This window comes from Phyllobates terribilis, unplaced genomic scaffold (genome assembly GCF_046119375.1).
Source record: "Phyllobates terribilis strain yellow unplaced genomic scaffold, ASM4611937v1 Scaffold_10__3_contigs__length_209671492, whole genome shotgun sequence".
Classification (NCBI taxonomy): Eukaryota; Metazoa; Chordata; class Amphibia; order Anura; family Dendrobatidae; genus Phyllobates; species Phyllobates terribilis.
The window spans coordinates 165,041,294-165,113,382 of record NW_027362770.1 but is presented as its reverse complement, the minus strand read 5'-3'; the positions used below and the strand labels follow the sequence as shown (position 1 = coordinate 165,113,382).

General features: G+C 41.9%; 1 protein-coding gene across 2 annotated transcripts; it reads left to right on the top strand.

The window, feature by feature from the left end:
- The first annotated feature begins 27,892 nt into the window (after positions 1 to 27,892).
- LOC141164616 (uncharacterized protein KIAA0930 homolog) lies at positions 27,893 to 57,302 on the top strand. Of its 2 annotated transcripts, none has more exons than XM_073650059.1 (10): positions 27,893 to 28,207; positions 46,894 to 47,069; positions 49,655 to 49,762; positions 52,119 to 52,196; positions 52,537 to 52,638; positions 52,720 to 52,860; positions 53,210 to 53,404; positions 53,695 to 53,860; positions 56,203 to 56,358; positions 56,558 to 57,302. In XM_073650059.1, the coding sequence occupies exons 1-10, from the start codon at positions 28,066 to 28,068 to the stop codon at positions 56,596 to 56,598; spliced, it is 1,305 nt and encodes a 434-aa protein (XP_073506160.1). In that variant the 5' UTR covers positions 27,893 to 28,065; the 3' UTR covers positions 56,599 to 57,302. The 2 variants fall into 2 exon arrangements, with proteins under 2 accessions (XP_073506160.1, XP_073506161.1); XM_073650060.1 differs by having other exon boundaries at positions 27,894 to 28,207; positions 46,894 to 47,042.
- The last annotated feature ends 14,787 nt before the right edge of the window (positions 57,303 to 72,089 follow it).

Below are 72,089 nucleotides of genomic sequence, written 5' to 3'. Positions count from 1 at the left end.
TGAATATAACTACTATAATACTGCTCCTATGTACAAGAATATAACTACTATAATACTGCCCCTATGTACAAGAATATAATTACTATAATACTTCCTTTATGTACAAGAATATAACTACTATAATACTGCTTCTATGTACAAGACTATAACTACTATAATACTGCCCCTTATGTACAGAAATATAACTACTATAATACTGCCCCCTGTGCACAAGAATATGACTACTATAATTCTGCTCCATTTGTACAAGAATATAACTACTATAATACTGCCCTCTATGTGCAAGAATATAACTATTATAATACTGCTCCTATGTAAAGAATATTACTACTATAATACTGCCTCTATGTACAAAAATATATCTACTATAATACTGTCCCTATATACAAGATTATAACTACTATAATACTGCTACTATGTACAAGAATATAACTAATATAATACTTCCCCCTATGTACAAGAATATAACTACTATAATACTGCCCCCTATGTACACGAATAAAACTACTATAATACTGCCCCTATGTACAAGAATATAATTACTATTATACTGCCCTGATGTACAAGAATATAACTACTATAATACTGCCCTTATGGACAAGAATATAACTACTATAATACTGCTTCTATGTACAAGAATATAACTACTATAATACTGCCCTCATGTACAAGAATATAACTAATATAATACTGCCCTTATGTACAAGAATATGACTACTATAATACTGCTTCTATGAGCAAGAATATAACTACTATAATACTGCACCTATGTACAAGAATATAATTACTATAATACTGCCTTTATTTACAAGAATATAACTACTATAATACTGCTTCTATGTACAAGAATATAACTACTATAATACTGTCCCCTATGTACAAGAATAAAACTACTGTAATACTGCTCTGTATGTTCAAGGATATAACTACTATAATACTTCTCCTTTGTACAAGAATATAACTACTATAATAGTGCTCCTATGTACAAGAATATAACTACTATAATACTGCTCCTATGTACAAGAATATAACTACTATAATACTGTCCCCTATGTACAAGAATATAACTACTATAATACTGCCCCCTATGTACAAGAATATAACTACTATAATACTGCTCCTATGTAAAGAATATTACTACTATAATACTGACCCTATGTACAAGAATATATCTACTATAATGCTGCCCCTATATACATGAATATAACTACTATAATACTGCTCCTATGTACAAGAATATAACTACTATAATACTGCCCCTATGTACAAGAATATAACTACTATAATACTGCCACCTATGTACAAGAATATAACTACTATAATACTGCTCCTATGTACAAGAATATAATAACTATAATACTGCTCTTTATGTACAAGAATATAACTACTATAATACTGCTTCTATGTACAATAATATAACTACTATAATACTGCCCCTATGTACAAGAATATACTTACTGTAGCGCCGGCGTCCCTGCCCTCTGCTAGGCAGGGACGCTGTTCCCCTCACCCCTCTGCTCCGAGCCCGGCGTCCTCCTTCCGCTCTGCTGGCAGCGCGCGCTCCTTCCCGGCCACTGTGCTTAGGGTGCGCGCGCGCTCCCTCCCTCTTAAAGGGGCCGCGCGCGCCGTCCTAAGGAGTCCCCGGCCAATGGCCGGAGGACTTCACCATATATAAGGCACCTCCTCCAAAATGGAGGTGCCCGAGCAATGTTGTTGCACTGTTCACTACTCTGCTTCAGCCCTCAGGTCACGTTGCCAGTTACCTGCCAGATTCCTGCCAGTTTGCTGTCTGATTCCTGCCAGATATTCCGCTTACTTGCCTGCTAGCCTGAGGTCCGACGGTCTGCCTACCGACTCCTGTCAGTCTGTCTAAGGACCAGCTTGCCCGCTCACCTGGGAGCGCACTTCTGCTACCTGCCTGCTAGCCTGAGGTCCGACGGTCTGCCCTCCAACTCCTGTCAGTCTGTCTATGGACCAGCTTGCCCGCTCACCTGGGAGCGCACATCTGCTACCTGCCTGCTAGCCTACCTGGAGGCTCCGCCGTCACGTGCTGTGACCACCCGCCTGTCCAGAGACTCCTGCCCGCTCAACTGAGAGCGCTCATCTGCTGCCTGTCTGTTGGTCTACCTGGAGGCTCCGCCGTCACATGCTGTGACCACCCGCTTATCCAGTGACTCTCGCCTGCTCTCCTGGGAGCTCACGTCTACCATCTGCCTGCTAGCCTACCTGGAGGCTCAGCCGTCACAGGTCGTACCAACCCTTTACCCAGAGACTGCCCCGGTCACTTGCCGTGACCTCCTGCCCGTTCATCCAGAGACTGCCCCGGTCACTTGCCGTGACCTCCTGCCCGTTCATCCAGAGACTGCCCCGGTCACTTGCCGTGACCTCCTGCCCGTTCATCCAGAGACTGCCCCGGTCACTTGCCGTGACCTCCTGCCCGTTCATCCAGAGACTGCCGCGGTCACTTGCCGTGACCTCCTGTCCGTTCACCCAGAGACTGTCCCGGTCACCTGCTGTGACTGCCTGCCCGTCTTCCCTGGTCGCCACCCGCTCCCTTACAAGGACCGCCCCCTTGTATAGTAGCTCAGAGGTTCCGCCTCCCAGACCCGTTACAGTTTGCTCGGGCCATGGAACCCGGTGGCACCCAAGCTCCCTCACTCTCGGACCTGTGTCATGAACTGTCCCGTCAGAGGTCCCAACAGGAGTCCATCCTGGGTCACCTGCGGAATGTCAATTCTCGCCTGGACACTCTGCTCCACCAGCAACCACCGCCCGTGCCATGACTCGCAATCCGGCAGCTCCGCTGCCCACCAATACTATGGTATCCTACCCCGGACCCCGGCTTTCTGCACCTCCTCGCTTCGGAGGCGACTCCGCTCAGGCTCGGGGCTTTATAAATCAGTGCACCCTGCACTTTGAACTCCTGTCCCACCAGTTTAACTCCGACCGGGCCAAAATTGCCTTCATCATGTCCCATCTCACCGGGGAGGCCCTGGCCTGGCTAAATCCTCTATGGGAGAGAGGAGACCCCCTGGTGTCCGACTTGCCTGCCTTTCTCACGGCTTTCCGGAAAGTCTTCGACGAACCCGGACGGAAGACCTCATCCGCATCATCTCTGCTATGCCTCCGTCAGGGAAGTCTCACCGTGGGCCAATATGCCATACGGTTCCGTACCCTTGCCTCGGAGCTGGCCTGGGATAACGACGCTCTGGTATGTGTCTTCTGGGAGGGTCTGTCCGGCCGTATTAAAGATGAACTCGCCGGTCGAGACATTCCTACCACTCTCGATGACCTAATAACTCTTGCCACCCGGATTGACCTACGGTTCCAGGAGCGTGCCAAAGAAGTCACCCGTGAGAGGAGGTTTCCACGTCTAGCTCCTACTTTTCAGAAACCCATCACTCCCTCCTTTTCTCCCCAGGTACACTCTCCTGAGCCTATGCAGGTCGACCAGACCAAGATGGTCAAAACCCGGCAGGACTTACGCCGTGCCGAGGGGAGCTGCTTCTACTGTGGCAGTAAGGAGCACCGGATCCGTACCTGCCCGGAGAGGTCGGGAAACGCCTGTGTCTAGGTTCGCTCATAGAGGTCGACCTAGACAAGAATAAATCCTCTCCATCTCTGCTGCTGTCAGTCTCAATTATCTGCGGGGAGAATCGTTATTTCGAACTAGCCCAACTTGACTCTGGAGCGGCCGGGAATCTTATTTCACAGGCCCTGGTAGAAAAATACCGCATTCCCACCAAACCTCTGGCTATACCATTATCTGTCGCTGCTGTGGATGGGGGCCTCTTACCACGTCCCATCCAACTCATCACCGAATCCATAACTCTGCAGGTGGGAATGCTGCATTCTGAGAGCATCTCTTTTCATGTTCTGCCTGGACTCTCTCGCGCCCTTTTACTAGGTCTACCTTGGCTCCAGAGACATGCACCCGTGCTTGACTGGCAGACCGGAGAAGTCCTTCGCTGGGGACAGGACTGTCATAAGACTTGTTTGGTTCCTGTTCATCCCGCCCGTCCTTCTCCTACCCCAACTAATCTACCTGGACTTCCGATTCCCTATTGGTCATTTGCTGATGTCTTTAATAAAAAGGAGGCAGAGACATTACCCCCTCATAGACCATACAACTGTCCTATCGACCTGTTACCCGGTACTACGCCTCCCCGTGGGCGTATTTACCCATTGTCCGCTGCTGAGACCCGGTCGATGTCCGAATATATTGAGGAGAATTTGGCCAGGGGATTCATAGGGAAATCTACCTCCACGGCGGGAGCAGGCTTCTTTTTCGTAAAAAAGAAGGACGGCTCTCTCCGTCCCTGTATAGACTATAGTGGCCTTAACCAGATCACGGTGAAGAATAAGTACCCCCTTCCGCTCATTCCAGAATTATTTGATCGTCTGAGGGGGGCTAGAATCTTCACCAAACTGGACCTCCGTGGGGCGTACAACCTGGTCCGTATCCGTCAAGGGGATGAATGGAAGACTGCATTCAACACCCGGGACGGCCACTATGAATATCTGGTAATGCCCTTTGGTCTCTGTAACGCTCCTGCCGTCTTTCAAGAGTTGGTCAATGACATCTTCCGGGACCTTCTCTACTCCTGCGTAGTGGTGTACCTGGGCGACATCTTGGTCTTCTCTCCGGATCTCCAGACTCACCGGAGGGATGTTCGTCAGGTCCTGCTCAGGCTCAGGCAGAATCACCTCTTCGCTAAATATGAGAAGTGCCTCTTTGAGCAGACCTCGCTTCCGTTTTTGGGCTACATTATTTCTCAGACCGGCCTACGAATGGATCCAGAGAAACTGTCTGCCATTGAGAAATGGCCCCGACCGGAGGGGTTGAAGGCCATTCAGCGGTTCCTGGGCTTCGCCAACTACTACCGCCTCTTCATACCGCACTTCTCTTCCCGGACTGCCCCAATTTCCGCGCTCACCCGTAAGGGCACTAATCCCAGAGAGTGGCCGCCCGAAGCAGAGGAGGCCTTTCTTTCCTTAAAACAGGCTTTCTCTTCCGCCCCGGTGCTGCATCGCCCAGATGGCAACAAGCAGTTCTTCCTGGAGGTTGACGCCTCCTCCTCTGGAGCCGGAGCGGTACTTACCCAAAAATCATCTTCCGGGAGAATGGTAAATTGTGGCTTCTTCTCTAAACTCTTCTCCTCTTCTGAGCGCAACTATTCCATAGGAGATCGAGAGTTATTGGCCATCAAGCGGGCATTGGAGGAGTGGCGTTACCTGCTCGAAGGGGCTCTTCACCCGGTAATAATTTACACTGACCACAAGAACTTGGCTTACCTCCAGCATGCCCAGAGACTTAACCCGCGCCAAGCTCGGTGGTCCTTGTTTTTTGCTCGCTTTGATTTTATTCTTCATTTTCGCCCGGCTGATAAAAACATCAAGGCGGACGCCTTGTCCCGATCCTTTCTGGTGTCTGATCTCGAGGAGGAACCGAAACACATCATCGATCCCACCAGAGTAATGCAGGTGGCTCCCGTGAGTCTAAATCGTCTCCCTCCCGGTAAGACGTTCGTATCTGTACCTGATCGGGAGAAGATCCTACACTGGGGTCACTCGTCTAAACTAGCTGGCCACGCCGGTCAGAAAAAGATCCTCCAGCTTATTACCCGGCACTACTGGTGGCCTACCCTGCACAAGGACGTAATAGACTTTGTTTCTGCCTGTGTGTCCTGCGCCAGCAACAAGGTTCCGAGACATCTGCCAGCCGGTCGCCTCCTTCCGCTCCCAGTACCTGCTGCCCCCTGGCAGCATATAGCAATGGACTTTATAACTGATCTCCCCGTCTCTGCCGGTTGTACGGTCATTTGGGTGGTCGCTGACCGCTTTTCCAAGGTGGCTCATTTCGTTCCCCTGCCAGGCCTCCCGTCTGCACCCGAGCTGGCTAAAGACTTTATCCGCCACATCTTCCGTCTTCATGGACTGCCCCTCCACATAGTGTCGGATCGTGGGGTACAGTTCACCTCACGCTTCTGGAGAGCCACTTGTAAATTGCTAGACGTCACCCTGGACTTCTCCTCCGCTTACCACCCACAGTCTAATGGTCAAGTGGAGAAGATCAATCAGAACCTGACCAGTTACCTCCGGCACTTCGTTAATGCCCACCATTCAGACTGGGTGGATCTCCTGCCATGGGCCGAATTTTCTTACAACAATCACGAGAGCGAATCTTCCTCCAAATCCCCGTTTTTTGTTGTCTTCGGTCAGCATCCTCGGATCCCATTTCCCGTCTCCACCTCGGTGGACAATCCGGCTGCGGAATCTCTTGTTAACAAATTTTCCTCCATATGGGAGAGCACCCGGTCCGCACTCCTTCTGTCACCCGAGCGTATGAAAAGACATGCTGACAAAAAATGTCTGGATCCTCCTCAATTCCGTCCAGGGGATAAGGTCTGGCTCTCGTCCAAGTATGTCCGGCTCAAGATTCCTTCCTATAAGTTAGGGCCTCGGTTCATCGGTCCTCTGGAGGTCATCAGTCAGATCAACTCGGTGGCCTATAAATTGAAACTCCCAGCCAACTTGCGGATCCCTAACTCCTTCCATGTATCTCTCCTCAAACCTGTGGTACTTAACTCTTTTTCCAAGTCTACAGGTATGCCTCCTGCTCCGGTTTCCGCTGAAAACGAATTTGAGGTAGAGAACATTCTGGCCACCAAAAGGGTAAGAGGGAAGACCTTTTTTCTAGTAGATTGGAAGGGGTTTGGTCCTGAAGAGAGAACGTGGGAGCCCCGGGAGAACATCCATGCCCCTCTCATCCTAGCTAAATTTCTCTCTGGCCTAAAAAAGGGGGGGCCTAAAGGGGGGGGTACTGTAGCGCCGGCGTCCCTGCCCTCTGCTAGGCAGGGACGCTATTCCCCTCACCCCTCTGCTCCGAGCCCGGCGTCCTCCTTCCGCTCTGCTGGCAGCGCGCGCTCCTTCCCTGCCACTGTGCTTAGGGCGCGCGCGCTCCCTCCCTCTTAAAGGGGCCGCGCGCGCCGTCCTAATGAGTCCCCGGCCAATGGCCGGAGGACTTCACCATATATAAGGCACCTCCTCCAAAATGGAGGTGCCCGAGCAATGTTGTTGCACTGTTCACTACTCTGCTTCAGCCCTCAGGTCACGTTGCCAGTTACCTGCCAGATTCCTGCCAGTTTGCTGTCTGATTCCTGCCAGATATTCCGCTTACTTGCCTGCTAGCCTGAGGTCCGACGGTCTGCCCTCCAACTCCTGTCAGTCTGTCTATGGACCAGCTTGCCCGCTCACCTGGGAGCGCACATCTGCTACCTGCCTGCTAGCCTACCTGGAGGCTCCGCCGTCACGTGCTGTGACCACCCGCCTGTCCAGAGACTCCTGCCCGCTCACCTGAGAGCGCTCATCTGCTGCCTGTCTGTTGGTCTACCTGGAGGCTCCGCCGTCACATGCTGTGACCACCCGCTTATCCAGTGACTCTCGCCTGCTCTCCTGGGAGCTCACGTCTACCATCTGCCTGCTAGCCTACCTGGAGGCTCAGCCGTCACAGGTCGTACAAACCCTTTACCCAGAGACTGCCCCGGTCACTTGCCGTGACCTCCTGCCCGTTCATCCAGAGACTGCCCCGGTCACTTGCCGTGACCTCCTGCCCGTTCATCCAGAGACTGCCCCGGTCACTTGCCGTGACCTCCTGTCCGTTCACCCAGAGACTGTCCCGGTCACCTGCTGTGACTGCCTGCCCGTCTTCCCTGGTCGCCACCCGCTCCCTTACAAGGACCGCCCCCTTGTATAGTAGCTCAGAGGTTCCGCCTCCCAGACCCGTTACACTTACTATAATACTGCGTTTATGTACAAGAATATAACTAGTATAATACTGCTCCTATGTACAAGAATATAACTATTATAATACTGTCCCCTATGTACAAGAATATAACTACTATAATACTGCCCCTATGTACAAGAATATAACTACTATAATACTGCTCCTATGTAAAGAATATTACTACTATAATACTGACCCTATATACAAGAATATATCTACTATAATGCTGCCCCTATATACATGAATATAACTACTATAATACTGCTCCTATGTACAAGAATATAACTACTATAATACTGCCCCTATGTACAAGAATATAATTACTATAATACTGCCTTTATGTACAAGAATATAACTACTATAATACTGCTTCTATGTACAAGACTATAACTACTATAATACTGCCCCTTATGTACAGAAATATAACTACTTTAATACTGCCCCCTGTGCACAGGAATATGACTACTATAATTCTGCTCCATTTGTACAAGAATAAAACTACTATAATACTGCTCTGTATGTTCAAGGATATAACTACTATAATACTACTCCTTTGTACAAGAATATAACTACTATAATACTGCCCCCTATGTGCAAGAATATAACTACTATAATACTGCTCCTATGTAAAGAATATTACTACTATAATACTGCCTCTATGTACAAAAATATATCTACTATAATACTGTCCCTATATACAAGATTATAACTACTATAATAGTATTCCTATGTACAAGAATATAACTACTATAATACTGCTACTATGTACAAGAATATAACTAATATAATACTTCCCCCTATGTACAAGAATATAACTACTATAATAATGCTCCCTAAGTACACGAATAATACTACTATAATACTGTCCCTATGTACAAGAATATAATTACTATTATACTGCCCTTATGTACAAGAATATAACTACTATAATACTGCCCTTATGGACAAGAATATAACTACTATAATACTGCTTCTATGTACAAGAATATAACTACTATAATACTGCCCTCATGTACAAGAATATAACTAATATAATACTGCCCTTATGTACAAGAATATAACTACTATAATATTGCTTCTATGAGCAAGAATATAACTACTAAAATACTGCCCCTATGTACAAGAATATAATTACTATAATACTGCCTTTATGTACAAGAATATAACTACTATAATACTGCTTCTATGTACAAGAATATAACTACTATAATACTGTCCCCTATGTACAAGAATAAAACTACTATAATACTGCTCTGTATGTTCAAGGATATAACTACTATAATAATTCTCCTTTGTACAAGAATATAAATACTATAATAGTGCTCCTATGTACAAGAATATAACTACTATAATAGTGCTCCTATGTACAAGAATATAACTACTATAATACTGCTCCTATGTACAAGAATATAACTACTATAATACTGTCCCCTATGTACAAGAATATAACTACTATAATACTGCCCCCTATGTACAAGAATATAACTACTATAATACTGCTCCTATGTAAAGAATATTACTACTATAATACTGTCCCTATGTACAAGAATATATCTACTATAATGCTGCCCCTATATACATGAATATAACTACTATAATAATGCTCCTATGTACAAGAATATAACTACTATAATACTGCCCCTATGTACAAGAATATAACTACTATAATACTGCCACCTATGTACAAGAATATAGCTACTATAATACTGCCTCTATGTACAAGAATATAACTACTATAATACTGCTCCTATGTACAAGAATATAATAACTATAATACTGCTCTTTATGTACAAGAATATAACTACTATAATACTGCCCCCTATGTACAAGAATATAGTTACTATGATACTGCGTTTATGTACAAGAATATAACTACTATAATACTGCTCCTATGTACAAGAATATAACTACTATAATACTGTCCCCTATGTACAAGAATATAACTACTATAATACTGCCCCTATGTACAAGAATATAACTACTATAATACTGCTCCTATGTAAAGAATATTACTACTATAATACTGACCCTATGTACAAGAATATATCTACTATAATGTTGCCCCTATATACATGAATATAACTACTATAATACTGCTCCTATGTACAAGAATATAACTACTATAATACTGCCCCTATGTACAAGAATATAACTACTATAAAACTGCTTCTATGTACAAGACTATAACTACTATAATACTGCCCCTTATGTACAGAAATATAACTACTATAATACTGCCCCCTGTGCACAAGAATATGACTACTATAATTCTGCTCCATTTGTACAAGAATAAAACTACTATAATACTGCTCTGTATGTTCAAGGATATAACTACTATAATACTACTCCTTTGTACAAGAATATAACTACTATAATACTGCCCCCTATGTGCAAGAATATAACTACTATAATACTGCTCCTATGTAAAGAATATTACTACTATAATACTGCCTCTATGTACAAAAATATATCTACTATAATACTGTCCCTATATACAAGATTATAACTACTATAATAGTGTTCCTATGTACAAGAATATGACTACTATAATACTGCTACTATGTACAAGAATATAACTAATATAATACTTCCCCCTATGTACAAGAATATAACTACTATAATACTGCACCCTTTGTACAAGAATATAACTACTATAATACTGCTCCTATGTGAAGAATATTACTGCTATAATACTGACCCTATGTACAAGAATATATCTACTATAATACTGCCTCTATATACATGAATGTAACTACTATAATACTGCCTCCTATGTACAAGAATATAACTACTATAATACTGCTCCTATGTACAAGAATATAATAACTATCATACTGATCATTATGTTCAAGAATATAACTACTATAATACTGCCCCCTATGTACAAGAATATAACTACTGTAATACTGCCCCCTATGTACAAGAATATAACTACTGTAATTCTGCTCCATATGTACAAGAATAAAACTACGATAATACTGCTCTGCATGTACAAGGATATAACTACTATAATACTGCTACTATGTACGAGAATATAACTACTATAATACTGCTCCTATGTACAAGAATATAACTACTATAATACTGCCCCTATTTATAAGAATATAACTACTGTAATACTGCTCCTATGTAGAAGAATATATCTACTATAATACTGCCCCCTATGTACAAGAATATAACTACTATAATACTGCCCCCTATGTAGAATCACATAACTAGTATATTACTGCCCCTATGTACAAGAATATCACTATTATAATACTGCTCCTATGTAAAGAATATTACTATTATAATACTGAACCTATGTACAAGAATATATCTACTATAATGCTGCCCCTATATACATGAATATAACTACTATAATACTGCTCCTATGTACAAGAATATAACTACTATAATACTGCCCCTATGTACATGAATATAACTACTATAATACTGCCACCTATGTACAAGAATATAACTACTATAATACTGCTCCTATGTACAAGAATATAATAACTATAATACTGCTCTTTATGTACAAGAATATAACTGCTATAATACTGCTTCTATGTACAATAATATAACTACTATAATACTGCCCCTATGTACAAGAATATAATTACTATAATACTGCCTTTATGTACAAGAATATAACTACTATAATACTGCTCCTATGTACAAGAATATAACTACTATAATACTGCCCCTAATGTACAGAAATATAACTACTATAATACTGCTCCTATGTACAAGAATATAATAACTATAATACTGCTCTTTATGTACAAGAATATAACTGCTATAATACTGCTTCTATGTACAATAATATAACTACTATAATACTGCCCCTATGTACAAGAATATAATTACTATAATACTGCCTTTATGTACAAGAATATAACTACTATAATACTGCTTCTATGTACAAGAATATAACTACTATAATACTGCCCCTAATGTACAGAAATATAACTACTGTAATTCTGCTCCATTTGTACAAGAATAAAACTACTATAATACTGCTCTGTATGTTCAAGGATATAACTACTATAATACTACTCCTTTGTACAAGAATAACACTACTATAATACTGCCGCCTATGTGCTAGAATATAACTACTATAATACTGCTCCTATGTAAAGAATATTACTACTATAATACTGCCCCTATGTACAAAAATATATCTACTATAATACTGCCCTTATATACAAGAATATAACTACTATAATAGTGTTCCTATGTACAAGAATATAACTACTATAATACTGCTCCTATGTACAAGAATATAACTACTATAATACTGCCCCCTATGTACAACAATATAACTACTATAATACTGCCCCCTATGTACAAGAATATAACTACTATAATACTGCTCCTATGTAAAGAATATTACTACTATAATACTGACCCTATGTATAAGAATATACCTACTATAATACTGCCTCTATATGCATGAATATAACCACTATAATACTGCTCCTATGTACAAGAATATAACGACTATAATACTGCCCCTATGTACAAGAATATAACTACTATAATACTGCCCCTATGTACAAGCATATAACGGCTATAATACTGCCCCCTATGTACAAGAATACAACTACTATAATACTGCCCCTATGTATAAGAATATAACTACTGTAATACTGCTCCTATGTAGAAGAATATATCTACTATAATACTGCCCCCTATGTACAAAAATATAACTACTATAATACTGCCCCCTATGTAGAATCACATAACTAGTGATACTGCTTCTATGCTTCTATGCTTCTATACTGCTTCTATGTAAAGAATATTACTGCTATAATACTGACCCTATGTACAAGAATATATCTACTATAATACTGCCTCTATATACATGAATATAACCACTATAATACTGCTCCTATGTACAAGAATATAACAACTATAATACTGCCCCTATGTACAAGAATATAACTACTATAATACTGCCACCTATGTACAAGAATATAACTACTATAATACTGCTCCTATGTACAAGAATATAATAACTATCATACTGATCTTTATGTTCAAGAATATAACTACTATAATACTGCCCCCTATGTACAAGAATATAACTACTGTAATACTGCCCCCTATGTACAAGAATATAACTACTATAATACCGCTCCTATTTATTGAATATTACTACTATATTACTGACCCCATGTACAAGAATATAACAACTATAAAACTGCTCCTATGTACAAGAATGTAATAACTATAATACTGCTCTTTATGTTCAAGAATATAACTACTATAATACTGCCCCCGTATGTACAAGAATATAACTACTGTAATACTGCCACCTATGTACAAGAATATAACTACTGTAATACTGCCCCTATGTACAAGAATATAACTACTATAATACTGCTCCTATGTACAAGAATATAACAACTATAATACTGCTCTATATGTTCAAGAATATAACTACTATAATACAGCCCCCTATGTACAAGAATATAACTACTATAATACTGCCCCTATGTACAAGAATATAACTACTATAATACTGCCCCCTATGTACAAGAATATAACTACTATAATACAGCCCCCTATGTACAAGAATATAACTACTATAATACTGCCCCCTATGTACAAGAATATAACTACTATAATACTGCCCCCTATGTACAAGAATATAACTACTATAATACTGCCCCCGGTGTACAAGAATATAACTACTATAATACTGCCCCCTATGAACAAGAATATAACTACTGTAATACTGCCCCTATGTACAAGAATATAACTACTATAATACTGCCACCTATGTACAAGAATATAACTACTATAATACTGCTCCTATGTACAAGAATTTAATAACTATCATACTGATGTTTATGTTCAAGAATATAACTACTATAATACTGCCCCCTATGTACAAGAATATAATTACTGTAATACTGCCCCCTATGTACAAGAATATAACTACTATAATACTGCTCCTATGTAAAGAATATTACTACTATAATACTGCCCCTATGTACATGAATATAACAACTATAAAACTGCTCCTATGTACAAGAATGTAATAACTATAACACTGCTCTTTATGTTCAAGAATATAACTACTATAATACTGCCCCCTATGTACAAGAATATAACTACTGTAATACTGCCACCTATGTACAAGAATATAACTACTGTAATACTGCCCCTATGTACAAGAATATAACTACTATAATACTGCCCCCTATGTACAAGAATATAACTACTATAATACTGCTCCTATGTACAAGAATATAACAACTATAATACTGCTCTATATGTTCAAGAATATAACTACTATAATACAGCCCCCTATGTACAAGAATATAACTACTATAATACTGCCCCTATGTACAAGAATATAACTACTATAATACTGCCCCCTATGTACAAGAATATAACTACTATAATACAGCCCCCTATGTACAAGAATATAACTACTATAATACTGCCCCCTATGTACAAGAATATAACTACTATAATACTGCCCCCGGTTTACAAGAATATAACAACTATAATACTGCCCCCTATGTACAAGAATATAACTACTGTAATACTGCCACCTATGTACAAGAATATACCTACTGTAATACTGCCCCTATGTACAAGAATATAACTACTATAATACTGCTCCTATGTACAAGAATATAGCAACTATAATACTACTCTATATGTTCAAGAATATAACTACTATAATACAGCCCCCTATGTACAAGAATATAACTACTATAATACTGCCCCTATGTACAAGAATATAACTACCATAATACTGCCCCCTATGTACAAGAATATAACTACTATAATACAGCCCCCTATGTACAAGAATATAACTACTATAATACTGCCCCCTATGTACAAGAATATAACTACTATAATACAGCCCCCTATGTACAAGAATATAACTACTATAATACTGCCCCCGGTGTACAAAAATATAACTACTATAATACTGCCCCCTATGAACAAGAATATAACTACTGTAATACTGCCCCTATGTACAAGAATATAACTACTATAATACTGGTCCTATGTATAAGAATATAACTACTATAATAGTACTCTATATGTACAAGAATATAACTACTATAATACTGCTCCTATTAACAAGAATATAACTACTATAATACTGCCCCCTATGTTCAAGATTATAACCACTATAATACTGCTCCTATGTACAAGAATATAACTATTATAATACTGCCCCCTATGTATTAGAATATAACAATTATAATACTGCTTCTATGTACAAGAATATAACTACTATAATACTGCTCCTATGTACAAGAATATAACTACTGTTAAACTGCTCTATATGTACAAGAATAAAACTACTATAATACTGCCCCCTATGTACAAGAATATAGCTACTATAATACTGCCCCTTATGTACAAGCATATAACTACTATAATACTGCCCCCTATGTGCAAGAATCTAACTACTATAATACTGCCCCTATGTACAAGAATATAACTACAATAATACTGCTCCCTATGTACAAGAATATAACTACTATAATACTACCCCCTATGTACAAGAATATAACTACTGTAATACTGCTCCTATGTACAAGAATATAACTACTATAATACTGCTCCTATGTACAAGAATATAACTACTATAATACTGCTCCTATGTGCAAGAATATATCTACTATAATACTGCTCCTATGTACAAGAATATAGCTACTATAATACTGCCCCTTATGTACAAGCATATAACTACTATAATACTGCCCCCTATGTGCAAGAATCTAACTACTATAATACTGCCCCTATGTACAAAAATATAACTACAATAATACTGCTCCCTATGTACAAGAATATAACTACTATAATACTGCCCCCTATGTAGAAGAATATAACTACTGTAATACTGCTCCTATGTACAAGAATATAACTACTATAATACTGCTCCTATGTACAAGAATATAACTACTATAATGCTGCTCCTTTGTACAAGAATATAACTACTATCATACTGCCCCCTATGTACAAGAATATAACTACTGTAATACTGCTCCTATGTACAAGAGTATAACTGCTATAATACTGCTTCTATGTAGAAGAATATATCTGCTATAATACTGCCCCTATGTACAGGAATATAACTACTATAATACTGCCCCTATGTACAAGAATATATCTACTATAATACTGCTCCTATGTACAAGAATATAGCTACTATAAAACTGCCCCTGTGTACAAGAATATAACTGCTATAATACTGCCCTCTAAGTATAAGAATATAACTACTATAATACTGCCCACTATGTACAAGAATATAACTACTATAATACTGCCCCCTATGTACAAGAATCTAACTACTATAATACTGCTCCTATGTACAAGAATATAACTACTATAATACTGCTCCCATGTACAAGAATATAACTGCTAAAATACTGCCCCTATGTACAAGAATCTAACTGCTATAATACTGCCCCCTATGTACAAGACTATAACTACTATAATACTCCTCCTGTATACAAGCATATAACTACTATAATACTGCTCCTATGTACAAGAATATAACTACTATAAAACTGCCCCTATGTACAAGAATATAACTACTATTATACAGCCCCCTATGTACAAGAATATAACTACTATAATACTGCCCCTATGTACAAGAATATAACTACTATAATACTGCTCCTATGTTCAAGAATATAACTACTATAATACTGCTCTTATGTACAAGAATATAACTACTATAATACAGCCCCCTTTGTACAAGAATTTAGCTACTATAATACTGCCCCTATGTACAAGAATATAACTACTATAATACTGCCCGCTATGTACAAGAATATAACTACTATAATACTGCTCCTATGTACAAGAATATAACTAGTATAATACAGCCCCCTATGTGCAAGAATATAGCTACTATAATACTGCCCCCTATGTACAAGAATATAACTACTATAAAACTGCTCCTATGTACAAGAATATAACTACTATAATACTGCCCCCTATGTACAAGAATATAACTACTATAATACTGCCCCCTATGTAGAAGAATATAACCACTGTAATACTGCTCCTATGTACAAGAATATAACTACTATAATACTGCCCCTATGTACAAGAATATAACTACTATAATACTGCCCCCTATGTACAAGAATATAACTACTATAATACTGCTCCTATGTACAAGAATATATCTACTATAATACTGCTCCTATGTACAAGAATATAGCTACTATAAAACTGCCCCTGTGTACAAGAATATAACTGCTATAATACTGCCCTCTAAGTATAAGAATATAACTACTATAATACTGCCCACTATGTACAAGAATATAACTACTATAATACTGCCCCCTATGTACAAGAATCTAACTACTATAATACTGCTCCTATGTACAAGAATATAACTACTATAATACTGCTCCCATGTACAAGAATATAACTGCTAAAATACTGCCCCTATGTACAAGAATCTAACTGCTATAATACTGCCCCCTATGTACAAGACTATACTATAATACTCCTCCTGTATACAAGCATATAACTACTATAACACTGCTCCTATGTACAAGAATATAACTTCTATAATACTGCCCTCTATGTACAAGAATAGAACTACTATAATACAGCTCCTATGTACAAGAATATAACTACTATAATACTGCCCCTATGTACAAGAATATAACTACTATTATACAGCCCCCTATGTACAAGAATATAACTACTATAATACTGCCCCTATGTACAAGAATATAACTACTATAATACTGCTCCTATGTTCAAGAATATAACTACTATAATACTGCTCCTATGTACAAGAATATAACTACTATAATACAGCCCCCTTTGTACAAGAATTTAGCTACTATAATACTGCCCCTATGTACAAGAATATAACTACTATAATACTGCTCCTATGTACAAGAATATAACTAGTATAATACAGCCCCCTATGTGCAAGAATATAGCTACTATAATACTGCCCCCTATGTACAAGAATATAACTACTATAAAACTGCTCCTATGTACAAGAATATAACTACTATATTACTGCCCCCTATGTACAAGAATATAACTACTATAATACTGCCCCCTATGTAGAAGAATATAACCACTGTAATACTGCTCCTATGTACAAGAATATAACTACTATAATACTGCCCCTATGTACAAGAATATAACTACTATAATACTGCCCCCTATGTACAAGAATATAACTACTATAATACTGCTCCTATGTACAAGAATATATCTACTATAATACTGCTCCTATGTACAAGAATATAGCTACTATAAAACTGCCCCTGTGTACAAGAATATAACTGCTATAATACTGCCCTCTAAGTATAAGAATATAACTACTATAATACTGCCCACTATGTACAAGAATATAACTACTATAATACTGCCCCCTATGTACAAGAATCTAACTACTATAATACTGCTCCTATGTACAAGAATATAACTACTATAATACTGCTCCCATGTACAAGAATATAACTGCTAAAATACTGCCCCTATGTACAAGAATCTAACTGCTATAATACTGCCCCCTATGTACAAGACTATACTATAATACTCCTCCTGTATACAAGCATATAACTACTATAACACTGCTCCTATGTACAAGAATATAACTTCTATAATACTGCCCTCTATGTACAAGAATAGAACTACTATAATACAGCTCCTATGTACAAGAATATAACTACTATAATACTGCCCCTATGTACAAGAATATAACTACTATTATACAGCCCCCTATGTACAAGAATATAACTACTATAATACTGCCCCTATGTACAAGAATATAACTACTATAATACTGCTCCTATGTTCAAGAATATAACTACTATAATACTGCTCCTATGTACAAGAATATAACTACTATAATACAGCCCCCTTTGTACAAGAATTTAGCTACTATAATACTGCCCCTATGTACAAGAATATAACTACTATAATACTGCTCCTATGTACAAGAATATAACTAGTATAATACAGCCCCATATGTGCAAGAATATAGCTACTATAATACTGCCCCCTATGTACAAGAATATAACTACTATAAAACTGCTCCTATGTACAAGAACATAACTACTATAATACTGCCCCCTATGTACAAGAATATAACTACTATAATACTGCCCCCTATGTAGAAGAATATAACCACTGTAATACTGCTCCTATGTACAAGAATATAACTACTATAATACTGCCCCTATGTACAAGAATATAACTACTATAATACTGCCCCCTATGTACATGAATATAACTACTATAATACTGCTCCTATGTACAAGAATATAACTACTATAATACTGCTCGTATGTACAAGAATATAACTACTATAATACAGCCCCCTATGTACAAGAATATAACTACTATAATACTGCCCCCTATATACATAAATATAACTACTATAAAACTGCTCCTATGTACAAGAATATAACTACTATAATACAGCCCCCTATGTACAAGAATATAACTACTATAATACTGCCCCCTATGTACAAGAATATAACTACTATAATACTGGTCACTATGTACAAGAATATAACTGCTATAAAACTGCTCCTATGTACAAGAATCTAACTACTATAATACTGCTCCTATGTACAAGAATATAACTACTACAATACTGCCCCCTATGTACAAGAATATAACTACTATAATACTACTCCTATGTACAAGAATATAACTACTATAATACTGCCCCCTATGTACAAGAATATAACTGCTATAATACAGCCCCCTATGTACAAGAATATAACTACTATAATACTGCCCCCTATGTACAAGAATATAACTACTATAAAACTGCTCCTATGTACAAGAAGCTAACTACTATAATACTGCTCCTATGTACAAGAATATAACTACTATAATACTGCCCCCTATGTACAAGAATATATCTACTATAAAACTGCTCCTATGTATAAGAATCTAACTACTATAATACTGCTCCTATGTACAAGAATATAACTACTATAATACTGCCCCCTATGTACAAGAATATAACTGCTATAATACAGCCCCCTATGTACAAGAATATAACTACTATAATACTGCCCCCTATGTACAAGAATATAACTACTATAAAACTGCTCCTATGTACAAGAAGCTAACTACTATAATACTGCTCCTATGTACAAGAATATAACTACTATAATACTGCCCCCTATGTACAAGAATATATCTACTATAAAACTGCTCCTATGTATAAGAATCTAACTACTATAATACTGCTCCTATGTACAAGAATATAACTACTATAATACTGCCCCCTATGTACAAGAATATAACTACTATAAAACTGCTCCTATGTACAAGAATCTAACTACTATAATACTGCCCCTATGTACAAGAATATAACTACTATAATACTGCCCCCTATGTACAAGAATATAACTACTATAATACTGCCCCTATGTACAAGAATATAACTACTATAATACTGCTCCTATGTACAAGAATATAACTACTATAATACTGCTCCTATGTACAAGAATATAGCTACTATAATACTGCCCCCTATGTACAAGAATATAACTGGTATAATACTGCCCCTATGTACAAGAATATAACTACTATAATACTGCTCCTATGAACAAGAATACAACTACTATAATACTGCTCCTATGAACAAGAATATAACTACTATAATACTGCTCCTATGTACAAGAATATAACTACTATAATACTGCCCCCTATGTACAAGAATCTAACTACTATAATACTGCTCCTATGTACAAGAATATAACTACTATAATACTGCTCCCATGTACAAGAATATAACTGCTAAAATACTGCCCCTATGTACAAGAATCTAACTGCTATAATACTGCCCCCTATGTACAAGACTATACTATAATACTCCTCCTGTATACAAGCATATAACTACTATAACACTGCTCCTATGTACAAGAATATAACTTCTATAATACTGCCCTCTATGTACAAGAATAGAACTACTATAATACAGCTCCTATGTACAAGAATATAACTACTATAATACTGCCCCTATGTACAAGAATATAACTACTATTATACAGCCCCCTATGTACAAGAATATAACTACTATAATACTGCCCCTATGTACAAGAATATAACTACTATAATACTGCTCCTATGTTCAAGAATATAACTACTATAATACTGCTCCTATGTACAAGAATATAACTACTATAATACAGCCCCCTTTGTACAAGAATTTAGCTACTATAATACTGCCCCTATGTACAAGAATATAACTACTATAATACTGCTCCTATGTACAAGAATATAACTAGTATAATACAGCCCCATATGTGCAAGAATATAGCTTCTATAATACTGCCCCCTATGTACAAGAATATAACTACTATAAAACTGCTCCTATGTACAAGAATATAACTACTATAATACTGCCCCCTATGTACAAGAATATAACTACTATAATACTGCCCCCTATGTAGAAGAATATAACCACTGTAATACTGCTCCTATGTACAAGAATATAACTACTATAATACTGCCCCTATGTACAAGAATATAACTACTATAATACTGCCCCCTATGTACATGAATATAACTACTATAATACTGCTCCTATGTACAAGAATATAACTACTATAATACTGCTCGTATGTACAAGAATATAACTACTATAATACAGCCCCCTATGTACAAGAATATAACTACTATAATACTGCCCCCTATATACATAAATATAACTACTATAAAACTGCTCCTATGTACAAGAATATAACTACTATAATACAGCCCCCTATGTACAAGAATATAACTACTATAATACTGCCCCCTATGTACAAGAATATAACTACTATAATACTGGTCACTATGTACAAGAATATAACTGCTATAAAACTGCTCCTATGTACAAGAATCTAACTACTATAATACTGCTCCTATGTACAAGAATATAACTACTACAATACTGCCCCCTATGTACAAGAATATAACTACTATAATACTGCTCCTATGTACAAGAATATAACTACTATAATACTGCCCCCTATGTACAAGAATATAACTGCTATAATACAGCCCCCTATGTACAAGAATATAACTACTATAATACTGCCCCCTATGTACAAGAATATAACTACTATAAAACTGCTCCTATGTACAAGAAGCTAACTACTATAATACTGCTCCTATGTACAAGAATATAACTACTATAATACTGCCCCCTATGTACAAGAATATATCTACTATAAAACTGCTCCTATGTATAAGAATCTAACTACTATAATACTGCTCCTATGTACAAGAATATAACTACTATAATACTGCCCCCTATGTACAAGAATATAACTGCTATAATACAGCCCCCTATGTACAAGAATATAACTACTATAATACTGCCCCCTATGTACAAGAATATAACTACTATAAAACTGCTCCTATGTACAAGAAGCTAACTACTATAATACTGCTCCTATGTACAAGAATATAACTACTATAATACTGCCCCCTATGTACAAGAATATATCTACTATAAAACTGCTCCTATGTATAAGAATCTAACTACTATAATACTGCTCCTATGTACAAGAATATAACTACTATAATACTGCCCCCTATGTACAAGAATATAACTACTATAAAACTGCTCCTATGTACAAGAATCTAACTACTATAATACTGCCCCTATGTACAAGAATATAACTACTATAATACTGCCCCCTATGTACAAGAATATAACTACTATAATACTGCCCCTATGTACAAGAATATAACTACTATAATACTGCTCCTATGTACAAGAATATAACTACTATAATACTGCTCCTATGTACAAGAATATAGCTACTATAATACTGCCCCCTATGTACAAGAATATAACTGGTATAATACTGCCCCTATGTACAAGAATATAACTACTATAATACTGCTCCTATGAACAAGAATATAGCTACTATAATACTGCTCCTATGAACAAGAATATAACTACTATAATACTGCTCCTATGTACAAGAATATAACTACTATAATACTGCCCCCTATGTACAAGAATATAACTACTATAAAACTGCTCCTATGTACAAGAATCTAACTACTATAATACTGCCCCTATGTACAAGAATATAACTACTATAATACTGCCCCCTATGTACAAGAATATAAATACTATAATACTGCCTCTATGTACAAGAATATAACTACTATAATACTTCCCCTATGTACAAGAATATAACTACTATAATACTGATCCTACGTACAAGAATATAACAACTATAATACTGCCCCTATGTACAAGAATATAACTGGTATAATACTGCCCCTATGTACAAGAATATAACTACTATAATACTGCTCCTATGAACAAGAATATAACTACTATAATACTGCTCCTATGTACAAGAATATAGCTACTATAATACTGCCCCCTATGTACAAGAATATAACTGGTATAATACTGCCCCTATGTACAAGAATATAACTACTATAATACTGCCCCTATGTACAAGAATATAACTACTATAATACTGCTCCTATGAACAAGAATATAACTACTATAATACTGCCTCCTATGTACAAGAATATAACTACTATAATACTGCCCCCTATGTACAACAATATAACTACTATAATACTGCCCCCTATGTACAAGAATATAACTACTATAATACTGCTCCTATGTACAAGAATATAACTACTATAATACTGCTCCTATGTACAAGAATATAACTACTATAATACTGCCCCCTATGTACAAGAATATAAGTACTATAATACTGCTCCTATGTACAAGAATATAACTACTATAATACTGCTCCTATTTATAAGAATATAACTGCTATAATACTGCTCCTATGTATAAGCATATAAATAGTATAGTAATGTGTTGCGGTTTTGCTCTAGGATCTGTAGCTTTGGTTTCCCCTCCCCCACCCTTGGACTTCGTTTCCTGCTAGATTCCTGTCTGCACTTGGCACACTCTGTGCAATAGATCCAGATTAAATAGGTAAGGATGAGGATAGATAGGTCAGTCTAAGGTGACCACCTAAAGGTACCGTAACGTCTCATCTGGGGGGGCGCAGGAATTGTGCAGGTTTCATTTAAACCCTTCTGATCCTTTGTTATTTTCCAAGATAAGCGGCACTGGATGTATGTGTTCGCCGCTTATCCTTCTTTAGTCATCCGGTCATGCAGAACATTTCTTCAGGCTACAATAACTTTATCTAAAAATAGAAACCTTAAAAAACAACCACCACTAGAGGGAGCTCACAGATGTATTAATTCCTATGTAGTTAGCTCCCCCTGGTGGTGGCTGCAGGATTTCAGATTTTTTTTACTTAATGCAATGAGAAGGGGATTTTGAGCTTTTAAAGAAGCAGGAACAGAACCTTCTAATGATTTGTCATGAGATTAATCATAAAAAAAAATTGGACCTAATTACAAAATGTCTGGAGAAGTAGAAGTCACATTAGGAGCACTGAGAGCGCACCACAATGGTTCATCTGCCATTTGCCATATAAGATGGCGGTATTATAAATTGCACGTGGCAGGAGGGCCTCATTTTCTTGCCACATATTCATTTCGGCCCTCCACCCATTCTGGGCCCCGACCCCATAATGTCAAGTCCTAGATGATTGCAACAACTGTACTTTGAAATGTATTGAGTCAGTAGAGACATTGCTAGTAGTTCCAGCAGCTGCCACCAGAGGGCAGCCTCATTTATATTATTGCCACCTTGTAATGTGCATGGGGCTGCGCTTTTCAGGACTATGTGGCCCTATTTGGTTGCTGACTGGCACTTTGTGGCTTCTGTTTGGCTCTGTAGGCATAGAATAGCGCTAGGTGGGCACAGTATGGCACTCTGTGTGCGCTAATTGGCTATGTGGGCATTGTATGGTGGTGGGCACTATGTGAGTGTTGTATGCTGTGGGCACAGCATGGCGCTGTATGATGTGGGCATAGTATGGCACTCCGGCACGTTGGACATAATACAGTGCTATGTGGGTATTGCACATTGATGGGCACAGTATGATGTAGTGAGTACAGTACGGCGCTGTGTGTGCACTGTTTGGCAACACTTTACGGACATTGTATATTGTGGGCACAGTATGGCGCTATATAGGCACCATATCATGTTCTAAATACAGTATGGCACTCTGCACTCTGTGGGTATAATCTAGGACATTGCAGACATGGCATTATATGGGCACAGCACAGTACTATATAGGCACTGTGGGATCTTTCAGCACGGTATGGCACTCTGTGCACTGTTTGGCTCTGTAGGCACATTATAGCTTTATGAGGGCACAGTATGACTTAAACACTGGGTGTGCACCATATGGAAAGTATATCATATGGGCACAGTATGGCACTATAAAGGCACCATATGATGGTATGAGCACAGTATGGCACTCTTTTAGCACTATATGGACAGTATATTATATGGGCACAGTATGGCACTATAAAGGCACCATATGATAGTATGAGCACAGTATGGCACTCTCTGGGCACTATATGGACAGTATCTTGTATGGGCACAGTATATTATTATAAAGGCACGTATGAGTGTATGAGCACAGTATGGCACTCTCTGGGCACTATATGGACAGTATAACATATGGGCATAGTATGGCACTATAAAGGCACCATATGATGGTATGAGCACAGTATGGAACTCTATGGGCACTATATGGACAGTATATTGTATGGGCACAGTATAGTATTATAAAGGCACGTATGATGGTATGAGCACAGTATGGCACTCTCTGGGCACTATATGGACAGCATAACATATGGGCACAGTATGGCACTATAAAGGCATGTATGATGGTATGAGCACAGTATGGCACTCTGTGGGCACTATATGGACAGTATATTGTATGGACACAGTAGGGCACTATAGAGGCACCATATGATGGTATGAGCACAGGATGGCACTCTCTGGGCACTATATGGACAGTATAACATATGGGCACAGTATGGCACTATAAAGGCATGTATGATGGTATGAGCACAGTATGGCACTCTGTGGGCACTATATGAACAGTATATTGTATGGGCACAGTATAGTATTATAAAGGCACCATATGATGGTATAAGCACAGTATGGCACTCTCTGGGCACTGTTTGGCTCTCGACATATTTTAGCACTATGTGGGCATTACATGATGTGGGCACAGTATGGCACTATATCGGCACTGTGTGTTGTTGTGAACAGAGTTTAGCACAGTGTTGGCATTATTCAGCTTTATACGGCCATTAATATAATTTTTGGGGGTCCGGAGGTCCCTTTAATCCTTAGCGCCTCAGTTATAGATAACGGGATGAGCCCGCGTCACATGATGGATGACTGTAATAAACCCGGGGGGATATAATCTACGGATATAACGTATATAACGCACGGCCTCCTGACACGCGGGGGGGGGTCCAGCTCTTCCTAATTCATTTTTAGTGGGTGTGAAATGGATCCAATAAGGACTGAATGGGCTGATCGCTATTTTTGGGCTGTAGCATGCCCGAGATCGATCCGTCCCAAATCCATTCTCCACCCTATAAAGGGGGCCGCGTCCTGCCGCTGTCTATGGGATGGGGGCTGCGTGACTACTACAAATAAATTCTTATGTTCAAAGAACGATTCCAAAAGCATGTTGTTTTTTTTCCTCCAAAAAATAGCGCTACCCCTGTCCTCAGGCTGGTTGTGGTATTACAGCTCAGTTCAATTCACTTCAATAGCGCAGAGCTGCAATACCAGACACAACCTGAGGACAGGGGTGGCGCTGTTTTGGAAAAAGAGAAGCTATTTTTTTTCTATCTTTGCTCAGCCCAGGGTGACAACCCACTATATAACCCACCGAGGTCATCATGTGGCCTTTAGAGCACTGCTGTCTCCTTAAAGGGACACTCTAGGCAGCATTTATGTAGCCATCACAGCATAGCTGTGGAGGGACGGAATTAAAGGGGTTGTCCAGAATGAAAAAAAAAAAACAGCGCCATATCCGTCCACTGGTCATGTGTGGTATTGCAGCCCAGCCACATTTAATGCAATAAATCTAAACTGCAATACCAGACACAACCCATGTGCAGGTGGGGCGCTGTTTTTAGATGAAGGCAGCTATTTTCTTCGACTTCTGCACGATCCCTTTCATGGATGATGCACATAATAACTTAAGGAAACAGATCTCATGAAATCCCACCTATGGATGCCACCGACCCTTTTCAGTCCTTGTGGTCACTTTCTGCACCAGAATTGGTAAAAACCCTCACCCCCAAGGCTGCGACTGTACCGCTGCGACTGATCCGCACTGAATCCATCCCATGGAAACAGATAAGACTGCGATCACATGTGGCAGAAAAAAAGCAAAACTTTGACCCAAACTTTTCCAGGACAAAGATGGAAAAAGCTGCTGATTTTCAGGGCTGATTTGCACAAATTTCATCCACGGGCTGCAGATTTATTTTTTCCACTCTTTTTTTTTTTGCAGGCTTTTTTCACGCTTTTCAATACAGATGGGTAAAATCAGCAGCAAAATTTACATTTCCCATAAGTAGATTTTTTTTATTTTTTTGCGATTTCTGTTGCAGATTTCACACTTTTCAAATGCAGACGGGTGAAATGTGGTGCAAAATTGACATTTTCCACTTACGGATTTTATTTTTGTGTTATTTTTATTGCGGATTTCTCGCAGATGCATGAAATCAGCAGCAAAATTTACATTTTCCACATGCAGATTTAGCTGCGGATTTTTATGCGTCATGTGGTCGTACCCCTGTACTAAAAGGCAGCCATATTAGAGTCTTCTCTGCACGCTGATATCAATGATTTCTACACAATAGGAATCCTGCCCACTCAGATACAGACGAGGGGCCGCACCCAGCAGCCTCCATGATGTATTCAGGTCACACACATTCGGGCCACCTTCAGGGTGAACTTGTCTGCAGCGCACATGTCACCTAATACACTCAATGTCCCTTTAAACCACACTGACAGCTGATTGGCTGTCGAATGCCCTGCCCACGCCCCTTTACGCTCACTGATTGGATAGCTCCAACAATACCACGCCCACTGTCATTCTTCCCCGGCTTTCTATTGGCTGTTTATTACCATAGACTCACCGTTAACTTGTCATTTCTCTTCCAGCTGATTGGATACTTCTCGTTAGGTACCGCCCCCTGTCTTGTGTAACCGGCTGCTGATTGGCTGTGTCTCCATAATGTTGCAGGAAGCTCCCAGCTGATCCGCTATGGGAGACGGAAGTGTCGCCTGATTGAGGGTCTCTGTATCACCGGCGGGAGTCGCTCATCATCGCACCGATGAGAGGATCGACGACAGCGGCGGATCCTGATGGGTGATGGCCGCGGTTAAGAGTCACAGCCGGGTGGGGAAGAGAGAGGAGGAGAACGGGGGTCTGGACCGCTCCCTCCAGCAGATGATCTCAGCCATAGTGGACGAGAGGAACCGCCTCAATATCCGCCAGGAGATCAGCGGCCTGGGTGAGTGGCTGCTCCGGGGGGATCGGGCTGGATCTGGGGGATGTCAGAGTCAGATGATGAGTGGAGAATGTGATCGGGCTGATCATCCACGACATGACCGATCAGCTGGAGTATAAACCCCGACCTCCTCCGAAATCTATCAGAAATGTTAAGGCTTTATTCACACGGATTAGTACGGGATGTGCGATTTATTTCAGCACTGGGGGAGGGGGGATCTATTGGATGGGGGGTTTCAAATTTTGGGTGAGCGCAGAAAACTGTCAGCAGCCGCTGAGTCTTGATTTGTTTTTTTATTTCTCACTTCCTTTTTTTTTTTTTTAATATTTATTTATTTTTAAATAATTTAACAAAAATGTAAAATTGAGACAAAATAATGTTAAGAAAAAAAAAAAAAAAAAAGGTGAAAAATCTGACAATTTATGTACGGAACACCGGAGTCTGATATCTATTTAACTGTTAAACCCCCCCTTCCCCCCAAACAATAGAAATCAGACATCAATGTTCTGCACATAAATTATCGGGATGGAGAACTTTAAGGAATTTTTACAAATTTTTTTTTTATTAATATATTTTTTTGTTACATTTTTAAAAGAAAATAATAAGAATAAAAAAAAAAAGTAAAATGTAAGAAAATAAATATTTGGACATATTGTAATTCAAGTGTGGGGGGAGGGGAGGAGTGATTGTTAAAATTGCAAAAAAAAAGTTCCAAATTCTTACATCTCTACAGGACACTGGTGTTGTGGGGGTTAATTCTTGCACTTTGTCACTGATGGGTGGGATGATGTGAGCATCGGGGGAGGGGGGTATAACTACAGGGTGTGATGGGCTGAGAATGTCTGTCTGTATCTATAGACATAGTAATATATTATATATCAGAATGTTTATCAATTGAATTCTAAGGAAAAAAAAAAAAAATTAAACACACACACACATACATATACACATACACATACACACATACACATATATATATATACATACACACACACACACACACACACACACACACACACACACACACACACACATACACATACACACACATATATATATATATATATATATATATATATATATATATATATATATACACACACACACACACACACACACACACACACACACACACACACACACACACACACACACACACACACACACACACACACACACACACACACACCTTGTGCTCAGTACTCCCCAGATGCTTTTATACTATACTGTATATATTCCTACAGTCAGATTTTTTTTGGATCATGTTATATTGTTTGCATTATAGAAGTGTCTTTTAACTTTTATTATTTTTTAATAGTTGCGTTTTCCATTGTATTGTACTATTCTGTGTATTTATTTTACTCACTTATATACCAAGTATATATTTTATATATACTTATCATCACTGTCCCCATTGGGGCTCACAATCTACATTCCCTGTCAGTATGTCTTTGGAGTGTGGGAAGAACCCGGAGGAAACCCACGCGAACACGGGGAGAACATACAAACTCCTTGCAGATGTTGTCCTCGGTGGGATGCTAACCATTTTATAAACTAGATGGTGGCCCGATTCTAATGCATCGGGTAATCTAGAATATGGATGCGGCCGACCGGGCGAGACTAAGCAGCGAAGCAGTGTTTAAATGGATTGTGTACTACTTTAAATTAACCCCCCAATGTATCCCCCCGGGGCCCCTAATGAATTTTGTCATTACGTCACGTTGTCAATCCTGCTTGTGACAACATCGGTGACGACGCACAGCCAGCACGTAATTCTCCCGCCTGCAGCCGGATCTTGCTTACGTTTAAATCACGACTATTTGCGGCTGCAGCCGGGGGTCTGCTGTTCCGCGTACCATGGTGAATGACGGGCTGTGGGCGGGGTTATCCCCCGGCTGCATCGCCGCTGACCTCCATGCGGCTACCGTCGGTAGATCAGCGGCTAGGGCCACTGATCTCCCGACGGCAAGTGTGAAGGGAGGACCGGTGAGCGGCGCCGCCTAGGCAGCCGTTGGGGTACTTCTGCTGCGAGCAGCCGGGAGATGAGCGGCTAGCACCGGTCATCTCCCGGCTGCATCGCCGCTGACCTCCGTGTGGCAGATGAGCCGCTAACGGCCACCATCTTGTTCTGAAATCCCGCGTCGCTGATAGGTCTGGCCGCGGCCAATCAGTGACGCGGGATTTCCTGGATGGACAGACAGACGGGATAAGCCAATTATATAGTAGATTGTAACACATTATTAGTGAGGGGCCGGTATTAGATCACCTTTTACCTAATTACATTGTATGATGTTATTATTCTTATGACTTTTTTTGTATCTGGCCTTCCGCTCTTTCTTCCGGCCTTCCGCTCTTTCTTCCGGCCTTCCGCTCTTTCTTCCGGCCTTCCGCTCTTTCTTCCGGCCTTCCGCTCTTTCTTCCGGCCTTCCGCTCTTTCTTCCGGCCTTCCGGAACTCAGTATTGTAGTGACTGGTGTCTGGCAGTGAACATGGGGTTAAATAACACCAGTCACTACAATACAGAGTTCTGTAATAGCCTGAACACCTAAAAGTCCCCATCATTACTGATACATGGGGGGGGGCACAGGGGTGAGAGCGGCGTTCAATCCTCTGTGTAATGTTTGTGCCCAGATAAACCTCAATCAATGGCAGAAGGAGGAAGTTTTCTTGGGTGACATGAAATGAGGAACTGAGATTATTTGTGATCAGCGACCCGAGCGCACAGATCTGCACATTAATCAGAAACGTATAAATAGAAGGTTCCGGGTGTAAACTTTTATGCAAAAATTCCCTTAAAGGGGCAGACTCTCGCCAGACATTAGCGGCATCCTTCTAGATTGTACCATTTAGAGAACTAAAGCAAGTAGGTAGCGATGAGGCATTAGAGTATCTGAAGAGGAATAACCTCATGACCCAATATCAACATGGGTTTACGAGGGACCGTTCCTGTCAAACTAATCTGATCAGTTTTTATGATGAGGGAAGTTCTGGACTGGACCAAGGAAATGCAGCGGATGTTGTGTATATGGACTTTTCAAAAGCTTTTGATCCGGTTCCACACAAAAGGTTGATACATAAAATGAGAATAATGGAGATAGGGGAAAATATATGTATGTGGGTTAAGAATTGGCTCAGTGATAGGAAACAAAGGGTGGTTATTAATGGAACACACTCAGACTGGGTCTCGGGTAACAGTGGGGTACCACAGGGGTCAATATTGGGCCCCCTTATTTTTAACATATTTATTAAAGTAATATTTCAATATTTGCAGATGACACTAAACTCTGCAGGGTAATCAGAGGAGAACAATTTTATATTACAGGAGGATCTATGTAAACTAGAAGCTTGGGCTGATAAATGGCAAATGAGCTTTAATGGGGATAAATGTAAGGTAATGCACTTGGGCAGAGGAAATAAAATGTATAATTATATGCTTAATTGTAAAACACTGGGCAAAACTGTAACTGAAAAAGACCTGGGTGTATTGGTGGACGACAAGCTCATGTTTAGTGGCCAGTGTCAGGCAGCTGCTGCAAAGGCAAATAAAATAATGGGATGCATTAAAAGAGGCATAGATGCTCATGAGGAGAAGATAATTTTACCTCTATACAAGTCACTAGTGCGACCACACTTAGAATACTGTGTACAGTTCTGGCCTCCGGTGTATAAGAAAGACATAGCTGAACTAGAGCGGGTGCAGAGAAGAGTGACCAAGGTTATTAGAGGACTGGGGGGTCTGCAATACCAAGACAGGGTATTACACTTGGGGTTATTTACTGTGGAAAAAAGAAGGCTTAGGGGTGATCTTATTACTATGTACAAGTATATGAGGGGACAGTACAAAGACCTTTCTACTGATCTTTTTACTCTGAGGCCTGAGACGGGGACAAGGGGGCATCTTCTACGTCTGGAGGAAAGAAGGTTTAATCATAATCACAGACGGGGATTCTTTACTGTAAGAGCAGTGAGACTATGGAACTCTCTGCCGCATGATGTTGTAATGAGCGATTCACTGTTAAAATTTAAGAAGGGCCTGGATGCCTTTCTTGAAAAGTGTAATATTACAGGTTATAAATACTAGATTCCTTGATAGAGCGTTGATCCAGGGAACTAGTCTGATTGTCGTATGGAGTCGGGAAGGAATTTTTTTCCCCAATGTGGAGCTTAGTGTTTGTCACATGGTTTTTTTTTGCCTTCCTCTGGATCAACATGTTAGGCTATGGGGTGAACTAGATGGACTTAGTTTTTTTTAAGGCTGAAGGAAGACTATGTTACTGTATTGATGCCTGATTGTCTTGTGACATGTTAAAGTGGAGTTCCCCTTTAAGTACTCTAAACAATCAAAACATGGAGGATACAGAGACCATCGGAGGGGCAATAGATCAGAAAAACATCTCCACAAGCCGAGCCGCTACAGATTAATAGGGGATGAGGCAATGAAAGATCTCAAAACCATCCAATTCAAGCAATCACTAAATTTGTTTTTCTCACCTGCACTATTAGAGGCTTATGGCCCTTTAAATTACATCATGTTACAACACCTATTTTCAATTCATTAACAAAAGACCCTCTTCATACATATCTGACATTTCCAAAACCTCCATCCCACCCCGGCACCACAACTGGATGGATCTCTCTTAAAGAGATGGTAAACTTAAAGGCATCACCTTACAATAGTGCAGCACTGCCATAAAGCGAGCTGTGATATAACATCAGAGCTCTGAGTGCTGCAGATGGGGTTAGGAGACATTTCTGGACTTTAATGTTCACCAGCTTTAGCCTGGGCTGGCTGATAACAGAGAACAAAAGAACTATATTCAACTGCGCCGCAAATGGTGTCAGGAAAGTCTTGAAGTTTTGGGGTCCTTTAAAAGACTTCACAACAAGGTGGAGGTGGGGGAAGGGCACCATCAGGACCCCGCAATGTATATACTGTGTATATACATTACCGATTCTCAGTTACATCCTGTATTATACTCCAGAGCTGCACTCCCTATTCTGCTGGTGCAGTCACTGTGTACATACATTACATTACTGATCCTGTACTGATCCTGAGTTACATCCTGTATTATACTCCAGAACTGTACTCACTATTCTGCAGGTGCAGTCACTGTGTACATACATTACATTACTGATCCTGTACTGATCCTGAGTTACATCCTGTATTATACTCCAGAGCTGCACTCACTATTCTGCTGGTGTAGTCACTGTGTACATACATTACATTACTGATCCTGAGTTACATCCTGTATTATACCCCAGAGCTGCACTCACTATTCTGCTGGTGCAGTCACTGTGTACATACATTACATTACTGATCCTGAGTTACATCCTGTATTATACTCCAGAGCTGCACTCACTATTCTGCTGGTGCAGTCACTGTGTACATACATTACATTACTGATCCTGAGTTACATCCTGTATTATACCCCAGAGCTGCACTCACTATTCTGCTGGTGCAGTCACTGTGTGCATACATTACATTACTGATCCTGAGTTACATCCTGTATTATACCCCAGAGCTGCACTCACTATTCTGCTGGTGAGGTCACTGTGTACATACATTACATTACTGATCCTGAGTTACATACTGTATTATACTCCAGAGCTGCGCTCACTATTCTGCTGGTGCAGTCACTGTGTGCATACATTACATTACTGATCCCGAATCACATCCTGTATTATACTCCAGAGCTGCACTCCCTATTCTGCTGGTGCAGTCACTGTGTGCATACATTACATTACTGATCCTGTACTGATCCTGAGTTACATCCTGTATTATACCCCAGAGCTGCACTCACTATTCTGCTGGTGCAGTCACTGTGTACATACATTACATTACTGATCCTGAGTTACATCCTGTATTATACTCCAGAGCTGCACTCACTATTCTGCTGGTGCAGTCCTGTCTCCTCAGTGTACAGATGGATGGACTCCTCCCGCACTGCGGTTACACAAGTCACACGGAGCCTCTAAATACTTACACTGAGCAAACAGGAAAATGTGAGTAGTGGCGGCGGCTCATCAGGAGGCCGGGTCCTGTGCCCACAATTGAGGGCTGATGTATAGAGGAGGGAGCTGGCTTGGTTACTGAGATAATAGTGCCATACTGTGCCCAAAAATATCATTACCATACAGCTCTAAGATTGCACCACCATACACTGCACAAATAATACCGTCATCTGGTGCTCGTATAATACAACCGTCCAGTGCTCAGTACACTGTGATATCGGGTTTCATTGCTGTGTCCGCCCGTTTTGCACCTGTTCACTTCTCCGCTCACTGAGGAGGTTTCAGTTGTCGCTTCTTTATGGGGAGGAGTCATAAAGGGAGACGGGATTGTAACAAAACATCTGCTGCGAGCGAGAGGAATCTGTAATAAGACGTGTTGTCCACGGAGATGAAGCCCTCGATGAAATGACATTACTGTCATATATACGATCATATATGGCTGCATAGCTGCTGCGCAGGATTCAGCAGACAGATTGGGTCCTCTGTTATTCCTCCTGGAATTTTAGGAATTAATTGACAGTTAGGTGACAAATTGCACGCCTCTTCTGTAATTCACCATTAGTGACACCCTGCTATACTTCATCCTGCCCCTGCCTCACCCTGATTAGCTACCCGGTGTGCCTATCCCTTGTCCTACCCCTGCCCACATCCTAGGCTGCTACCCATCCCTCGTCCTACCCCTGCCCACACCATGGGCATCCACGTAGTCCGCCTATCCCTTGTCCCACACCATGGGCATCCACGTAGTCCACCTATCCCTTGTCCCACACCATGGACAACCACGTAGTCCGCCTATCCCTTGTCCCACACCATAGGCAACCACGTAGTCCGCCTATCCCTTGTCCCACACCATAGGCAACCACGTAGTCCGCCTATCCCTTGTCCCACACCATAGGCAACCACGTAGTCCGCCTATCCCTTGTCCCACACCGTGGGCAACCACGTAGTCAGCCTATCCCTTGTCCCACACCGTGGGCAACCACGTAGTCAGCCTATCCCTTGTCCCACACCGTGGGCAACCACGTAGTCAGCCTATCCCTTGTCCCACACCATGGGCAACCACTTAGTCAGCCTATCCCTTGTCCCACACCATGGGCAACCACGTAGTCAGCCTATCCCTTGTCCCACACCATGGGCAACCACGTAGTCAGCCTATCCCTTGTCCCACACCATGGGCAACCACGTAGTCAGCCTATCCCTTGTCCCACACCATGGGCATCCACGTAGTCCGCCTATCCCTTGTCCCACACCATGGGCATCCACGTAGTCCACCTATCCCTTGTCCCACACCATGGGCATCCACGTAGTCCGCCTATCCCTTGTCCCACACCATGGGCAACCACGTAGTCCGCCTATCCCTTGTCCTACCCCTGACCACACCTTGGGAATCCATGTAGTACGCCTATACCTCTTCCTAGCCCTGCCCACGCCATGGGCATCCACGCAGTCCACCTATCCCTTGTCCTACACCTGCCTACACTCTAGGCTGCCACCCATCCCTAGTCTTACCCCACCCACATCCTAGAGAGCCATCCAATCTGCCCATCCCTCATCCTACCCCTGTCCACATCCTGGGCTGCCACTCATCCCTCATCTTACCCCTACCACATCCTGGGAGCCAACCAGTCTGTCCATGACGTCCCACCTATGCCCACTCCCTGGTCAGCCATCCAGTCAACCCATCCCTCGTTCTGCCGGTGCCCACACATTCGGCATCCACCATGTCTGCCTATCCCTTGTCTTACCTCTGCCACATCCTAGGAAGTCACCCAGTTCTCCTACCCCTTCCACACCCTGATCAGATCTCCATCTGCATGTCCTTTGCCCTACCCACACCCTAGAGAGCCACCCAGTGCGCCCATCCCTCATCCTACCTTTGCCCACACCATGGGCGTCTGCCCTTCTCTGGTCCTACTCTGGCCCCTTCCTAGAGAGCCACCCGTCCCTGGTGCTACCCTGCCCTTCCATGCGCCCGCTTGATGAGCGTCACTCTCGTTATGCCGTATGACTACATGGCGGTGGGTCTATTAATAACACATGACGGCCGCCTATTCCTCATGTATCGGCCCTGACCTGAAATACTCCATGTTTCTGGGGGAAGTTCTGGGATGAGATCGCCGTCACGTGACACAGATGGCAGAAATAAGAATATTGATGAAATATTAATCAGCCGGAGCGATGATGTCAGCGGTGAGAAGCCGGCTCGTCTGGCTAAGGAAACAATGACAACAAATGTCGGTACTTTTCCATTAGCCGAATGGCGGTGACAGTGACCCTCAGGGGGTCCGAACCCCCCCATAAGTGAACAGCCTAATGTGTCCATCATCCAAACCCACACCCACCACAGACGAGGGTCTCTCCCTATGTGGGGTGGGAGAGTATTGGTTAGGCCCAGTACTTGTCTGGTCTTGTTACCATGGTGATGAGGCTCGGGCACGAAGCAGGAGGCCTCAGACCATTCCCTGGAGCTCGGGAGCTCGAGTGGGTTGATGTTTGGGGTGAAAACCTCAGTGGGGATTCGGCAGTGATAGAAAAATCACCGATTTCTGAGAATATTTTGCTGGATACTCAATGTCCTGGAGGTCTCATGTCCTCGGGCATCTGTGGTGTCTGAAAATTATTAATTTGTGTCTAATTCATTTTATACTTTTAGCCAAAAATGGCGCAGGCGGGTCATGATTTTTTTTTTTTTTTCAAAAATCAAAACTGTTATTTTTGTCTGTAACTTTTTTTTTTTGCGCCTTTTAATCGCAAAAAAAGCACCACGATATTTGTGCAAAAAAAAAATTAAAAAAAATTCTGAAAAGAGGCGGAGGATGGGTGAACCGAGGGACATTTGTGTAAACTTTAAAAAAAGAATAAATTCCGAATTATCCAAAAAATGATGGAAACCCCAAATACGCAATGACCTAAAATGAAAAAAGAAAAAAAAGAAATTATATATTTTTTTTAATAACTATTTATTATTTTATGATAAAATATATATATCGGTACAGACCAAAAGTTTGGACACACATTCTCATTTAAAGATTTTTCTGTATTTTCATAACTATGAAAATTGTACATTCACACCGAAGGCATCAAAACTATGAATTAACACATGTGGAATTATATACTTGACAAAAAAGTGTGAAACAACTGAAAATATGTCTTATATTCTAGGTTCTTCAAAGTAGCCACCTTTTGCTTTGATGACTGCTTTGCACACTCTTGGCATTCTCTTAATGAGCTTCAAGAGGTAGTCACTGGAAATGGTTTTCACATCACAGGTGTGCCCTGTCAGGTTTAATAAGAGGGATTTCTTGCCTTATAAATGGGGTTGGGACCATCAGTTGTGTTGTGCAGAAGTCAGGTGGATACACAGCTGATAGTCCTACTGAATAGACTGTTGGCTGCTTTTTTCTTGCCATAATACAAATTCTAAGTAAAGAAAAACGAGTGGCCATCATTACTTTAAGAAATGAAGGTCAGTCAGTGTGAAAAATTAGGCAAACTTTGAAAGTGTCCCCAAGTGCAGTTGCAAAAACCATCAAGCGCTACAAAGAAACTGGCTCACATGAGGACCGCCACAGGAAAGGAAGACCAAGAGTCAGCTCTGCTTCTGAGGATAAGTTTATCCGAGTCACCAGCCTCAGAAATCGCAGGTTAACAGCAGCTCAGATTAGAGACCAGGTCAATGCCACACAGAGTTCTAGCAGCAGACACATCTCTACAACAACTGTTAAGAGGAGACTTTGTGCAGCAGGCCTTCATGGTAAAATAGCTGCTAGGAAACCACTGCTAAGGACTGGCAACAAGCAGAAGAGACTTGTTTGGGCTAAAGAACACAAGGAATGGACATTAGACCAGTGGAAATCTGTGCTTTGGTCTGATGAGTCCAAATTTGAGATCTTTGGTTCCAACCACCGTGTCTTTTTGCGATGCATAAAAGGTGAACGGATGGACTCTACATGCCTGGTTCCCACCGTGAAGCATGGAGGAGGAGGTGTGATGGTGTGGGGGTGCTTTGCTGGTGACACTGTTGGCGATTTATTCAAAATTGAAGGCATACTGAACCAGCATGGCTACCACAGCATCTTGCAGCGGCATGCTATTCCATCCGGTTTGCGTTTAGTTGGACCATCATTTATTTTTCAACAGGACAATGACCCCAAACACACCTCCAGGCTGTGTAAGGGCTATTTGACCAAGAAGGAGAGTGATGGGGTGCTACGCCAGATGACCTGGCCTCCACAGTCACCAGACCTGAACCCAATCGAGATGGTTTGGGGTGAGCTGGACCGCAGAGTGAAGGCAAAAGGGCCAACAAGTGCTAAGCATCTCTGGGAACTCCTTCAAGATTGTTGGAAGACCATTTCCGGTGACTACCTCTTGAAGCTCGTCAAGAGAATGCCAAGAGTGGGCAAAGCAGTCATCAAAGCAAAAGGTGGCTACTTTGAAGAACCTAGAATATAAGACATATTTTCAGTTGTTTCACACTTTTTTGTTAAGTATATAATTCCACATGTCTTAATTCATAGTTTTGATGCCTTCAGTGTGAATGTACAATTTTCATGGTCATGAAAATACGGAAAAATCTTTAAATGAGAAGGTGTGTCCAAACTTTTGGTCTGTACTGTGTGTGTGTATATATTATTTTCTAATATATAATTTATCAAATTTTAAGAATTTTTTTTTTTTAGTTAATATTAGACTTAGAAAAAAAAAAAAAAAAAATGGCGCAGATGAAAAAACACAAACGCCAACGGCAATAATCGGACCCCATGTCTCTGGCTTTTCGGGCCTTATTAGGCCCAATAAATCCATTTACAAAAAAGTACTCCCTTCTATGAGCTGCAGGAAATATGATTAAACCCTGTAATAGAGCAGTGCTGCAGTGTAAAGCATGGGAAGTACACATAACCTGCTCCAATCCTTCCTTCTGGGAGAAAGCAGCCTTCTTTTTTTGTTTATTTTTTTTTTTTCACATCACCTGCCTCTGCTATAATGGTGATCACAGACTTCCTGCTTTTACCAAGCAGCCAATGGGAGCAGCACAGGGGGGAGGAGCCTAGACAGGAAGTGCCGGTGACATCATCATAAGTGAGCCAGGAGGCGGATCTCAGACTACAGCCCTTTCTCCAGGACGAGCGGAGGAGCTGCTGTCACAGATCAGGGCTGAGCCTGGATTTATCAGAGCTAGGATGGCGTGGGGGGTGTAGGGGCGAGCTGGCAGGTAAGTGGCAGCCATAGGTGCTGCCCGGTGGGTGATGAGACTCATGCTGCACCTCGGCTTTAACTGCACATTAGACGACCTCCAGGACCCGGTGCTTCGCTCTCCCAGCTGCTGCAGCTTTCTTAGATCCCCCCCCCCCTTTTATTTCACATTGCTCTGGCACATTCAAACCGGGCGGCAGCGAGAGCCTCCAGCCCTGCAGCTCGCACCCTCCCCCGTGCAGCTCCCAACTTTCAGCCCTCCTCCTCCTCCTTGTCCTCTTCCTCCTCCTCCCTTCCTGCTGCACACTGGCCCGGCCTCCATAGTCCTCACACACAGCAGTCACATGAGACGCTGGGCACGTGCAGCCGCGCAGATTTATTCCAAATTGGCAAGACCCCCAATGATCGGATACGTAATGGGGGCAGCCCCCTTCCTCCATGTATATTATTAGGAATAACGAGGCGCTGGATTTTTAACATGCCTAAGATAAGCGGCATCAAGTGTTTGTTAGCCTCTTATCCTCCTCTCGATCGGCCTTTTTTAGTTTTTCTGTAATGGCGAACAATCAGGTGTGAATAGAGGAAGATCTACCTGATGACTGTTTCCACAGAGCTTCTGTATGTGTATACAGCTTAGTTCCCTTTTTTTGTGGGGGGGAGGGTTATGTTTAAATATATATATCAGCTGCGCCTTATTTACCCCCCCCCCCTTTGTGAAAAGATTAGGAAAACATGGTGGTTTTATTTCTATTAAATAAAAAAATAAATATTAACGGCGCCACCCTTGTCCACAGGTTGTTTGTGGTATTGCAGCTTATTCCTTTCACTTTAATAATATTGAGTTGCAGTACCAGATATGAACTGATGTGGCACTGCTTTTAAAAAAGGAATTTTTTTTTTTCTATTAATTTAATCCCCCTCCAACCCCCACACCTAATAAAAAGTAATAGCTGGGTGCCCCTCTGTATATTTGTATAACCCCCCTTCCTACCCCAGGTTTAGCTATACTGAATAATAGCCACACGTAGGAGCCTAAATAGAAGTTTAAAAATTGTGACCTTCCCGACACCCTCTGCCCATCCCCTTCCAAACTTTGCCTTTAGCGTCACACAAAGGTGGCACTGAATATGCTACTACCTAACATTTTGGGCTTTAAGGGGTTGTCCTGATCTGATCGGTGAGGGTGCGACAACCGGCGCTCCGACGGATCAGCTGCTCTTGGTGCTGGATGTGATCTGTTGTCGAGCTAAACTACACAGCGCCACCAACTGTATAGTGGTCGCAACCGGGTACTACACATCTGCACTTATTTAATTGTATGGAGGCAGATCTGCAGTACCCCACTTTGGCCACTATACAGTTGATGGCGATGTGTAATTTCGCTCCGCAATTGAGCACATCCGGCTGTCGGCAGCACTGAGACCAGCTGATCGGCAAGGATGCCGGGGGTCTCACCTCCCCCAATCAGATATTGATCCTAATAAGATCCTTTTAAAGAGGTGTACCATAAACAATATATCGCCTAGCCACATTATGGGTGGTAACTATAGGATCGTTGGGGCTTCAACCCCCAACATCAATCACATAAACAGCGGTCCCAAAGTAGAGTGGTACTAAGCATGTGTGTCCACTGCTTAGGAGCAGTGGTCGCACATACTCATTAACGCCTCATTCACTTAGAGGTCTTTGGTCACCATGGTCTCATCAGCGGAGCCCCCACTATATTAATATAAATCTGCCCTGTCTAGTTTAACGTCTTCCTCAAATCTGGTTTTGATGTGTTCTAGGATGCCTTCTTGTATAGTACACGGCTGTACGTCCTCTTCGAAAACCAAAGACCCGGCTCCGGTTCTTCACGCCTTCCCACCAGAAATCGAGAATGTGAGGATGTGGCTCCTACAGACTAAGCAAGATTTCGGAAACCTGAAGGAATTCAGTAAAAAAGTTTCAGAAGCGCCAAGAGGAAGTTACCGCATGTGTTCTCTTCATTTTGGCAGAGAGTGCTACGAGATTAGAGGACGCTCGTATTTTCTGAAAAGGGGAGCAATCCCTACCATCTTCGACTCTCCAAAAAAAGTTCCCAAAAAAGCCCCGATAGATGAGAAAGAGGAGCCAAACACATCTGTAAAAAAAATTAAAAAAGCTGCAAATGTGACCTTAACAGAAGCGGAAATGGCCGCCATGGACCACTGCTATGCCGGATCGGTACCAGACATGTCCTCCATCGACCAGACATGTGGTAGCAGCAGTTTAGCAGAGGAATCCACAGTGGAAGTAGAAATCATGCCCGATTCTCCAACGAACAGTCCCTTTGAAGACCTTGTGCCAAAATTTTCTAAAAGAAAAAAAATCAAGTTACCCCCACCCAAAAGAGTTGTGCCCAGAGTGACAGATTTTAACCCTCGTCCGATGCACCGTGGTACAAACACTGACCCTTATTTTGGAAAAACGCACAAAAAAATTTCAGCAAATCTACGTCCCAAACATTTTTCTGTCGGCGTTCAATGTAACATGCCAATTTTACCTCCACCATCTGGTGAAATGAAACAACGCCAGGCGGTGTCCTCGATTGGTACAGGAGGCTTGTCAAGGAGAAATATACGGAAGATGGTGCTACATCGGGGAAAGGTTTATTTTATGATTTAGGCAAAGCTGATAAAATTTTGGACAATTTGCGTCTTTATTGAATGAGGCCACCACATTCTGGTTACCAGACAACCAGCTGGTATGAAAAAGTCCTACGTGGCGTTGTAATCGGTCAGTTTGATGGTGAAATATACACCCAACTCCAAAAGCCAACATCAGAAATGGTCGTGAGGAAGACCACCTCAGGAATTGAGTATCGTTAGTCCAATTTTCCCCAAAAATGCTTTGATACTTTATCTGTTTCACGCACCGGGATTTGGTAGCATCTCAGTCTTTTGGTGCTTGTTGGCAAATAAGTATTAAAAAATTGAGTATAGATAGGGAACGAGTGGCTTGAGAAATGGTTTTAAGTAATTGATTGGGTCAAAAAAAAATTCTGTCCACTGGTGAAAATCACTGCCAGATGGCGACATCTTTTTTTTTTTTCTCCTATATTTCTAATACTGGAAAGGTAGAATAGTCTACTAGGACCATAGACCATGGTGACCTCCAAAGGGTCATCTTCAAGATGTAGAAGGTGTCTACGTGAAATGTCAAAAGCCTGTGGTAAACCTGAAGGATACACCTCAATCTTCTTGAAGATATGTCGAAGAATTGGAAACAGCATCATAACAATAGCCCAATATATTCTTCATGGTGTGAAGACCTTTATGGATGGTTCCAGTCATGGTTAGTTTGTGGTAGATCCTAACCAGGAACAGTTGCGTTTGGTCGGTTGGTTGTAGACCCTATTCAGAAGTATTGATAGACTTTGGGCAACAAGGTGGAAGTTCTTATTTTTTGTAGTACCAGATGTAGATTCAGGTTTGACACGATGAAAAGTTAAGATGTTGTAGAAGAAGGTTAACATAGATGATTCTGAGCTTTGTTTTTTTTTTTTTTTTTCCTCCAAAGATTATTATTATTTTTTTTTTTTTGAGGGTCAACATGTAGACTAGAATTTTATTTCTTAACAGATTTCAGTATTTTTATTTTTTACTCTTTATATCGATCGTTGGCTGAGGTGCATAAGAGGAATGCATTAAGATTGTTGGTTTCTTTTCTGTTTTTGTCTTGCTTGATAATAAAGACTTTTTGGCTCTCATATTTGTGTGTTGGTCAAATGATTTTCCATCTGTAGACATTTTGTTTTTGAAAAGAGAAGAATTTGACAAAAAAAAAAACGTTGAAAAAGTTTCAGGTGAAGATCTGACGGGAACCCATGATGGCAGGTATTGGCAGATGAATTTTGGAATTTTTTATTTTTACAAGAAAAGCCAGGCGTGAAGTCTGGTGAAATGGCGATCGTCTGAGCTTTGAGAAGACTGCTATTGCATGTCCATGGCTACTTTGGGCGTTTGGTTGCTCCTTTACGACTTTTTAATACTGCTGAAGGGGCCTCCAGGCAGCTTGATTTTCTATACAATCTATCGGGAGTCAAATCCACCTTCCAAGATCTGTATCCCACCCATAGGATATTCTTTTGGGACCATCTTGCAGTCCCTATAAACAATTGATCGTTGGTGGATCCCATTTGAAACTGGCAGATCTACCCACAGAACTACAATGCCTACGGTGCTGTGGTTTTAGTTACATGTTTAGTGCCATATCTGCTTCTAGGTGACCACGTCTAAGGTGAATTATATTTTATTTCCATAAAGAAAAACATGGATGGCCACCTCCTTTTCCAAGAGTACACTGGGCAGCATGGTGGCTCTGTGGTTAGCGCTGTAGCTTTGCAGTGCTGGGGTCCTTAGTTTAAATGCGCACGAGCGTGATCCGTGTTTTTCATTTAAAACTCTTGTGACTATAATAGTGATTGGAGCCTTTCACATGTCCATGATTTTTCACGCAAAAGTATGTCCAATGTTGACCGGAGTGTAGGATCAAAATCGGCAATGCAAGTCTAAGGGTCCGAGAGAAAATTGGACAGCACTTCTGAAGCCATCCAAGTGCTGTCCATTTTTCACAGAGTGATATATAGGAAAATAAACTTTTGTTCTGTCTCTCATGCGTGAAAAATCGCTGAAAATCGGCTGTTTAAAAACTCTATGGACAGACTCAGGGCACATTCAGACGTCTGTGGAGCTCAGGTCAACTGTAATGCCTGAACTGTCCGTCGGTCTTTTGACCTGAGTGTGAAAGCCTCATGGAAAGATATATGAAGTGGTCATGCTCCGTTCGGCATAATTGCGGCCAGCTTGGGCATTGCTGTCCATGCTAGGAATTTTTGCACGATGTCTGAATGTCCGTTTCCAGTAGGCGTATATGCCCATAAATAATGCACGACGGAGCATTTGTTGACTGTCAGCACAATTATAGTCTATGGCCTCGTGGACGCATACACCTTTAATCTCGTTTTGTGGGGTGTTCAGATGCAAGCCGCGATGGGACCAACGAACGTGAGACAAAACTCACGGAGTGTCGTCTGTTTTTCTCTGATGGAGGTGGGTGGGTGGGTGGGTGGGTGGAAATTTTTTCCACTGTCTTTTTCAGTCCATGAAAAAAAGGACCACACTAGAATGGAATCAGAGTGCCGTAGACTTTTGTTCTCATATTTGATCTAACACTTGGGGATCAATACTGGACACATCTTGGCGGTTTTGCATGGACCACTGCGCCCCCAAAAAAATCATGAACATGTGAACAGTCCCATAGACTATCATGGGTACGAGTGCTATCCGTAGAAAACACAGCTAGAATTCGTACATGAAAAACTGACGTGTGAATGGGCTCTAACATTGAGACATTTCTGATAGCCTCGTGAAGCTCAGCCCCTGGTATTTATAACCAAAATTCACCTTATTCCTTCTGCTTTTGGGATGTGCCGATCTTGATTAATTTTCGGGAACTTATCCAAGATTCCTTCACGTATAAATAGCTTGATTGCCTTTTGAAGGATAACTATAAATGTTCCCCCGTAAATACTATCGAATCGTGACGGAGAACTGGGCTCGGTGTCAAAAAAAGTAACACGTGAAAGGGAAATTTTTAACAAAAGGCTTTAATTTCAATAGTGGAATAGTCACACCTGGAAAATAGGACAAGTTGCGGTTCTGGTTTGTCTGGGATAAAACACCCTTTTTCAAAAAATTTTGGTATCGTGCCGTTATGGTCCATGGGCTGCCCCATCAATTGCATGGACAAGAGGGACATAAATATCGCCGCCTACAAGAACCTCGTATTGAGACCATCCAACTTTTCCTTGACACATGGAGTCGGGGAAGAAACAGGTCAGACCTGTTGAATTTCGGTGCCCAATCCTTTTGTTCCCACGATAGATGCTCCGCCACCAGAGGCATACGCCATTGACTTGGTCCACAATCCCGATTAAAAACGTGCACCCTTAGCCATTTCGAGTGTTTTAGGGAAAGTCAAAAGAGATGGCTGTTGGCTGACAGACCTCAACGACGTATGAGCACTTTTAGGTGGCCTCAAAAAATGTCTCCATGGACCTTCTTGGCCCCTCGTTGAGTTACGACCTTGTGTTAGATCTTCTTCTTTTCGACTTACTTTTCAACATTACTTATTTTGGGAGATTTTTCACTTAAATCCCAATATTTTAGGTTGTTCTCATCCATTGTTTGCACCTGAATGAATGTGCCAAGGCTTTCACGGGAGCTGCTCAGGTTTGACTCCTTTGTTTCCTTTGCCGGACCCTCAGAGATGTCATCCTCCTTACAAGACCTTTAGTAAATGCCCCGTCATGGGTGCCCATCTTCAGAAAAAAAACCTTTTAAGATGGTGATTTCTCAATGGCAGACCGGATCTCTGCAGAGAGCTGAATACATTCGGTCAGGTCCGATCACCACCGCCACTGTTTCCTGTTGTCTTCTCTTGATAAATTTAATGATCACGGCGGCGCAAGCTCCAGAGGAGAAACCTAGGACAATGACGACTGGAGGAAATAGCAGTAAATATCGATAAGTTCCCACAAACGCTGAGTTATATGGTTATAGTCTTAATCCTGTGACCCCTCGCAGCAAAAAAAAACACCTAATAATAAAAATTATAATTCTAATAAAAGTTAAAAAAAAAAAAAAATAAAATAAAAAATAAAGTAACTTGCATTTATGAAGATTAAAAAAAAAAAAATAATAATAATATACACGCGGGGTGGGGTCAAATTCATATTTGGGTTTTGCTTTTAATTTTTCTTTAACCAAATTTTTAAAAATTGTACGCCTGGTTTGACCATTTTGTTCAAAATAAAAAATGTTCTAGATTTTTATCAACCCGTTTGGCGCCTTTGTATGGTATGTCGCAAAAATGTCCAGACTCCCCTCCAAATCACTTGTGGGGGGAGTTTGTGTTGGATCGGAGTACAATTGTGCAAAAATTTTGTACATTTTATAGAAAGTCACAATCGCCCAAAAACATCTAGAAAACAAAAAAAAAACAACAAAAAAAAATCTATAAAAAGATTCAAATTAAAAGAAGAAATTGGCACAAATGAAAGGTAAAAAAATAAAGGGAAAAGGTAATAAATCTGGCACATGGTACCTTCTGTTCTGATTAAAGGGGCAGAAAAAAGGAACTAAAGGAGTGATGGATTTGTCGTCTTACCAATTTCTGCACTGCCCAATAGAGTCCACAGCCTTACCCATACGATCTACCATGTGTTTTTTTTATTTTTTTTTTTATAATAATTAAAAAAAATAAAAAATAATAAATATATATATATATATATATATATATATATATATATATATATATATATATATATATATATATATATATATATATATATATATATATATATATATATATATATATATATATATATATATATATATATGAATTTTTTTTTACATTATTTTCTATTTTTAATCCCCCCCCCCCCCCCTGTCTTTTCAGGCTGCTTCCAAGATGACCGCATTGTATTCTGGACCTGGATGTATTCCACCTATTTCATGGAGAAATGGGCTCCTCGGCAGGACGACATGCTGTTCTACGTGCGGCGGAAGCTTTCTTACGTAAACGCAGATGGAAGTGAAGGCACAAAGGTGACTAGCAGAGGCGTATCCCGCAGGGTAAATGATTACATCCCCTTTCCCTAAATCCTTTATTTATTCTTTTATTTTATTTCTAACTATTTATTTTTTTGTAAATTCTCACATCCCCTGTATAAAAAAAATTATGGAGTCCCTCTGTTTATTCCTCCTGGAAATGCATAAAGTGAAAACTTGGGGGTGTATCATTGCATGCTTAGACACTATCCAATCAGGGCAGACTGTCAAGTGACACACCCCATAGGATCCAGTTGTTAATTTCCAGGAGGAGCAACTGAGGGACGGCATGGAGAAGTGCACAGTGCTATCTGCGGCATAAGGGGGTACAATACCTGTATCGTACCTTTTGTGAGAGCTGATATTGTCCAGCTTTCCTATAAAAATAATTTTTTTTACAATTCACATGTAAAGTGTCATGAAATAAATGCCGCCATAATAATAATTCAAGGATGAAACAAGACTATATTTTAATATTTTTTTAATGATTTTTGCATAGTAAAATGAAAAAAAAATATATATTTATTTACATTGTATAAATCTTTGAGCTAATCTCTTGGTGTCTCCTGATTTTAGGTGACGTTATACCATATGAAGTTGCTTTATTTTTATCTCTTCCCTAGCATCCATGCTGAGAAATAGTTTATTGGTTGTACAGAATTAGAAATACTCGGCAGCTTTCTTCCAGAAATGGCGCCACCCCTGTCCACAGGTCATGTGTGGTATTACAGCTCTGCTCCATTTGAAGTGCATAGGACTTGGCTGCAATACCACAGTCGACCTTAGGATAGAGGTGGCACTGTTTTAAAAAGCTGTCATGTTTTTTCTAGTTTAGGACAAACTTTTCAAGTGATTTTAAAGCTTTCGTGCAAGTCCCCAAACAGGGCCATTGACTTTGTAGAACATTGGACTCCACTTGATTTCCTTTCTGGCCGTGTCCTTCTTCTTTTTAGCACATTAGCTCACAAAAGTCCCACAATGGTATCCCATATATAGTGATAATGATCGCAAAAACTCTAGCAATAAGTAACAACAACTTTCATATAGGAAGTTACTCCAAAAAAAGAAATGAGTGTATTAGATCATAAAAATTAACCTTTATTGAATAAAGTCATGATAGAAAAACATGATATTACCTGGTGGAATAGGGAGGTGAACCAACTAGACGACCCACCCCTGAAGAAGGCTGACGAAACGCGCGTCGGGTCGTCTAGTAGGTTCACCTCCCTATTCCACCTGCTAAAGGACATTATGGCAAATACTGCCCATGTGATTATATTTTGGTAGATTTTATTCTGATCTATTTAAGTGAGCTATTGGCACCAATCATATTCTTAGAATTGCACAAAATGTGTATTATATCTTTGGTCTGATATAGCCACTCTGCTCCGTTTACATACCCTATCCACATATCATTCTTTTCTTGGTGTTTGTGATCCGTTTATATGGTGTTTGTGATCCATTTACATACTGACGGTACCCACCATTATATATGAAGCTACTGTTTTTTTTATCATGGTTTTTCTATCATGACTTTATTCAATAAAGGTTAATTTTTATGATCGAATACACTTATTTCTTTTTTTGGAGTAACTTCCTATATGAAAGTTGTTGTTACTTCTTTTTAGCACAGACAGCTTTTCCTCTGAAGCATCTGAGGAGCGCAGGAGCAGTGAAGCTGGTCGGATCCAGCGAGCTTCAGTGCAGCGCTTCCAAGCTCCATAGCGCAGAGCTTGTAAATGTTGAGTCAAGTAGAGGCCAGAGTTCTATGTTTTGAAGCCCAACGGCTTACAACAAAAAACAAAAAAAAACAAAACAAACAAACCTAAAATCATTAAAAAAAAAAAAAAAAAAAAAAAAATTACTGAGTAGATAACATGAACTATAAGGAAAAAAAATATACTGAACTAATAAATGCCTTAAAACTACACTAAACTGATTAAAAAAAAAAGTCCTCTGAACAAATACTCAATAAAAAATACTGAATTAATAAAAGTAAAATATATACTTGGCTAATAATAATAAAAAAAAACTATATTAACAAAAAAAATATGCAAAACTAATAAAATACTGAGGTGGGAAAAAATGGAATAACAAACAATAAAAATATACCAAATTGATAAAAAATATATATAAAAATGTAATAGAACAAAAATACTGAACTAAAGGGAAACGCTAAAAAATACAGACCTGTTAAAACATGAGAAATAGAAATATACTGAACTAATTACCGAAAAATTAATAGGCTCCGCCAATAATAATAATATTTAAAAAATTACTAATTTTAAAAAGATGCAATATAACAAAGAAAAATGCTGAACAATAAAAAAAAAAAAAATTTAAAACTAAAATAATAAAAAAAATAGAGGATAAAGTAGTGATGATGTTCTGACATGGCCTTCAGGAAGATCTGTACCAAAGAGGCTTCTAAGTAAAGGTTTCTTTCCCCTCTTCCACTCGGGCAGGAGTCTGATAAATTAACTTAACTTAGACTTAGCTTAAAAAAAAAAAAAAAACTAGGAGAGACTTCCTGAGTGGTAGAAGAAAAATGATCAATATGGTCAACAATGTACCGACTGAGTTCACCCTTCGGATTCTGCTTCTTTCAGCAGGTGGATGTTGAGGTCTATCGTAAGGACTCGAAGAAGCTTCCTGGCCTCGGAGACCCCGACATTGACTGGGAGGAGAGCGTCTACTTGAATCTTATTTTGCAGAAGGTCAGTAATTGAAGTTGTGGGCTTACCTCTCATAAGCCTTCTAAAGTCATTGGCCACGGAAGAGTTTTTCTATGTCTATCTGTATCATCCATATCCCTTGAAAAATCCTGCCCCAGTCAATTGTTAAAAACTAATATATTACTGGTGAAACTACTTCCCCATTCTGTCTTCACAGCAAAGTCAAGATGGGCAGTGTCCTCACCAGCCCTCCCTGTATAACCTACTTTCCTCCCTCTGCTAGCTGCCTATCCCTAGCTATAGACTTGTGAAAGTTGCTTATCTTGACTCAGGCAGTACTACACTGACTACACTGTGAAAGCAGCTTATCTTGACTCTGGCAATACTACACTGTATGAAAGCTGGTTATCTTGACTCGGGCAGTACTACACTGTGTTAAAGCAGCTTATTTTGATTTAGGCAGTACAACACTGACTACACTATGTGAAAGCTGCTTATCTTCACTCAGGTAGCACTACACTGTATGAAAGCTGCTTATCTTGGCTCGGGCAGTACGGCACTATGTGACAGCTCCTTATCTTTACTCAGACAGTGCTACAGTGACTACACTGTGTGAAAGCTGCTTATCTTGACTCAGGCAGAACTATACTGACTCAACTGTGTGATAGCTGCTTATCTTGATTCATGCTGCTTTCACACAGTGTAGTACTGCCTGAGTCAAGATAAGCAACTTTCACACAGTGTTGTATTGCTTATCTTGAGTCAGGCAGTACCACACTGTTTGAAAGCTGCTTATTTTGACCTCCGGCAGTACTACTGTGTGAAAGCAGCTTATCTTAACTCAGGCAGCATTACACGGTGTGAAAGCTGCTTAACTTGACTCAGGCAGTACTACACTGTGAAAGCTGTATGAAAGCCGCTTCTCTTGACACAGGCAGTACTACACGGACTGCACTGTGTGAAAGCTGGTTATCTTGGCTCAAGTTTTACTATCCTGTGTGAAAGCAGCTTATCTTGAGTCAAGCTGGTTTCACACAGTGTAGTATTGCCTGAGTCAAGATAAGCTGCTTTCATACAGTGTAGTTTTGCCTATCTTGACTCAGGCAATACTACACTGTGTGAAACCAGCTTATCTTGACTCAGGCAGTACTACACTGATTACACTGTAAAATCAGCTTATCTTGATTCTGGCAGTACTACACGGTGTGAAAGCAGCTTATCTTGACTCAGGCAGTACTAGCCTGTGTGAAAGCTGCTTATCTTGACGCAGATAGTACTGTACTGACTATACTGTGTGAAAACAGCTTATCTTGACTCTGACACTACTACGCTGTTAGAAAGCTGCTTATCTTGACGCATGCAGTACTACACTGTGTTAAAGCAGCTTATCTTGACTGAGACAGTATTACCTTGTGTGAAAGCTGCTTAACTTGACTCAGGCAGTACTACACTGTGAAAGCTGTATGAAAGCCGCTTCTCTTGACACAGGCAGTACTACACGGACTGCACTGTGTGAAAGCTGGTTATCTTGGCTCAAGTTTTACTATCCTGTGTGAAAGCAGCTTATCTTGAGTCAAGCTGGTTTCACACAGTGTAGTATTGCCTGAGTCAAGATAAGCTGCTTTCATACAGTGTAGTTTTGCCTATCTTGACTCAGGCAATACTACACTGTGTGAAACCAGCTTATCTTGACTCAGGCAGTACTACACTGATTACACTGTAAAATCAGCTTATCTTGATTCTGGCAGTACTACACGGTGTGAAAGCAGCTTATCTTGACTCAGGCAGTACTAGCCTGTGTGAAAGCTGCTTATCTTGACGCAGATAGTACTGTACTGACTATACTGTGTGAAAACAGCTTATCTTGACTCTGACACTACTACGCTGTTAGAAAGCTGCTTATCTTGACGCATGCAGTACTACACTGTGTTAAAGCAGCTTATCTTGACTGAGACAGTATTACCTTGTGTGAAAACTGCTTATGTTGATGCAGGCAGTACTACAGCTTGTGAAAGCTGCTTATTTTGAACTAGGTAGCACTCCCATGTGTTAAAGCAGCTTATCTTGATTCAGGCAGTACTACACTGTATGAAAGCTTCTTGCCTTGACTCAGGCAGTACTACTGTGTTAAACCAGCTTATTTTGACTCAGGCAGTACTAAATTGAATTTGGATGCTTTTACTGGGGAAGAACAGGACTTTGTGTCTCCATTGTGATATCGCAGACATTTTATAACTGATTAATAAGGTTATACCCCAAACTGTCCTCTGACCTCCTCTACCATTTTCGCAGGAGTTACAGCTCAGCTTTTCTGGATTCATGAAAGTCAGAATTGCCAAAATATACAGCGATGGCTGATGGATGTAATATCATTGCTGTGTATTTATTTTCCCCACAGCTGGATTATGTGGTGACCTGTGCAGTGTGCACACGTTCTGAGGCTGGAGACATCCACATCCATAAGAAGAAATCCCAGGTGGGTAAGCGGTCTACCGAGACGCTGCCTAAATGTCGATTACCTTGTATTCCTACAGTTGTAGCGGAGCCGAGTTTGTCATTTGATACCATGATGTACGTTTACATGGGACTGCAGGGTAAGGGGGGTGGGTTATACCCTATACATGTAGGTAGGTTATGACTGTGGTATCACTGGCTGTCTATCCGTTAGGACCTCTGTAGTAGTGCGCATGCACGACCACTGCCCCAATCATTTTTATGGGAGCGGTCATGCGCAGCTTCCATACATAGTGAATGGCGCACTACTCGCGCATGCGCACTACTCACGCATTTTTTTTCTATAATATTTGTTCTTTCAGCAAGTATTTGCTTCTCCAAGCAAACACCCCATGGACAGTAAGGGAGAAGAGTCTAAGATCAGTTACCCCAATATCTTCTACATGATAGACAACTTTGAGGAGGTAATTATATGTGTGTATATAGGGGTTTGTATGTGTATATATGTTACCGGATGGTCACTATGGAGCATACTTGTCTTTTAGGTGTTCAGTGACATGACCGTAGGGGAAGGGGAGATGGTTTGTGTGGAGCTTGTGGCCAGCGACAAAACAAACACTTTTCAAGGAGTCATATTCCAGGGATCCATCCGATATGAGGCTCTAAAGAAAGTGTATGACAACCGGGTAAGTATGTGATGTGGATAAAGCGATTACAGGGGTTTGTACAGAATTCGATTATTTTTTTTTTAATCTTGTTATTCTTTACTACCTCTTTAAGACCATTCTTAATAGGCCTAGTGATATCTGCAGTGGCCACTGCTGGCCATATGTGGTATTGCATGGCATCTATTCTAACGAAGGAGCGATACATAAGTCTGCCTGGGTGGGCGCTCCTCGCTCTCCACACCCCCATATGTGCTATGATGGGACTTATTCTCACTCATTCCTGTAAGGATTCAGATATGTGAATACATCTTTAATAAATGTGATTTGTAAGGGGTAAATTAATGGATTTCTCATATTTCGGGCCCAGGTCAGCGTGGCGGCAAAGATGGCCCAGAAGATGTCGTTCGGCTTCTACAAATACAACAACATGGAGTTTGTGCGAATGAAGGGGCCACAGGGTAAAGGCCACGCGGAGATGGCTGTGAGCAGAGTGTCCACTGGAGACACGTCTCCATACGGCACCGAGGAGGATTCCAACCCCGGGTCACCCCTGCATGAGCGGGTGAGTTGACTTCTGCACCATCATACCTTTCAAAACTGTCTCAAGAGTAACAACCTTGTTGTTGCAAAACATACTGATGGCATTGGTTACAGAAGAATCCATTTCTGGCCCCAACACTGCTCACTGGATTCTTTTGTAACCAATGCCATCAATATGTTTTGCAACAATAAGGTTGTTAAGGTCTTGAGACAGCTCTCTGGTTTTTATATATAATTTTTTTTTTTTGTTTATATTTACAGTGTGGGTTTTTTTTTTTTACATTTTATAATTTTTATATCTCTCCCCACAAGGTCACATCATTTAGCACTCCCCCCACTCCTGAACGTAACAACCGTCCTTCCTTTTTCTCGCCGTCCCTGAAAAGGAAGGTGCCGAGGAACCGAATCACCGAGATGAAGAAATCTCACTCTGCCAATGACAGCGAGGAATTTTTCCGGGACAGCGATGACGGGGGAGGTATGATGGAGCAGATATTGGGTTTGAGAGGGGGCAGGTATGCTGTGTTTAATAATAATAATAAAAAAAAAAATCAATTAAACTTCTAAAACAAATTTAAATCCAATCAATTGACAATTTCCCAGATGTAGGTTAAATGGGTTCTCTTCTTTTGGCAGCCCTTGATAGAAAGATTTCTTAAAAATTAGTTTTTCACAAAGTGCCTTCCTGCGTGGAGCTCCTCCGATCAGCTGTGATCTGTCGAAATACCTGGTAGCAAGTGTTCAATTTCCCTACAGTGCCACCACAGGCGAAATTAAGTATTACACAGAAGTCCATTCATATCAGTAATGCAGGATGGGTCCTCCAGAGAGACACTCTTTATAACCGATCACTACTCTGCCCAACAGATGATTATCCTGAACAGAGAACCCTCGTTTAATAACACAGAATTCCTTAATAGGGTATATAAAAATGGGTTCTCTAAGCTGGACTACCCCTTTTAAAGTGTGTTTTAATTTTATTTTAACATCCAAAATCAATGTAATCATCATTATTTTTTGTAGAAGTGCATAGACATAGGGATCAATAATATCATTCTTTCTGCCTACAGCCTCCACTAGGGGGGGAGCTCTCTGCATAGAGATGTATACAGATGCTATTGAAAACAATAGGAAGCTAGCACGAACAGTGGTGTGAAAAAGTGTTTGCCCCCTTCCTGATTTCTTATTCTTTGGCATGTTTGTCACACTTAAATGTTTCAGATCACAAACAAATGTAAATATTAGACAAAGATAAGACAAGTAAACACAAAATGCAGTTTTTAAATGAAGGTCTTTATTATTAAGGGAAAAAGAAATCCATACCTACAGGGCCCTGTGTGAAAAAAGTGATTGCTCCCCCCTACCCTTAACTTATGTTTTAACTGTGGTTTATCACACCTTTGGGAAGCCGAGTTCACTTTCCCTAGTCACACACTGGCCTGATTACTGCCACACCTGTTTTCAATCAAGAAACCACTTAAATAGGACCTGCCTGACAGTGAAGTAGGCCAAAAGATCCTCAAAAGCTAGACATCATGCTGCGATCCAAAGAAATTCAAGAACAAATGAGAAACAAAATAATTGAGATCTATCAGTCTGGAAAAGGTTATAAAGCCATTTCTAAAGCTTTGGGGCTCCAGCGAACCACAGGGAGAGCAATTATCCAGAAGTGGTGATAACATGGAACAGTGGTGAACCTTCCCAGGAGTGGCCGGCGGACGAAAATTACCCCCAAGAGAACAGCGACGACTCATCCAAGAGGTCACAAAACACCCCACAACATCATCCAAAGAACTGCAGGCCTCACTTGCCTCAGTTAATGTCAGTTTTCATGACTCCACCATAAGAAAGAGACTGAGCAAAAATGGCATGCATGGCAGAATTCCAATACGAAAACCACTGCTGAGCAAAAAAAACATAAAGGCTTGTCTCAGTTTTGCCAGAGAACATCTTGATGATTGCAAGGACTTTTGGGAGAATATGGTGTGGACTGAAGAGACAAAAGTTGAACTTTTTCGAAGGTGTATGTCTCATTACATCTGGTGTAGAAGTAACAGAGTATTTCCGAAAAGGAACATCATACCAACAGTAAAATATGGTGGTGGTAGTGTGATGGTCTGGGGCTGTTTTGCGGCTTCAGGACCTGGTAAACTTGCTGTGGTAAATGGAACCGTGAATTCTGCTGTCTACCAAAAAATCCTGAAGGAGAACTTCCCGCCATATGTTCGTGACCTCAATCTGAAGTGCACTTGGGTTATGCAGCAGGACAATGATCCAAAACACTCCAGCAAGTCCACCTCTGATTGGCTTAAAACAAAATGAAGATTTTGGAGTGGCCTAGTCAAAGTCCTGACCTTAATCCAATTTGAGATGCTGTGGCATGACCTTTTAAAAAGGTGGTTCATGCTCGGAAACCCTCCAATGTGGCTGAATTATAACAATTTTGCAAAGATGAGTGGTCAAAATTCCTTCAGAGCGTTGTAAAAGACTCATTGCCAGTTAACGCAAATGCTTGATTGCAGTTGTTGCTGCTATTGGCGGCCCAACCAGTTATTAGGTTTAGGGGGCAATCACACAGGACCCTGTAGGTTTGGATTTCTTTTTCCCTTAATAATAAAGATCTTCATTTAAAAACTGTATTTTGTGTTATCTTTTGTCTTATATTTACATTTGTTTGTGATCTGAAACCTTTAAGTGTGACAAACATGCCAAAGAATAAGAAATCTGAAAGGGGGCAAAGACTTTTTCACACCACTGTATATAGTGATTAATCAAAGTGGTCGGCCTTCAAAGCAGCTGATCTTGTGCCCGTCTCTGCAGATATGCATAGTGTCACCAACCTGAGGTCGCGCTCGCTCTCTGGGACGGGGAGATCCTTGGTGGGGTCGTGGCTGAAACTGAACAGAACTGACGAGAACTTCCTACTCTATGCACACCTGACCTACGTCACTTTGCCGCTGCAGCGCATCTTGTCAGGTGAGTCTTGGGTAAAAACTAAGAATTACACTCTTTCTTCTGCGCTTTGTTTACAGCGTGAGGTGTACTCTCAGTTGGTTACTGCAGTCATAGCGCCACCCTTGTCCACAGGTTGTATGTGGTGTTGCAACTTGCTTTTAACATATATTTATTAATGAAATATAAAATTTTCAAATTTTTTTTTTTTTTTTCCCTGCAGATATTTTGGAAGTTCGACAGAAGCCAATCCTGATGTCATAGCAGATGAAGTTGGTACTGCCTTTGGGAAAACTGAATTTTTCACTGCCGTTGTGCCTAACCTGACCTGCAGTGTTTTTTGATGAGCAGCACTACCACCTAGTGTCCACCCAGTGTACCTGCACCGAACAAAGATGAGCGACGGGACAAGCTTGTGCTTCCTATTGCTGATGACCCACAGCAGTAGGAAAGAAATACCAGCCAGTCTAAAGTGCCTCTTTTTAACCCTTTCACCCAACTTTGCTCACGCCATCTAGTGGTCCGATGGGACTTTCTAACAAAAAAAAACAAAAAACAAAGAAAAAAAGGGGCCGTGTTTAGAGACTGTCACGCTTTATAAACGATTTCTTATACCTTCTTTTACTGCGCTGGGGTGGGGGAGGGGAGAGTAGGCTCGTCTGTGTACGTACGCTGGTTCGGTCCAAGATTTTCAATGAATGTGAACTCTGGACTAACTCTGTATTTTGATGTCTTCGTCCGCCCTCCTGTCCTGCGAGTGATGTGCGCAGACGTCTGCGTCTGGTAAATTTTTTAAATTTTTTTTCTGTATTTTATATACATTATTGTGTGTAAAAGGGAAAAATTTGAGCAAAAGGACAAATTTCATCCTGTGACTTTTTTTTTTGTGAATTTTGAAAAAAAAAACTTGTATAAAAGTATTAATGATGTGATTGTTGTACCTTGCGCAATACAGACAAGGTCCCTAACACTGCAATTCAGTGGCTTTTTTTTGTAGAAGAGGCTCCCGCTGTGGAGAGGGGGGGAAGAGAGGCTCCCGCTGCAGAGGGGGGGAGGGAGAGGCTCCCGCTGTGGAGAGGGGGGGAAGAGAGGCTCCCGCTACGTAGAGGGGGGAGAGAAAGAGAGGCTCCCGCTGCAGAGGGAGGGGAGGGAGAGGCTCCCGCTGTGCAGAGGGGGGGGGAGGGAGAGGCTCCCGCTGCAGGGGGGGGTGAAAGAGAGGCTCCCGTTGGGGAGGTGGGGAGAGGCTGCAGCCAGCTGTCTTACAGGGCTGTAAGGAGGATGAGAAAGAACACTGATTATTTCCTCATATATTCCTATTTTTTTTATGTTTGCTCCTCCACCTACCACAACACATCGAGGAAATATTTAAAAAAAAATTAATAATAAAAAATGAAGTGCACATATGGGCTTTGTACAGCAGAGGGCACTCTTCGCTCGATTAGAATCAGTATTCCGATCCTTGTTAGTAAAAGGTCTCCTCGCTCTTTTTCATCAGGAGGTGAATGGTGACGTCACTTCTACAGATCTTGATTCAGGCAGCACTACACTATGTGAAAACTGCTTATCTTGACTCTGGCACCAAAACACCGTGTGAAAGCTGCTTATCTTGACGCAGCCAGTACTGCACTGTATTTAAAGCTGCTTATCTTGACTTGGGCAGTACTGCACTGACAACACTGTGTGAAAGCTGCTCATCTTGTCTCAGGCAGCTCTACACTGTATGAAAGCTACCTATCTTGACTCAGGCAACACTACACTGTGTGAAAGCCGCTTATCTTGACTCAGGCAGTACTACACTGACTACACTGTGTGAAAGCTGTGTAATGCAGTGGCTTGCTGCATTGCTAAAATGGCCAGTGGGTGTGTTCTGGCTGACCATTAACCTCCTCCTCAGGTGACTGATCACATGACGGTGACATCATCACAGGTCCTGTGTGCACAAAAGGATATATAAATCCTGGTGGTTTTTGAAATAGAGAGAGGCCTGGAAGGCAGAGGCTGGATCCCTGTGTCTAGGATATCAGTAGAATTGGAAGGCAAGAGGCTTGGTCCCTGTGTTTGGCACTCCACTAGCCTGGAAGGTAGAGACTGGATCCCTGTGTTTGAGATACCAGTAGCCTTGGAAGGCACATGGCCTGGAGGCCACTTCTGGGAAGCCTTAAAGCCACAGCTGTGGCAGAACCGCGCTGACAGAAGCAGCTGAGACCTGGCAAAGGTAAATCGGCGCTATAAGTGAATATTGTTGCTGTACCTTGTATTTGAAGCCAAGCAGGCATAGCTGCCACTGGAAAGGCTCTAGGATACATGTGTAACATTCCTGCGAGCCACTGAGATGGACTGTTATGTGCGGTTTATGATGTGTAATAAACTGCTGGTCTTCATATTACCGGAAAACATTGCATGTGTGCTATAATTGACCCGGTGAAGTAAGTACCCCAGCGTGATGAATAGCGCTACCTTACATGTGGTTGGAGAATGCGGGCAACTGCAGCCTGGTTGCTAGGGGTAACAGCACAGGACGACTAATGTGGATGCAAGCATCTTGCTGTGGCTCGGCGGGGCCACGAAGATTAAAGCATCTGGCTGTAAGTCGCCGGGGTTATGAAAATTGTCGTCGCACTCAAACTTGGTTTGCTGTGGCTTGGTGGGGCCACAAAAATTTTCCGGGGAGAGCGGTGTGAACAGCGTACTGCGATGGCTATGAATGGAGCAGTATCCCCCAGACGGAAGGGAGAAGTGGTTAGATGTCCAGTTGCAAATGCTCTTCAGTAAAATAGAGTTTCCTGAAGAAATGCAGGAACAGATAAAGATGACTGTGAAGGGAGCAGCAGATGAGACTGAAGCTGTTGAACGATTAAAGTGCCTGTTAAAATCGCAGCATCAGGCATTTGAGAAACAACAGCTGGTATTTGAGAAACGATAACAGGACTCACAGCAGGCATTTGAGAAACGATAACAGGTCTTAGTACAGGAAGGGCAGGAGCTGTTGGCTCTTTACAGAATGGTGGTAGCGGACCATTCCTTGAGTTCTCCTGTGGTGCCGGTACTATCCCAGAGTGCCCAGGGAGGTAGTAAGATATGTTGTGAACTTTGTCCTAAGACTATTGTTTTTTTTAAAAAAAAATTAAAAAATCCCCCTACAGGTGTGGGTGTCCAAAAGGGAGCAGAGTTTCAAAAGAGCGTGGAGTATAGAAAACCAAAATTGGTTACTGGTTGTAGGTTGGTACCGCCTAAAAATGACAATTTGACCGTTGATAACGGGGTAGCTCCAGTAGAAGGGGTTGACGTCAAAGTGGGAGGTGACCTGTTTGTCCACAACACCATGGGGAGTGACACAGACCCTATAGCTGACGATGACACTGCGAAAGTAGAAAGAGTTCAGTCAGGAGGAGCTAGACTAGGTGAGAAAGTCCCCCTCTCGTTGTCGACGGCGCAAGGGCCGCAAAAAAGTTGCTCCTGTAGCTTTTGCTGAAAGGGCATATAAAGAAAATGCAATGTTGTGTGCCTTTTATTCTGAGTGTGGATCCTCCTTTAGACAACAATGAAGATCAGGAGGAAGAGTTGGATGCAGTTCTGCAGATTAGTTACAAGCAGGATGATCTACTGAGACAGAAAGGTCAGGAACCGACAGCCCTGAAAGAAGAGGTGGCCAATCCTGACCATGAGCTGGAGCGTGTCAGGCAGCAGTATCCGAGTGATGTGCAGCAACTAAGGAAAAACCTGGAGAACGTGTCCTGAGACCAGCTGAGCCTGGAGTCTGAAAGGCAGAAAATAAACCAGGTTGTGAGGAACTTACAGCGAGAACTGGAGGAAAGCAGCAAGGAAGTCAACAATTGGAAGGAAAAGTTCCAAAAAAATAAAGGAGGTTTTTCAGTTGGAGCTTGACAAAGCGGAGTTTGAAGATGAGCTTTGCGAGGTGAAAGATCGTTTCTTCCTGGTCCAGTTAGAGCTGTCTGCCTTAAAAGAGGCACTGCAGGATGAAGTTTCTGGACGTGATCAAAACCTAGAACGACTGCGCGAACAGTTCAACTGGGAGCTGTGTGAATGCAAGAAGGAGTATGGTGAACTCAGTAAGGAACTGCAACAAATTAAGAGACTGAGGATCTCCTCAAGGTTAAGGAAAAACTAGAGGATGATAAGGCGGATGCAGAACACATGCGCCAAGTGTTTGAGACCACTCTACAGGACACCCGGGATGAGAATGATGATCTCCGCAGAAAGATCCCAGGACTGGAAGCTCAGGTGAAGGAGCTGTAGACGTTCTGTGGTGGTCTCCAGAGGGCAGAGATGTGCCTTAAGGATAGAATCTGCAGGATGGAGGAGTCTGTCGGAGAAGGGAGGTATGAAGCAAATGCCTCCTCGAATAATGCGAGCTTTGATGATTCAGTGGATGTAAGAGCCGAGATCAAGGAGACGTTACAAGCCCATTTGAAGCAAGAGAAGCTTGAGAGACTGGCTGTCGAGAGCCGAGTGGGCGCATTGGAGACAGCGAGGTCTGAGAAAGTTCTGCTGATTAAAGGAGCAGTTGAAGCTGGAAGAGTTTCAGAGATGGGTTGCAGAGAGGCGAAGGTCACCTGGCAAAGTACCAATCAGTGAATGAGGCCTCCTTGGAGAAGGAAAAGGGCAAACAAGTTGCGCTTAATCCTTTATACCATGAGAAGGTGAACCTGAGGAGAGCTGAGAGAGTGTTAAAAGAAGATAAGTATGAAATGGAAGTGGTCAAGACAAGAATTCTTGAGTTCATAGCGGTGAGTTAGCTCAGGGGAAGCATACAGGGTGAAGAAGCTGAATGTCAGTTGTCCCTGAAACCTGAGCCAGATGATCATTTGGAGACCACTGGTGAGACAGAAACGTCTCGGTACAAGTGCCTCATAGATGTACCCGAAGATTTAAGAGAAGAATGCACCAGAGAGTCAGTTCATGAAGAGTTTAAGAAGGCCGTGGGAGCCTGTAAGGTGTACTCGACCTCCAGAAGCTAAACCGCTGGTGGTCCTGTCCACAACCGAAGTCACCATGAAGAGGGTGGCTATCCTAAGTGACATGCACTGACGATGTATTCGCACGAAGCGGAACAAGCCATTAGACAACTGGAGATTATGAGAAAAGCTCAAAGTCTGTGGGAAGAAGTCATCCGGGTGCCTCATGCTCTGGTAAGAAAGCTCATTGGGAGAAATGGCCGAGCCATGCAAATGATTGTAAAGAAGTCTGGTGTGATGAAAGTAAGCAGTCCACGTGATCGTCAGGACTGGATACCAGATGAAGACGGCATGGTGTCATTCTCCGCTGTAGGAGCGGAAGAAAGTCTTGCATATATACGCATGCTGATGGAGTACCGAGTGACCTACCTGCGAGAGGTAGAACATTTGAATCTCGCCAGACTGCGAATGGAAAGACAGCATCATCTGAGCAGCAGAAGAAGGCAGCCGTCTATAAGTTGTGGGACCTGACAGAGAAAGGGCCCTTCAAATAAAAGGACGGCTACAGTAGAAGTTAGAGACCTTCCAAGATTTCCTGAGGATAGTGGGCGTGGGTTTAGAGGTAGTGAGACCTCCAGTAACTCAGGTCTGAGAGGCCTATACAAACGACCCAATAGAGTACGGAACAGCACGAAGTGAGTCACACTGCTGTATTGACCACTGGGAGCAGGGGAGGTCTGACAAGGTTACGACTCGGAAAAGTGACTTGACGAAGTTTGGGACAATGACAGATGGTAGGTCCCTAAGGAATGGGCTAATGTTGATGACTAATGTTCTAGGGGATGAGCAGCACAATTGTCAAGTACATGGTAGCTGTGTGAACCGTGGGTTATGATGTGATTGTGTATATTATGTGTTCAACCCCACAAGTTTGAACAGGAGGGGGGGGGTGTGTAATGCAGCAGTTGGCTGCATTGCTAAGTGGGTGTGTTCTGACTGACCATTTACCTCCCCCTCAGGTGACTGATCACATGACGGTGACATCATCACAGGTCCTGTATGCACAAAAGGATATATAAATCCTGGTGGCTTTTGAAATAGAGAGAGAGAGAGGCCTGGAAGGCAGAGGCAGGATCCCTGTGTCTAGGATACCAGTAGACTTGGAAGGCAAGAGGCTTGGTCCCTGTGTTTGGCACTCCACTAGCCTGGAAGGAAGAGGCTGGATCCCTGTGTTTTAGATACCAGTAGCCTTGGAAGGCACGTGGCCTGGAGGCCACTTCTGGGAAGCCTTAAAGCCACAGCTTTGGCAGAACCGAGCTGACAGAAGCAGCTGAGACCTGTCAAAGGTAAATCGGCGCTATAAGTGAATATTGTTGCTGCACCTTGTATTTGAAGCCAAGCGGGCATAGCTGCCACTGGAAAGGCTCTAGGATACATGTGTAACATTCCTGCGAGCCACTGAGATGGACTATGTTATGTGCGGTTTATGATATGTAATAAACTGCTGGTCTTCATATTACTGGAAAACGTTGCATGTGTGCTATAATTGACCCGGTGAAGAGAGTACCCCAGCGTGATGAATAACGCTACCTTACAGCTGCTTATCTTGACTCAGGCAGCACTACACTGTATGACAGCTACCTATCTTGATGCAGTACTGCACTGACTACACTGTGTGAAAACAGCTTCTCTTGACACAAGCAGTACTACACTGACTGTGCTGTGTGAAAGCTGCTTAACTTGACTCAGGCAGTACTACACTGTGTGGAAGCTGCTTATCTTGACCTCAGGAAGTACTATACTGACTACTCTGTGAAAGTTGCTTATCTTAACTCTGGCTGCATTACACTGTGTGAAATCGGCTTATCTTGACTCAGGCAGTACTACACTGTGAAAGCTGCTTATCTTGACACAGGCAGTAATACACTGTATGAAAGATGCTTACATTGACTCAGGCAGTTCTACACTGTGTGATAGCAGCCTATCTTAACTTAGGCAGTCCTACACTGACTACACTGTATGAAAGCTGCTTAAATTGACTCATGCAGTACTGCACTGTGAAATCGGCTTATCTTGACTCAGGCAGCACTACACTGTATGAAAGCTGCTTGTCTTGACCTCAGGCAGTACTACACTGACTTCACTGTGTGAAAGCTGCTTATCTTGACTCAGGCAGTACGAAAATGTGAAAGCTACTGATCTTGAGTCAGGCAGTAGTACACTGTATGAAAGCTGCTTATCTTGACTCGGGCAGTACTACGCTGTGTGATAGCTGCTTATCTTGACTCAGGCAGTACTACACTGTATGAAAGCAGCTTATCTTGACTCAGGCAGTACTGCATTGTGAAAGCTGCTTATCTTGACTCAGGCAGTGTTACAATGACTACACTGTGAAAGCAGCTTATCTTGGCTTAGGCAGTACTACACTGTGAAACCTGCTTATCTTGGCTTAGGTAGTACTACACTGTGAAACCTGCTTATCTTGGCTTAGGTAGTACTACACTGTGAAACCTGCTTATCTTGGCTTAGGCAGTACTACACTGTGTGAAAGCAGCTAATCTTGACACAGGCAGTACTGCACCGTGTGAATGCTGCTTATCTTAACTCAGGTAGCACTACACTGTATGAAAGATGCTTATCTTGAGTCAGGCAGTACCACACTGTGTGAAAGCTGCTTATCTTGACTCAGGCAGTACTAAAATGTGAAAGCTGCTTATCTTGACTCAGGCAGTACTACACTGTGTGATAGCTGCTTATCTTGACTCATGCAGTACTACACTGTATGAAAGCTGCTTATCTTGACTCAGGCAATACTACACTGTGTGAAAGCAGCTTATCTTGACTCGGGCAGTACTGCAGTGTGAAGGCTGCTTATCTTGACTCAGGCAGTACTACACTGTGTGAAAGCAGCTTATCTTGACTCAGGCAGCACTACACTGTATGAAAGCTGCTTGTCTTGACCTCAGGCAGTACTACACTGACTTCACTGTGTGAAAGCTGCTTATCTTGACTCAGGCAGTGCTACACTGGATGAAAGCAGCTTATCTTGACACAGGCAGTACTACACTGACTTCACTGTGTGAAAGCTGCTTATCTTGACTCAGGCAGTGCTACACTGTATGAAAGCTGCTTATGTTGACTCGGGCAGTACTACACTGCATGAAAGCTGCTTATCTTGACTCGGGCAGCACTATACTGTGTTAAAGCAGCTTCGCTTTACTCAGGCAGTACTGCACTGTGTGAAAGCTGCTTATCTTGACTCAGAAAACCAAGCAATGTGAACTGAGGTCTAAGATGGTAGACATGCAAGAAATAGGAGCATGTTCACACTAGCAAAAAGAAGCAAAACCTACAGAAGACAAAAAATATATCTCATACCCTACCATCATTATATATATAAATGTAAAGCAAAGTTGCATAATAAATATAGGGTACTTAGTGAACTATTTTTGATCAAAAAAAAGTATACAAGCCGTCCCACCAGCGGCAAGGTGACCCTAAATTGGGACGGTACCTATACTGTCTATATTAAAAACCTTACTGTATATCAAAGTTGAAGTAATGCATATAAAAGGGTAGACAAATAGGACCGGGTCCCAACTCCAGACCACCCAGGCCCGTGGTAAGCTACACATATACTAATCAGCTCAACAAAGGGGATGCCACACCCTTAAATTGCACAGAATGCAAACAAGACAGAAAACCAAGCAATGTGAACTGAGGTCTAAGATGGTAGACATGCAAGAAATAGGAGCATGTTCACACTAGCTGATTAGTATATGTGTAGCTTACCACGGGCCTGGGTGGTCTGGAGTTGGGACCCGGTCCTATTTGTCTACCCTTTTATATGCATTACTTCAACTTTGATATACAGTAAGGTTTTTAATATAGACAGTATAGGTACCGTCCCAATTTAGGGTCACCTTGCCGCTAGTGGGACGGCTTGTATACTTTTTTTGATCAAAAATAGTTCACTAAGTACCCTATATTTATTATGCAACTTTGCTTTACATTTATATATAATGATGGTAGGGTATGAGATATATTTTTTGTCTTCTGTAGGTTTTATCTTGACTCAGGTAGCACTACACGTCTGAAAGCTGCTTATCTTGACTCGGGCAATGCTACATTGACTGCACTGTGTGGAAGCTCCTTCTCTTGACTCAGGCAGCACTACACTGTATGAAAGCTGCTTTTCTTGACCTCAGGCAGTACTACTGTAGCGTCGGCGTCCCTGCCTCCTGCTAGGCAGGGACGCTGTTCCCCTCACCTCTCTGCTCCGTGCCCGGCGGCTTCCTCCCGCTCTGCTGGCAGCACACGCTGCTTCCCGGCCTCTGTGTTTAAGGCGCGCGCGCGCTCCCCCTCTCTTAAAGGGGCCGCGCGCGCCGTCCTAAGGAGTCCCCGGCCAATGGCTGGAGGACCTCACCATATATAAGTCACCTCCTCCAAAATAGAGGTGTCTGAGCAATGTTATTGCAAAGCCTTTCAACTCTGCTTCAGCTCTCAGGTCCCGTTACCAGATACCTGCCAGTTCCCTGCCAGATCTCTGCTTGATACCTACCTGATTCCAGTCTATCTGCTTGCATTGCTGCGGTCCGACAGTCTGCCTTCCAACTCCTGTCCGTCTGTCTATGGATCTGCCTGCCCGCTCACATGGGAGCGCTCACCTGCTACCTGCCTGCTAGCCTACCTGGAGGCTCTGCCGTCACTTGCCGTGACCACCTGCCTGGCCAGAGACTCTTGCCCGCTCGCCTGCTACCTGCCTGCTAGCCTACCTGGAGGCTCTGTTGTCACTTGCCGTGACCACCTGCCTGGCCAGAGACTCTTGCCCGGTCACCTGGGAGCGCTCACCTGCTACCTGCCTGCTAGCCTACCTGGAGGCTCTGCTGTCACTTGCAGTGACCACCTGCCTGTCCAGAGACTTTTGCCCGCTCACCTGGGACCGCTCACCTGCTACCTGCCTGCTAGCCTATCTAGAGACTCTTTCCCTGCTGTCACTTGCTGTGACCACCTGCCCGTCTAGAGACTCTTATCCTGCTGTCACTTGCCGTGACCTCCTGCCCTTCTACCCAGAGACTGTCCCTGTCACTTGCCGTGACTACCTGCCCGCCGTCCCTGGGAGCCACCCGCTTCCTTACAAGGACTGCCCCTTTGTATAGTTGCTCAGAGGTTCCACCTCCCAGACCCGTTACAACTACACTGTGTGAAAGCAGCTTGTCTTGCCTCAAGCAGTACTTTCCTGTGTGAAAGCAGCTTATCTTGACTCAGGCAGTACTACGCTGTATGAAAGCTGCTTGTCTTGACTCAGGCAGTTATACACTGTGGAAGCTGCTTATCTTGACTTAGGTTTCATGCAGTGTAGTGCTGCCTAAGTCAAGATAAGCAGCTTTCACAGTGTATTACTGCCTGAGTCAACATAAGCTGCTTTCACACAGTGTTGTATTGCTTATCTTAACTCAGGCAGTACAAAAGTCACTACACTGTATGAAAGCTGGTTATCTTGACTCAGGCCATACTACACTGACTACACTGTATGAAAGCTGCTTATCTTGACTCGGCAGTCCTGCACTGTGTGAAAGTTGCTTACCTTGACTCGGGGCAGTACTACACTGTGTTAAAGCAGCTTATCTTGACGTAGCCATTACTGCACTGTATAAAAGCTGCTTGTCTTGACTCAGATAGCACTACAATGATTACATTGTGTCAAAACTGCTTATCTTGACTCAGGCAGTACCACACTGTGTGAAAGCAGCTTTTCTTGACTCAGGCAGTAATACACAGTGTGAAAACTGCTCATCTTGTCTCAGGCAGTTCTACACTGTACGAAAGCTTCTTTTCTTGACTCTGGCAGTACTGCACTGAGTGAAAACTGCCTATCTTGACTTTGACAGTACTGCACTGTGTGAAAGCTGCTTATCTTGACCTCAGGCAGTACTACACTGTGTGAAAGCAGCTTATCTTGCCTCAAACAGTACCGCCATGTGTGAAAGCAGCTTATCTTAACTCAGGCAGTGCTACACTGACTTCACTGTGTAAAGCTGCTTGTCTTGACTTAGGCAGCACTACTCTGAATACATTGTGTGAAAGCTGCTTATCTTGACTCAGGCAGTACAGTGTAGTACTGCGTAAGTCAAGATAAGCAGCTTTCACAGTGTATTACTGCCTGAGTCAACATAAGCTGCTTTCACACATTGTTGTATTGCTTATCTTGACTCAGGCAGTACCACACTGTGTTTAAAGCTACCTATCTTGACTCAGGCAGCACTACACTGTGTGACAGCTGCTTATCTTGACTTGGGGCCGCACTACACTGTGTGACTGCTGCTTATCTTGGCTCGGGGCAGTACCACACTGTATTTAAAGCTGCTTATCTTGAATCAGAGAGTACTTCACTGTGTGAAAGCTGCTTATCTTGACTCAGAAAGTACTACACTGACTTCACTATGTGAAAGCTGCTTATCTTGACTCGGGGCAGTACTACACTGACTAGTGTGTGAAAGCAGGTTATCTTGATTCTGGTAGGACTACACTTTCTTAAAGCAGTTTGTCTTCACTCAGGCAGCACTCTGGTGATAGCTGGTTAACTTGACTCAGGCATTACTACCCTGTTTGAAAGCTGCTTATCTTGACTTCAGGCAGTACTACACTCTGTGAAAGCTGGATATCTTGGCTCAATCAGTACGACCCTGTGTGAAAGCAGCTTTTCTTGACTCAGGCAGTACTACACTGACCACACTTTGTGAAAGCTGCTCATCTTATCTCAGGCAGCTCTACGCTGTGTGAAATCTGCCTATCTTGGCTCCGGCAGCTCTGCACTGTGTGACCGCTTTTTATCTCTTCTCATGCAGTACTACAGTGACTACAGTAAGTGAAAGCAGCTTATCTTGATGCAGTACTGCACTGACTACACTGTGTGAAAGCAGCTACTCTTGACACAGGTAGTACTACACTGAGTGCGCTGTGTGAAAGCTGCTTATCTTGGCTCAAACTTTACTACCCTGTGTGAAAGCAGCTTATCTTCACTCAGGCAGCGCTACACTGACTACACTGTGAAAGCAGCTTATCTTGAATCAGGCAGTATTACACTGTATGAAAGCAGCTTATCTTGACCCAGGCAGTACTACACTGTATGAAAGCAGCTTATCTTGACTCAGGCAGTACTACACTGTGTGAAAGCAGGTTATCTTGACTCGGGAGTGCTACACTTACTTCACCAGGGGAAAGTTGCTTAACTTGACTCAGTCAGTACTACACAGTTTGAAAGCTGCTTATTTTGACACAGGCAGTACTACACAGATGACACTATGTGAAATCTGCTTAACTTGACTCAGGTATTACTACACTGTTTGAAAGCTGCTTATCTTGGCCTCAGGCAGTAACACACTCTGTGAAAGCTGCTTATCTAGGCTCATGGAGTACTACCCTCTGTGAAAGCTGCTAATCTTGTCTCAGGCAGTACTACACTGACTACACCGTGAAAGCTGCTCATCTTAACTCAGGCTGCATTACACTGTGTGAAAGCTGCTTATCTTGACTGAGGCAGTACTACACTGACTACACTGTATGAAAGCTGCTTATCTTGACTCAGGCAGTACTACACTGACTACACTGTGTGAAAGCTGCTTATCTTGGCTCAAATCAGTAGTACCCTGTGTGAAAGCGGCTTATCTTAACTCAGGCAGTACAAAAGTGACTACACTTTATGAAAGCTGGTTATCTTAACTCAGGCCGTACTACACTGACTACACTGTATGAAAGCTGCATATCTTGACTCAGGAAGTACCACACTATGTGAAAGCCGCATATTTTGACTCAGGTGGTACTGCACTGTGTGAAAGCTGCTTATATTGACTTAGGCAGTACTACACTGTGTGGAAGCTCCATATCTTGACTCAGGCAGAACTACACTGTGTGAAAGCTGCTTATCTTGACCTTAGGCAGTACTACACTGTATGAAAGCAGCTTATCTTGCCTTAAGCAGTACTACTCTGTGTGAAAGCAGCTTATCTTGACTCAGGCAGTACTACACTGTGTGAAAGCTGCTTTTCTTGACTAAGGTAGCACTACACTTTATGAAAGCTGCTCATCTTTACTCAGGCAGTACTACACTGTATTAAAGATGCTTATCTTAATGTAGCCATTACTACACTGTGTAAAAGCTGCTTGTCTTGACTCAGGCAGCACTACAGTGACTACACTGTGTCAAAGCTGCTTATTTTGACTCAGGCAGTACCACACTGTGTGAAAGCTGCTCATCTTGTCTCAGACAGCTCTACACTGTATGAAAGCTGCTTATCTTGGCTCTGGCAGTACTGCACAGAGTGAAAGCTGCCTATCTTGTCTCTGGCAATAATGCAGTGTGTGAAAGCAGCTTATCTTGACTCAGGCAGTACTACACTGTATGAAAGCTGCTTATCTTGACTCAGGCAGAACTCCACTGACTTCACTGTGTGAAAGCTGCTTGTCTTGACTCAGGCAGTTATACACTGTGGAAGCTGCTTATCTTGAATTAGCTTTCATGCAGTGTAGCGCTGTCTAAGTTAAGATAAGCAGCTTTCACAGTGTATTACTGCCTGAGTCAACATAAGCTGCTTTCACACAGTGTTGTATTGCTTATCTTGACTCAGGCAGTTCCACACTGTGTTTAAAGCTACCTATCTTGACTCAGGCAGCACTACACTGTGTGACACCTGCATATGTTGACTCGGGGCAGCACTACACTGTGTGACAGCTGCTTATCTTGACTCGGGGCTGTACCACACTGTGTGAAATCTGCTTATGTTGACGCAGCCAGTACTGCACTGTATTTAAAGCTGCTAATCTTGACTCAGGCAGTACTTCACTGTGTGAAAGCTGGTTATCTTGACTCAGGCAGTACAACACTGACTTCACTGTGTGAAAGCTGCTGATCTTGACTCAGGCAGCACTAAACTGACAACACTATGTTTAAAGCTGCTTATCTTGACTCATGCTGCTTTCACACAGTGTAGTACTACCTGAGTCAAGATAAGCAGCTTTCACAGTGTATTACTACCTGAGTCAAGATAGGCAATACAACACTGTGTGAAAGCAGGTTATCTTGACACAGGCAGTTCTACACTGTATTAAAGCTGCTTATCTTCACTCAGGCAGTAATACAATATGTTAAAGCTGCTAACCTTGACGCTGCCAGTACTGCACTGTGTGAAAGCTGCTTATCTTTAAGCAGGCAGTACTACACTGACTAGGGTGTGAAACCCACTTATCTTGACTCAGGTAGGACTACACTTTCTTAAAGCAGTTTATCTTCATTCAGGGAGCACTACAGTCATGGCCAAAAGTTTTGAGAATGACACCAAAATTATATTTTCACATGATCTGCTGGCCTCTGGTTTTTATTAGTGTTTGTCTGATGTTTATATCACGTACAGAAATATAATTGCAGTCATATTATGAGTACCAATAGGTTATATTGACAGTTAGAATGAGTTAATGCAGCAAGTCAATATTTGCAGTGTTGCCCCTTCTTCTTCAAGACCTCTGTAATTCTCCCTGGCATGCTCTCAATCAACTTTTGGACCAAATCCTGACTGATAGCAGTCCATTCTTGCATAATCAATGCTTGCATTTTGCCAGAATTTGTTGGTTTTTGTTTGTCCACCCGTCTCTTGATGATTGACCACAAGTTCTCAATGGGATTAAGATCTGGGGAGTTTCCAGGCCATGGACCCAAAATCTCTGTTTTGTTCCATGAGCCATTTAGTTATCACCTTTGCTTTATGGCAAGGTGCTCCATCATGCTGGAAAAGGCATTGTTGGGCGCCAAACTGCTCTTGGACGGTTGGGAGAAGTTGCTCTTGGAGGACATTCTGGTACCATTCTTTATTCATGGCTGTGTTTTTAGGCAAGACTGTGAGTGAGCCGATTCCCTTGGCTGAGAAGCAACCCCACACATGAATGGTTTCAGGATGCTTTACAGTTGGCATGAGACAAGACTGGTGGTAGCGCTCACCTCTTCTCCGAATAAGCTGTTTTCCAGATGTCCCAAACAATCGAAAAGGGGATTCATCAGAGAAAATGACTTTGCCCCAGTCCTCAGCAGTCCACTCCCTGTACCTTTTGCAGAATATCAGTCGGTCCTTGATGTTTTTTCTGGAGAGAAGTGGCTTCTTTGCTGCCCTCCTTGAAACCAGCCCTTGCTCAAAGAGTCTCTGCCTCACAGTGTGTGCAGAAGCACTCACACCAGCCTGCTGCCATTCCTGAGCAAGCTCGGCACTGCTGGTAGTCCGATCCCGCAGCTGAAACAGTTTTAAGATATGGTCCTGGCGCTTGCTGGTCTTTCTTGGGTGCCCTGGAGCCTTTTTGACAACAATGGAAGCTCTCTCCTTGAAGTTCTTGATGATGCGATAGATTGTTGACTGAGGTGCAATCTTTGTAGCTGCGATACTCTTCCCTGTTAGGCCATTTTTGTGCAGTGCAATGATGGCTGCACAGGTTTCTTTAGAGATAACCATGGTTAACTGAAGAGAAACAATGATACCAAGAACCAGCCTCCTTTTAAAGTGTCCAGTGATGTCATTCTTACTTAATCATGACTGATCGCCAGCCCTGTCCTCATCAACACCCACACCTGTGTTAATGGATCAATCACTAAAACGATGTTAGCTGCTCCTTTTAAGGCAGGACTGCAATAATGTTGAAATGTGTTTTGGGGGTTAAAGTTCATTTTCTGGGCAAATATAGACTTTGCAAGTAATTGCTGTTAAGCTGATCACTCTTTGACATTCAGGAGTATATGCAAATTGCCATTACAAAAAATGAAGCAGTAAACTTTGGAAAAATTACTATTTGTCTCATTCT

Excerpts from the sequence above, each read along its gene's own strand:
- LOC141164616 (XM_073650059.1), top strand. The coding sequence starts at position 28,066 with ATGGCCGCGGTTAAGAGTCACAGCCGGGTGGGGAAGAGAGAGGAGGAG. Across the intron at positions 49,763-52,118 it reads TGAATCTTATTTTGCAGAAG|CTGGATTATGTGGTGACCTG; the intron begins GTCAGTAATTGA and ends TTTTCCCCACAG. Across the intron at positions 53,861-56,202 it reads GGACAGCGATGACGGGGGAG|ATATGCATAGTGTCACCAAC; the intron begins GTATGATGGAGC and ends CCGTCTCTGCAG.